The sequence below is a fragment of the Phascolarctos cinereus genome, unplaced genomic scaffold (assembly GCF_003287225.1).
Source record: "Phascolarctos cinereus isolate Bilbo 61053 unplaced genomic scaffold, phaCin_HiC Scaffold_5;HRSCAF=322, whole genome shotgun sequence".
Lineage (NCBI taxonomy): Eukaryota > Metazoa > Chordata > Mammalia > Diprotodontia > Phascolarctidae > Phascolarctos > Phascolarctos cinereus.
In genome coordinates this window covers 325,725,778-325,797,866 of record NW_027555958.1, presented here as the reverse complement: position 1 = coordinate 325,797,866, position 72,089 = coordinate 325,725,778, and the positions used below count along the sequence as shown (strand labels likewise).

The 72,089-nt window shown below is 40.5% G+C and overlaps 1 protein-coding gene and 1 long non-coding RNA gene across 7 annotated transcripts; one reads left to right on the top strand and one right to left on the bottom strand.

Moving 5' to 3' along the window:
* Positions 1-22,811: 22,811 nt before the first annotated feature.
* Positions 22,812-54,591, bottom strand: LOC110211895 (SLAM family member 9-like). 6 transcript variants are annotated; one of them, XR_013487273.1, is made up of 7 exons: positions 54,191-54,584; positions 38,799-39,152; positions 30,860-31,153; positions 30,259-30,366; positions 29,890-29,981; positions 23,908-29,432; positions 22,812-23,447 (listed from the first exon to the last, which is right to left on the bottom strand). XR_013487273.1 is itself a non-coding variant. In XM_020991477.2 (7 exons), the coding sequence occupies exons 1-6, from the start codon at positions 54,279-54,281 to the stop codon at positions 29,352-29,354; spliced, it is 1,020 nt and encodes a 339-aa protein (XP_020847136.1). In that variant the 5' UTR covers positions 54,282-54,586; the 3' UTR covers positions 22,812-24,688; positions 29,342-29,351. The 6 variants fall into 6 exon arrangements, 5 of the variants coding, with proteins under 5 accessions (XP_020847136.1, XP_020847135.1, XP_078012309.1 ...); XM_020991477.2 differs by having other exon boundaries at positions 22,812-24,688; positions 29,342-29,432; positions 54,191-54,586; XM_020991476.2 differs by having other exon boundaries at positions 29,342-29,432; positions 54,191-54,583.
* On the top strand, positions 52,949-59,343 carry LOC144457776 (uncharacterized). Its single transcript, XR_013487274.1, has 2 exons — positions 52,949-53,258; positions 59,027-59,343. It is a non-coding gene; the product is annotated as an uncharacterized LOC144457776 (long non-coding RNA).
* Positions 59,344-72,089: the final 12,746 nt, after the last annotated feature.

The window sequence follows — 72,089 nt, the reverse complement described above, 5'->3', positions numbered from 1 at the left end:
TCACATCCCTTTTGACCCTTCCAATCAGCAGTCAAACTTGATTTCTCTCTCCTTCTCCTCCAGTCTTTGTAGGCATGAAGCATGAGAGAGGGGATAGACTGGAAAACACACCTGACATTAACTACCTTACTGAGTTGTAAAGATCACATGAGATTATAAAACGTATATAAGGTTCTTTCCAAGCAAGAATGAACTAGATTTGCTTCTTATGACTCTATATAGCGTAGTACCTGTTCTTGGCTATTTCTCTAATTTGCACTCACATTCAAAGATTGGGTCCCCAGGGTGTAGTGGCTGCCTTGACTTCTAGGAGTAACACTAGAGGTCTACACTTCTAACAAGATAGTTCAAGAGCCCCTAGCAGTGTGCTTCCCATTAACGGTCACGACAGTGGACACAACTCTTAGCAAAGATGTTTACTCAGGTAGCATAGCAAGAATAGTTCCTGCAATACATTTCCCCCAATAAACCTCGAGTATATTCTCCAACAAGCACAGACATCAGGCAAGGGAAGAGGGGACTCAAATACAGAGCACAGTCACAGTGAGGATTAGTATAGGATATAAGACAAAGACAACCACACTTAGGATTTAAGAGAAAGGCAACTCACAACTCCTGATATTGCAGGGGCCAGAAAACCCTTTCTCTCCTCATAGAGTCCTAACACAGCTCCCCTTAAGTTTAATGTCTCTGCTAGACATGTTGCTGTGCTCACAGAATCTACTCATTTCTACCGATCAACTCTCCACTGCCACATCTAACTACTTGAAGCTGCTTTCTCCCATATCTGTGTCTCTATGGAGACTAGATACAGCATCTCCTACTTGTCCAGTAGAAGCTAGTGCCAGATTTGGGAGACAAGAAGAAGAAAGAAATTCCCTCTTTCCACCCCTTAGGGGTCACCTCGACAAGAAGCTCCTAGCTTACGCTCTCTTCCTCTTTCAAACTCACCCAAGGTTTAGCTAGCAAAGCCTTTAGTAGAAGGGCTAATTTATTCACCAGTCACTGGTGTTCCTGTCTTAACTTTGTCAAAGAGGTGTTTCTACAGTAAAGGGATCAAAGTAGAGTTTTGTATCTTACAATTAGCTTAACACCTTGTTAACACCTCATTAACACCTACTGTTTCTTGGCCTTCTGTGAGCATATCAAAATCCCTGAAGTTTTTATTCTCAACCACCTACTCAGGGAAATATTTGCTGTGCCTAGCAACTGGGGTAATCTTTGTAAAGTCCAATTGATACAATTCACAAATAATATGGAAATTAATATTCTTCAACAAGAATAAAGGCCATACCATGGTGGGCCTGGCAAATACACTCACTTCCAAAGTCAGGGTTATACATTTTTAACAAACACTTTATTTTGTAAAGTTTTTATAGATTGCCACTTGTCTTGGTGCTTGCAAATGTGGGGGGTGACCCCAAAATTCTAATCCAGTGTGCAACAAAAGGACACTGAGGCACTCCAATCATTTTGAATTTATTAAGGAGTCTGAGGGGGGGGTCCCTAATTAATTGGTTCCAAGATCTTCCTCACCAATTAGGGACCCCTCCCCTTGGGTGCTAACTACTTTTGTACACTTGAGAGAGCATTAAAAAGAGAATGAAGCAGTACAATTTTGTGATTGGTTAAAACAGGGGGGAGGGAAGAGGAGAGGGGAGCATTATTATCAGTTGAAAGGCATGTCTATAACCACTTTGTCAGCAGACTTTTGAGTCATTAACTACAAGTTCTTTCCAGTAAAGTCATTCCACTTGCTACCTCCATAGAAGTTTTCATAGGAAATCAAACATCTAGTGTTTTGGTCAGTGTTATCCTAGGAAATAAGGAAGTTGTAGGTGAAAGGAAAGGTCCCAATGGAGCAGTGACAGTGATTCATAGGGGTGAGGGGTGTTAATGCTGCTCTAACAAGCTGTAACAGAGAGTCATGTGATTTTACCCTATACTCTACAATGCTATCACTAATATCAATATCACTAATACATAAAGAGGTTATTGGTCCTAACAGATATGACTCTTACCCTAACAGCATTAAGATACATAACTAATTTAATCTTAATCTTGTTCTGTTTAATTCACTAATACAATCACTGATACCTACCAAATCACAATAAACTGAGTAAATGCTGATTAATTGGAGTAGGAAGTATCAAAAGTTGAGGGAGGGGGGAAGCAGAATCAAGTTTCCTTCCCCAGAAGGAAAGCCTCGGCAACCCCCTGGGAAACTCCAGGGTCTGAGTGTTTTTTAGATTGACAGCTTAATCCTTATAGCATTCCTAGAACGTGGGGAAGGAAGGGAGGAAGAAAAATTAATTTCTTTATGGCAAGACCAAACATGATGATTTTATAAACTCACCAAATTAACCAAATATATATGTAACAGGGGACTAGCCAATCAGAGCCTAGTCTTGGAAGTATGCAGTTGTTTGGTTAGCCTTAGGCTTATAAAGTATTACATATGTAATATGGTTTTACTCTACCCAGAGTCATTTCCCTGAAACTTGGTAACAGAAATATTTGTTTACAAGCCAGGCAAATTATCCAGAGTTCTTGAGGTTCTTGTGGTCTTACCCACAGTCTTGCATGGAATTCAGAGAAGAAACCAACAGAGTGACTACAAGAGACATGTTTTATATAGCTGACAGAAGCTTAGATCAGGATGTCCCCAGGACTCCATTCTATTTCATTCAAAGGTAGATAAAAGTGATGGAGACAACTGGATCAGGAGCTGATAGAATATGGGACTCGGTTATAAAGTAAGAGTCATGAGGAATAAGACAGTGCCTTACAGGTCCAGGATCCAGTGAGGAGCATCAGCGCAGCTAACATATATGTTTCCCCTTCTCTATCTGGGAAGAAGACATTTTCCCCATTTTCCTGTGAATTCCTTCGCTTCTGCTTTTATCCCTGAAGCTCCTTGCTTGCTAGACTGAGCTACTCGTACTCCTGTGATGGCAAGAGTTTGGATTTCCCTAACCATTTACTTTCACATCTATGTTGTTTAAACTCTTGTTATAATTTATACTGTTGGCCATCAATCTTGAGGCCTCTTGGTTATGAACAGAGAAGTGGGATCCCATTCCTTTAGTGGGTAGAATACTATTTTCCTTTCAGCACCACAGAAGGAGAGGGGCCCAGAGTCAAAAAGAAAGAATATCTGCTGTTTTATTGTTGTGCCTTTCCAGAGTGCATATGCATACAAATTTGAACCCTAGATTTGTTTCATTTCCCTTTCTATGAAACTGAGCTGGTAAGAAAAAACTAGGGAAGAGCTGAGGAAAGTCTTGTACTGTGAACTTTTCACCTAGCAACCTAGCCCAAGGGGGAGAAGGAGAGATTTCTGGCATGCAAATGTATTCACAACTAGAACATTTCTTTCACTCTGGTGCCAACTTTGACAAAGCCATAGATAGCAAGTTGTCAGTGTTTGGAGCTGAAAGGCTTCTGATCTTGATCATGCTCTCCCCCTAGTGCTTAGAGACACGTTTTGCTTTTCCTTAACTTTTTTTTCTCTACCCTCATCTCCATATTTACCCATCCTTATCAAAAACAAACTGATGTGTTTTTCTTTTTTTTTTTAATATAGCTTTAAAGCTCCCACATTGTTAATTCAGGAAGGATTAAAAAATTAAGATTTATTCTGTGCACTTTGTGCTGTCCAGACTGGTCAAGAGTGTGAATTCAAGTCACCCTGGATATCTCTTCCTCTTCTTTCATTATACTCTTTACTATAGCTAGTGTATGGTAATGTGTATATGTGTGTGTGTGTGTGTGTGTGTGTGTGTGTGTGTGTGTGTGTGTACACCAATCCCTTTACTAGGCTATGCACCCTATGAGGTTAGGGACCATGTCTTATGTTTGTATCTTTGTATCTTCCTTGGCACTTCACATAGGTGCTTAATAAATGCTTGTTGAATTAATATTATAATTCTTATTTATTGTAATTATTAATTCATGTTACAATAATTCATATTTGTATAGCCTTTTAAGGATTACAAAAACACTTTCCTCACTACAATTCTATGAGGTGAGCAATATGACTTATTATTACTATCAGACATTACCTTCAACTTGTCACTACCCCTTATCTCACATATGCATTCAATTGTCAAATCTTCCTGTTTCTGTATCTATAGCTTCATTCACATCCAACCATTTCTCTCTTTACGTAGTCACCACCTTTGTACAGGCCTTCATCACCTCTTGCCTAGATTATTATTGCAACACCTCCTAACTGCCCCCCAAAAAATCTCTCCTTATTCTAATGTGTCCTATGAATCCCAGAACTTGATTTTTCCCTAAGCATAGATAGGACCATATTAATACACTCCTCAACCAACTTCAGTGGCTCCCTATTACCACTAAGATAAAATATAAATCCCTCTATTTAGCTTCACAACCTAGTCCCAACCTAACTTTCTAACCTTATTATACATTACTCTCCTTCCTCCACTCTTTGATTGAGTCAAAGTGGTCTTCTCTCTGCTCTTCACACATGGTACTCCATCTCCGATATCTGTGCTTTTGAACTGGCTGTCCCACACGTCTAGCTTCCACTTCATAGAATTCTTATATTTCTTCAAAGTGCAGATCAAAGGTCATCTTGTACATGAAGACTTTCCTTATCCTTATCCCTCCACCTAGAATTTAACTACTTTGGCTTTATTAGTATTTATGCCCTTCATATTTGTTTTGTATAACCATATAGATATTTGTTTTTCCCTATTAGAATGTATTTTTAAATCTTTTTTTGTTTCCTAAATTTCAATTTCAAAATGTCTACCCTGTTCTGGTCTTTTCCTTAGGAATGCTTAGAAATCTTTTTCATTAAAAATCCTTTTTTCCCTCTGTGGGATTATACTTAACTTTACCAGTTATTCTTGGTTGTAAACCTTTGTCTTTTGCCTTTTAGAATGCTATGTTCCCAGCCCTCATCTCCTTGAAACTAAGAGTTGCCAGATCTCGTGTGATCCTTACTGTGCTCTATTGGTCTTTGAATTCTCACTTTCAGTTCACTTGAAGGATTTTTTCTTTGACCTCAGTCCTTTAGATTTTGGCTATGATGTTTCTGGGAGTTTTCATTTTAGGATTTCCAAGATATTTTTTTTCCCATTGCCATTCAAATTCATACTTGTTGATGTTGTTTGTCCTTCATTTTCAAAAAGAACCAATCATATAAGATGATGTTCTGATCTGCAAATGAATTGGATTTAAGTGAGGCAGGGCAGTGCAAAGTCATTAGCCTCACTCTCTCTTCTGGAACCCTCTGAGTCCAGCAGCAAGACATAAATCAGAATGACTACAGGTGGCCCCTGATGCAATGGGAGACCTTGGCCTTTCTAAGCTAAGATCTTTGCCAAGTCTCAGTTTGTCTGAGGCAACACCCATTCAGTGATTTTGGCTAGGTAAGAAATGAGGCAGAGAATGGCCTCTTTTACCTATTTTTCAAAAAATCAATCTGGGAGGGGAAGACCCTCGGGTTTTCTGGCCAAAACAGAAACAATTGCTTGTTCTATTACAAAAACATTTTTCTTTGAGGCTTTACATATGGACATTTGATATTGTTGTCTTCTGAGTTTGTATTTTGATCTTCCCTATCACCATAGTAACTTTCTATGGACAGGTTCTTTTTGTTTTGTTTTGTTTTGCTCATTTTTTTCTAGCCTATTTTGCAACTTTTAACTCTATATTAACATTGGACTCTGCTCCTGGGGTGGAGGGGGCACTGTCTCAAAGTTCTTGTGCCAGGACCGTGGGGCCTTGCTGCTGGTCTGCACTAGGGGCACAAAGACATGCTGCTGGCCTGTCCTGGGGTTCAGGGCCTTGCTGCTAGCTTGCCCAGATGCCACCTGTGCAGGACTACACTTCCATTTTACCCCTCTGAGAGAGACCTTTCCTGTTGACCTTCTAAATTTTCTTGGGCTAGAAAAATTGTTTCATCTCATCCTTCTGTTGGTTCTGCAGCTCCAGAATTCATTTTGAGGCATTATTTTGTAGTTGTTTGGAGGTGAATTTGAGAGAGTGCAGGTGAGTTCCTGCCTTACTCCGCCATCTTAACTCTATTCTCAGTAAGCTCTAATATTAATACTTAACCTGATGGATTCCCCTCCACATTCCTACCCACCCATCCCCAGACAGTAAATGACAGGAAAAACTGAAGGGAAAGACTTTGACTTTGGGAAATTCCATCAAGTCAGCCTGGCAAGCATTTGTAGAAAACAGGAAGGAAGCAATAAGGTTTCCATTACTTCCTATTGGATTTCCCTCAGGTTTAGTCTATGCAAGACTCCTGGCCCTATTTGCTCTGTGTCCTTACAAGTCTCCAGAATCTCTTATCAACCCAGAACCTCTGCCCAGATCGGGATGACTTTGGGAGAAGAGAGAGGGATGCAGTCCCAAGGCCAGCTTTTCACACCAGGAAATCATTACCTTTCAGAAACTTCTCCAATCTTGGCCCTGTTGAAAGACCAGCAAAGATAAGAATTGGAAATTGAAGGGATGCCCATCAATTGGGGAATGGCTAAACAAGGTGTGGTATATTATTATAATGGAATTTTATTGTGCTATAAGAAATAACAAGCAGGATGATTTCAGAAAAACCTGGAAAGACTTACATAAACTGATACATAGTGAAGTGAGCATAGCCAGGAGAATGTTGTACACAGTAACAGCAATATTGTTAAATGAAGAACTTAGCTATTCTCAGCAATATAATGATCCAAGACAAACCTAAAGGACTAATGATAAAGTATGCTATCTGACTCCAGAGAAAGAACTGATATTATTTGAATACAGACTGAGCATGATATTTTTCACTTTCATTCTTTTCTTTTATTGGAGTCTTCTTGTACAAAATGACTTATATGGAAATGTTTTACACAATTGCACGTGTATAACCTATATCTAATTGCTTACTATCTCAAGGAGGAGGGAGGGGAGGGAGGTAGGGAGAGAGAATTTGGAACCTAAAACTTCAAATAAAAATGTTAATACAAAAAAAAAAGATCAGCAAAGAGAGCCAATAAAATGTTTTGTTTTGTTTTCATGTATCAAAAAGAGCAAAAAGAAGGTCAGAAGGGGACAGAGACAAGCAGGACAATTCTGGTGCTATTGTGTTCAATTTAATTTTGTTGTTTCATCTATGTTCAACTCTTCATGACCCCATTTTGGGTTTTCATGGCAGAGATACTACAACAGTATGCCATTTTCTTTTGCAGCTCATTTTACAGATGAAGAAACCAAGGCAAATGGGGTTAAGTCATTTGCCCAAGGTCACACAGGTAGTAAGCATCTGAGGCTAGATTTGAACTCAGGAATAATGAGTCTTTCTTGCTCTAGGCCCAGCCCACTATCCACTGCACACCGCTTTTAAAGAAAACACAAGTTATATGTGATAGAAATTCATGATTTCAAATACAATCCTCTTTTTCTGTTCTTTGTGTATTGAAATGTTTACATTTGTTAATGTTTATTGAATTTATCATTAAAATTTTGAGGTAATTTTTTAAAAAGGGAATAACATGGGATCATGGGTAGAGATGTCTAGACATTTTATTCATAGCCAAATGGAAGAAATTAAATGGAATGGTGGACTGAGCATCTTATAAGCCCAGAGGCATGCGCAAGCTCACGTACCTACATATAAAATCCTGCGGATTTTGAACTCCCACCCAGTGGAGGTCTACGTGTATGGACAGGGGTGGGTGACAAACTCTGCCATGTCCCTATGGTTCATTGCCTCCACCCAGAATTTTCACCTAGGAACATTAGCTGCCTTGTATTCCCCCTTCATTGCAAGCATCAGGCTCCCACAGGCATTTACCATAGGACACGTTGTCTTTAGCTTCACTTGCTGCCCTCAGTTCATTCTGAGTTTTAACACTCCTGACGTTATTTTTACAGGGCCTTGTCAACAATCACATTCTTTTTCTGTTTCCTGGCCTTGCTTCCATCTTCTGGATCTGTTTCTTTCTTTTTCTTTTTAATTTAAGTTGGTTGGTGAGTTTGCTGCTCATGCACATAGATCTCTTCAGACAAATCCCATTTTTCTTCCTGATTTGAATTGCTTCTTTTTGTGACTTCAGAATTTCATTCTTGAGCATCTTTTCCTGAAGGGCTTTGCTTGGTGAAACCATGTTACCTGTCTTCCTTCTGAACCCTTTGAAATCTGCTTTCTCAAAGTCTAGCACTCATGCCTTCCACTCATACTCCCTTCCCCTATCACAAACTCTAGGACTGAGTCATCACTTCTCCCCAAGGTTTTCATCATTTCCCTCCTGGCAACAAGTTCCTCCCTGCTAGTGAGAATCAGATCCAGAACAGAATTTCCCCTTGTTGGTTTCTCCACCTTCTAAAGAATGAAATTATTGAACTGCTTGAGGACACAGATCATATTTAGCCTTTTTTAAAAAAATTCTCAGCACTTGCCACATTGCCTGGTACATTATAGGCACTTAAATATTTATTGACTGATTGCTGTGGTAAGAAGTTTAAATAAACTCAGAGTACAAATATTTTTGATAGCCAATACATGTATGGCCCTCTGAGCATTTCCTGGCTGCCACAGGGGCCCTGGGGCTAGACATCTTCTAATCCACTGCACTATCCCTACTATTCACTAGAAGAGGCTCAAGAATTTTTAAAAAAAGAGCATGGGATGCTATCTTCTATGATGGTAATGATCAGTTTGAACACAGAAATGACATTTCAGCTCTTTGGTAGTCCGGGCCTAAGGGAAGAAATATTCATAAAATAACTTTTAATACCATTATATCTTGGCTTCAGCTTTACCTCTTAGGGAATAATTCACTCTCAGATGCAACCAGGTTCATATTGATTCAGACACATAGTATATGATCGTGGCAGTTTATCCTATAAAGAAAAAAAATGAAACAGGAAAAAGGCAAAATATTCTTCCACTCAAACAGAGATAGTCATCACTAGCTGTCATCTCTCTCTTTAATGCTTGCTTCCCTTCCAGATCTTCAGAATGAACAGGAAATGTTACTAATCGTACACACCCTTGGCTCTTAAAAGAAATTTGGGGAGAGGGAGGTGTCTCAGGCTCATGGATAAAGGAATTCAGTATATATGACATTTCCAACTGGCTTACCAATATGACCTTGATTATACTCATAATTCTTTAAAACTCTGGATCACAGGATGCTGGCCTTTCCCCCATCATCAATCACCAAGACCACTGCTCCAGGATCCAGAGCCCTGTCTTTTGAATTCCAATGCTGCTAGCCTCTCAACAGAAAGTCCAACTGGCAAAAGAGACTGTAAACATATCAATTAGCTTTTATAAAGAAATATTTCATGAGATAATATGGCAAGAACAGAAGCCGCATTCATTTCTCCCCAACACCTGAGGCCATACTTTGTCCCATATGAGAAGAGAGGGTTGTGGCATGAGTGGACATGAGAGAGTTAACCAGAAGGATTATAATCAGAGTGGGAGATAAAAGAGAACCCTATGGGGACCAAAGGGACACTATTTGATCCTCATGATTTCAAAACTAAAGTTAGAAACTTCAACCATTCAGGAGGGAAAATTATAGTCTGTGTTTACCAGTTGGCCCATGAATTCTGAAATAACTCTTCCCAGGATTCAAAAGAATATGGGAAGTTAAGAAGAAATTCTATTATAATTTCCCTGAAAGGGTAGGAAATTGTACCAAATGCGTAAAGATACAATATAAGAAGGAAATTAGTAAGCTGGAGTATGTCCAGAGAAGGACAGCAAGGACATTGATGGGACTGGGGTACATGACATATGAATGTTGGTTAAAGGAAATGGGTGGTATTTAGCCAGTAGAAGACGGGACTTAGGAGGACAGGAAAGCTATCTTCACATATTTGAAGGGCAGTTGTGTGCAAGAGGTATTAAGAATTGCTTTGTCCAGCCTGAGAGAGTAGAGCCAGGAGTGATATACAGACACTTTAAAGTCAGTTTAGGAATTTGCAACGATTACAGTTATCTAAAAGTAAGATGGCCTCTACCTCCAAACAAATCAAAGAAAGAGAAGGACCTACATGTTCAAAAATATTTGTAGCAGCTCTTTTTGTAGTGGCAAAGAACTGAAAACTAATCATTATCAACTTAGAGGTGGAAGGGACCTTAGATTCCATCTAGTCCAATATACTTATTCAACCTATATGTAAATGGAAGCCCTTTGAAGTTAAATAATTTGCCTGAGGTCATAAAGATTAAAAAATAAAAAGTCAGTTTCAAACTTCAGTCCTCTGATGCCACATTCATTGCTTTCCTCCGAATTTTTCTACATTGCTTCATGCCATTATCTCCCCATAGAATGCAAATGCTTTGAAGGCAGAAACTCTTTTGGCTTTGTATTTGTGCCCCTGCACTTGGCACCTAAAATACACTTTATAAATACTCGATAAACTGAATGTATATCCTCAGCAGGCTAGCCTATTATACCCACCCCCCTGGTGTCACAGTCCATCCCACTTCTGGATACCTCAAATTGTTAGGAGGCTTTGTCTTTCTGCCTGACTTCCCTGGGTTTAGCTCCAAAGGAGAAGAGGCCAGGGGTGAGTCCAGCTTCCACATCCTCTTCTGCAGTGCTTATATCTTTAACCAAAGTCATTTTCACTGAGAAGGGAGGCAGGGCCTTCTGAAACTCTGAAATCAGTCAATCAATCAACGAACAGCTATTAAGTGAGTACTATGTGCCAGGCACTGTGCTAAGTGCTGGGTATACTAAAAGAAGCAAAATACAGTTCCTACCCTCAAGGGGTTTATAATCTAATGGAAGAAATTACAATCTAATGGAAACAGAGCAGCAGAGCTGAGCTGGCAGGGAAACCAGGCATCTGACGACTCAACCAAGCAGTAGTTGCTACAGAGGCCCTGGAAAGGTGAAATGGGGGGAATAAGGACTCCTGGTGCAAGAAACTTGGACCCATCTCTGACATATCAACCAAAAGCAAGGCACAAAGGGTGAGAGGTGGCTGGGGTGAAATTGAGTGGAGTAATAAGCCATCTCTTTTACATCTAGCTACAGACAGTAGCAACCACATACCACAGGCAAGAGTATACCAGGGCCCCAGGAAGGATGGGTTGGAGGAAAGGTGAGAGAGATTAACATTAATTACCTCAAGGCCAAAACTTTTAGGTTTTGTCTCTCAAATTCTTGACATAATCTCTTAGCCCAGAAATTCTATTGCCCCTTCTCTTAATAAGGCTATCTCCTATCCGACAGACAAAGGAAACCTAGCTCCTCCTGCCCTGTGTGTCTTCAGTTCAGAGTCTTACTGTTGGAAAGCACCCAAAGGCCCTCTAGTCCAACCTGTACCAGAATCATGAGCCTTCGTTGCAACATCCCTGACGAGCAATTCTCTAACTTCCACTTGAATTCTCCTGAAGTGTGGGAGCTCAGAATAAGCTGAGGCTGGCTAGGAGAGCTAAAGACAAGGGTGGCAGGGGAAGGATCTGGGGCATATTTGGGTCATTTGGGGGAAAAGAATATCAAAAATGAGATAGAACTTTTTTCATGGTGTCATGGTTAAGAATACTAGATTTTGAGTCAGAGGACCAGGGTTCAAGAACCATTTTTACTACTAAATATCTGCTTGGCTTTAGATAAATCAATTAGTACCTCTAGGCCTCAGTTTCCTCATCTGTAAAACAGGAGTAAGGTTTAGGTTGGATGGACTTTGAGGACCCCTCCAGATCTAAGTCTATGATACTGTGACTTGCTATAAACATTTAAGGGTGGGGGTAGCTAGGTGGCACAGTGAATAGATCATTGGCCCTGGAGTCAGGAGGACCTGAGTTCAAATCTGGCCTCAGACACTTGACACTTGCTAGCTGTATGACCCCGGGCAAGTCATTTAACCCCATTGGATATCAAAAAATAACAAATGAATTTAAAAAAAAATCTAAGAGTGGATGGGGCAATGATAATGGACAATAGAAAGAAAGAAGAATTGGTGGACTTTAATTTTGTTTCTCTCTTCCTCTACATAGTGCTTTAAGGTTTACAAAGTGATTTATAAATATTATTCCATTTATCCGCACAAAAAACCCTGGGAAGCCAGTGCTCTTGTTAACCCCTTCTTACAGATTGAGGAAATTTGGTCAGACAGAGGTTAAATGACTCATCCAGAGTCATATAGCTGGTAAGCATCAGAGTCCATAGTTGAACTCAGGGCTTCTTAACTTCAAGTCAAGTATTCTATCCCCTGAGCCACCCAGATGTCTCAACAAGAAGAATGGTGGAATGTTGTAAACTACAAGCCGATGAATGTAACATTTGGTAAATGTTAGCAAAATTCTGAAAGATGTTTTTATAAAACTATGGTTAGAGAACACATAGAAAAAGAAGTGGTTGTCCCAAAGTTCCAATGTGGCTTCTGAGAACAGGTTGTGCCCAACTATGCTCATTTCCTTTTTTCAAGTGGTTTGTAGTCTTGTAAATGAAAGGAATGCTAACATATAGCTTATCTAGATTTTAATGAAACATTTGATAAAGACTTTTACATTGTTCCTATGCACACGATGAAGAGATATATAGACTAGACAACAGTAGAGTTAGTTGCATTCAGAAATGATTGGTTGTCGGGACCAAAAAAAAAAAATCATTGTTAGTGGTCTGATGTCTTCTTGGAAGGCAATCCTTAGTGGAGCACTCCAGGGATCTCTGCTTAACTCTATGGTGTCTAAAAAATTTGCTAGGAGGGGGCAGCTGGGTGGCACAATGAATAGAGCACCAGCCCTGGAGTCAGGAGGACCTGAGTTCAAATCTGACCTGAGATACTTGACACTTACTAGCTGCGTGACCCTGGGCAAGTCACCTAGCCCTAAAAAAAATTATTAGTGTTACAAATAAAGGTGAAGAAAGCATCAAATTTGAAGATGGCATGGCTTCTTCCTTTTGAAAATCTCCAGTTAAGAGGGATGCCCAGGCCAGCATTCCACCCTATCCTACACTGGGTACCTCTCCCATTTTCCAGGTATGTGTTCCAATATGTGTTGTCTTCTCCCATTAGACTGTAAGGTCCTTGAAGACAAGGACTACCTTTCTTTCTGCTTGTATTTATATTCTCAACACTTAGAACAGTTAATGCTAGCACATAGTAAGTGCTTAATAAATGCAACTGACTGACTAGGAAACATTGAGGAACAGAACCAGAATCCATAAAGAACTTTCCAGGTTAGAATATTGGAGTGAATCTAATAAAAGTAAAGTTTTAGTAGATAGAGCTTCGGCCTTGGAGTCAGGAGGACCTGAGTTCAAATCTAGCCTCAGACACTTGAAACTTACTAGATGCACGACCCTGGGCAAGTTACTTCACCCCGATTGCCTCACCAAAAAAAAAAATTTATAAAAAAAGTAAAGTCTTAACATTGAGTTCAAGAAATCAATTTAACAAGTTCACAGTGGGAGAGGCGTGCCTAGTCAGTAATCTGAAAAAGATCTGAGGGTTTTAATAGCCTCAATATGAATTATCAGTGTGATATGACCATCAAAGAGAATCTCTATGCAATCTTATGTTGCATTAAGAGAGACACAGTGTCTGAGAATAGTAAGGCAATAATTCCATTCAACTCTGCTATGGTCAGACCATACCTGGAGTACCATGGATAGTTCTGAGAGCCACATTTTATTTTTTTTGTTGGTTTTTTTTTGGGGGGGAGTGAGGCAATAGGAGTTAAGTGATTTGCCCAGGGTCACACAGCTAGTAAGTATCAAGTGTCTGAGGTCAGATTTGAACTCGGGTCCTCCTGACTTGACTCCAAGGCTGGAGCTCTATCTGCTGAATTACCTAGCTGCCCCCTGCCTATTGAGAGCCACATTTTAGAAAGTATCCTGACTGATAAACAGATTATCCACAAGAGGGCAACCAACATGCAGACAACCAGAAATAAAGCAGATTACCAGAGTAGTAACAACAAAGGGTCTTTTAATTGAGGTAAGGTGATTGCAATCCCTGGTCACCTGGAGTGCCCAAGGGAGGAGGGGTTAAATATATTTCACCAGGGAGGGAGTTTCATAGGAAGCACCGCCTCAAGAAGCTGTTAAGAAAAATGTTTTGTTAACAACTGAAAGTCCATAGACAAGGCCTTCGAGGCTCAGGACAGGTAACATCTGTTCAGAACTAGGCTCTTTTTTTCTCTTTTCTTTTTTCAACTGGTTTGATAGTCCCCTTTTAATTTGTTTCCATTGCCCTCAGGCAGCTCATAGCTCTGGGATCAGACAAAGTCATCTCCCAGTCAGCTGTCTTCAACCATGGTAAAAGTCTTCTAGATACTGCTGTATGCTGATTGGTCAAAGGAAGTAGGAATGTTTACACTGCCATAAGACACAGTGGATAGCAAACCCTGATTGAAGTCAGGAAGGACCTGAGTTCAAATTTGACCTCAGATACTTACTAGCTGTGTAACTCCAGGCAAACCACTTAACTTCTGTTTGCCTCAGTTTCCTCTTCTGTAAAATGAAAATAATAACCCCTGCTTTTAAAAGTTGTGTGAGGACCAGATGAGTTAATATTTGTAATACACTTAGCACAGTGCCTGGCACGTTGTAAACACTATATAAATGTTAGCTATTATTATTGGTTAGCCTGTCTTAAGAGGGGCACGATGGCTACTATGTGAACAAAACTTCTCTGTTTATCCCCCAGGAAGCATAATAAGGAATAATGACTAACAGCTGCAAAGGGGCAGATTTAAGCTCAGTACAAGGAAAATCTTCTCAAAAGTTAGAGATATCCAAAAGAGGAAGGGGCTTACTCCTTCATTAGAGGGCTTCAGGGAATGGGTAAACATTTTACAATATGCTGCAGAAGTGATCTTTGTTCAGGTACAGTTTGGACTGGAAGATGTCTGAGTTCCTTTCAACTCAAAGGTTCTGCAATTCTTTGAACTCTGGTGTCTCACCCGACAGTTGAAAAGCAGCAGCTGCCACAGAGACATTCACTAGTGGAGGAGGTAGGTTGGGAACTCAGGGTGCTTTAGCCATAGCCCCATTTCTGACACATTAAGCAGGAGTAAGAAGTAAGAGGCAGGGGGAGGCTGTGGTGGGGTGGAAGAGAAGCATTGTCCACCACCCTTGCCCCAGCCTCTGAACAAAAATGACCACAAACCACAGCACTGACTACTAAGGTTTCAGGCAGCTTGGGTCTGGGGGTCGGGGGTGGAAAATCAAGTTTCCTCAAGATTGAGGCTTTTAGTTTTTACCTCTCAAATTTTTAACCTTATCACTTACTCTGAGAGGAAACATGAGTAGTTATCTTATCTCTTGTCTGGCTTCCAAAATAAGGTTGTCCCGCATCCATTGCAGACCAAAGGACAAAAGGCACCCTACCCCTGTGCACCTCCACTCTATGGTATCTTAGAGTCAGAAGGGACTCCGGAAGTCATCTTGCCTGACCCTTAACATTACTATCAAGTCCTGAAGTAAATCAAAACTGTAAGTTGAGGAATAAAGTGTCTTTAATTGAGGTAACAATAATTCATTTAATTGAGATAGCAAACCTGCCACCCTGGGGGATGTCCAATGCATTTTCGAACCAAAAAGACCCATGAAAATGTTTCTTATGGTTTTAAGAGGAGAGGGGGAGGAGATAGGTGAGATAGCAAGGCCTGGTCATGAGACCCCACTGGCCCTTGGAAATCACAGCAAGAGAAGTCACTTCATTCTGGCTGTTTTTCCCTTCAAGCTGTGAATCCCAATGAAAGAGGGCAAGGACTCTACCACACAAGAAAACATCCCTGGGTGGGGAGATCTAGGGTGTGGTTCAGTTCAACCTAATCAAGAGTAAATTTCTTAAGAGTAGAAATATAAGGACGTTACTGAAATTCTGACATTACAAGGATAATTTAAGAGAGTGGCAAGTAATATTACATTTGACAATAATCATTTCTGTCCTTTTATTAACAGTTTTGTCAAACTCCATTACAACATCCACAAGACATGATTAACTAGTCTCTGCCTAAAGACATCCAATAAGTGAAAACCTACAAGTCCCCACAAAGTTCTTCCTTATAAAGAGCTGAAATTCTTTCATTTTCATCATAAATCTTGGTTCTGTTCTCTAGCTCTACGGAGAATGAACTTAATCCATCTTTTACATGAGAGTCCTTCAAATACTTGAAGACAGCTACTGGGTTCCCACTTGTTTTCTCTTCTTCAATATAAAAGTTGCCAGTTCCTTCATCCAAAGCAGCATGTTCTCCTATCAACTTATCATCCAAGTCATCCTTCTCTGACACAAAACAGTTTATTTAAACTCTTTCTAGTGTAACTAGTGACTTAAGTCCATTTGTATAAGACTCTAATTGTGGAAATTGATTACTCAATGATCTGGCCCTTTAAAGAGGATCTGAGGTGGCAAGTGCTTGGGGCTAGAGAGATCCTGCTCTTCTGGCTTCCACTAGATTTTCTTTAGGGAGAGGTCCCTCAAGGGAGAAATACCCCAGGAAGAAGCTGATGGGGTCATGGGACCTGAACCCCTAAAAGGAAAAGATCGTGTCTTTGAAAGCAACACAGATCCTGCCGTTTCACCTGAGGTGTCTGGTCCATCCCAGCTCACCTAGACACTCAATAATCCTTTTAACTTCCCTTTCACTGTGACTCTCTGACCACTTAACTCCTTTCATTGTTTGCAACTGACCCACCCCAGGCCATTTACCACCCCTCAGTCCCATCCAGATCTTCTCACTGTCTTTTCTTATATGTAAGCACCAATCTTATCCTGTTTAAAATGCACACATTCAGTAAGAACCTCGCTGGCTTCTATTGGTGATACAATATCACAGATTTACTAGGAATCTTGCCTGCCTAGCTGGTGTTATAATAAAACCTTGGTACTCTGACCGAAAAGAGGCTTGAGTAGTTGAATTCTTTTGAGGCAGATCCCCTATACCCTTGCATTTCAGAGTTTCCAGAACCCTAAACTGTAACAAAGCCATGTCATAAACAAGTCACTTAACCACTGTCTGATTCCGTTTCCTCATTTGTAAAATGTGGATAATAATCTCATTACTTCCTAGGATTGTTATAAAGATAAGAGTAGATAATATTTGCAAAATGTTTTGTAAACTTTAAAACATTATATAAGTGCTAGATATTGTTGATGTTACTATTATCTGGACTGAGTAAGGGTGCTAGGGCCAGTTTGTTAAATTTTAGCAAAGTTTAATTTCCTTCTTAGTTTTATTATAAAAATAAATATAAAAGATATTCTAATATTTTCTTGCCACACCACAATGGATGGTTTTGCACACACACTTAGTTTTAGCTACACCAAAGATCCCTTTGCTAGGATATAATGGCTAGAACAGCTCCCAGTTAGGGAATTTTGACCACTCTTTAGTTACAGCCACCATATCCAGCAACCAGAAGTCAGGTAATGTCCTTAGGGTAAGATTTTTCTTTTCAATCCCTGTGGCTGGGCAAAAAGGCAAAGCCCATATTTTGCTAATAACTAACTCTGGGTTAGATATTTGCGGGATACTCTTTGATTTAGCATGCAAATGAATTTGAACCTGAGCAAAAGGTAAGCTATGTAAGCAAGGTCATTTTTTTATCCACTTAACCTTTATTATACCTATCTGTCAATATCAAAGCTAGCTTATTTTGGTGCTCTGTTTTTGGCCAGCAAAAAAAAAAATTAGACCTGTTGTCTTCCTATGGTTGTATCAGATGCAAGAAAGTTTTCTTAAATTACAGGGTAGGATAGAGTGTTTATACATGTAAGTGTTTATAAAAATCCTAAATTGTATTTCCTGAATATGAGTACTCACCTGTAATGGTCACTGGGCTTTTCAAATTCGCCATGACTCTGGGCTGATCTAACAATTGCCTTTGGGGATTTAATCAGTCATCTCAGTATGACGCACACATAATATAGAAGCAAAGGCTGGTCATTCACCTGGGTCCAGTTGAGCCCACAATGACACTAGGTCACATGCACATTCCAACTCCAAGCCAAGAGAAAGAGAAAAAATTATTGGTCACTCATATGTCCACCAGGAGAAGAAGAGGAAAAAGTCTGCTCTGCTATATTTTGGGAAGAAGGAAATAGATACAATCTGTATGCCCAAGTGATTAAAGAAAAAAGAAAAAAACCTTATATGTGCAAAAATATTTATGGCAGCTCCTTTAGTGGTGGCAAAGAACTGGAAATTGAGGGGATGCCCATCCATTAGGGAATAAATGAACAAGTTGTGATACCTAATTGTGATGAAATATTACTGCTCTATAAGAAATGATGAGCAGTATGGTTTCAGAAAAACCTGGGAAGACCTCTATGAACTGATGCAGAATGAAGTAAGTAAAACCGGAACATCATTGTACACCATAACATCAATATTGTAATGATTATCAACTGTGAAAGACTTAGCTACTCTGAGCAAGACAATGATCCAAGACAATTCCAAAAGACTTATGATGAAAATTCCATCTATCTCCAGAGAAAGAACTGATGAACTCTGAGTGCAAATTAAAGAATAATTTTTTCACTTTATTTTTCTTGCTTTTTTTTTTTGCAACATGGCTAATATGAAAATATGTTTTGCATGACTTCACATGTAAGGGGCAGTTAAGTGGCACAGTAGATAGAGCACCGGCCCTGGAGTTGGGGGACCTGAATTCAAATCCAACTTCAGACCAAACACTTGACACTTACTAGCTGTGTGACCCTGGGCAAGTCACTTAACCTCAATTACCTAAAAAAATTTTTTTAATGATTTCACATGTATATTTGATATCATATTGCTTGCCTTCCCTATGAGTGAGGGAAGGGCTGGAAGGAGGGAAAGAATTTGGTACTCAAAATTTTTTTAAAGGTTAAAAGAAATAAATAGTATATTTTTATAAAATAAAAGGAAAAAGGAAATAGCTACAGAATGCTTTCCTGACAACACTCTGAGACAGGCAGTGGAATTATTAAGAAATTCATCTTTAGGGGCAGCTAGGTGACACAGTGGATAGAGCACCAGCCCTGGAGTCAGGAGGACTTGAGTTCAAACTGGCCTCAGACACATAACACTCACTAGCTGTGTGACTCTAGGCAAGTCACTTGACCCCAATTGCCTCACCAAAAAGAAATTCTTCAGTAGATAAGGAAATGGAGATTTTGATTAGTTAAGTGACTTATCCAAGGTCAACCAGATGCCATGTGTTAGAGTTGGAATTTGAACCCAGTCCCTTGACTTCAAGTACAGCCATCCATCCACTATACCATGGCACCATCACAGGAAGTTTCCCTCCAGGATAGCCATGAACTATGGGGGAGCTGGAAGTTTTCAGCTTCAAGCAAAAAATTATCAGGTGTCTATCATTTCTCAAAGATGGAAAACTAATGTCTAAAAAGCTTACCATCTAATGGAATGGGGTGGCATCACACACACACACACAAGTATCATACAAGGTATGAAGTGAGATGGGCAAAAGAGCAGTCTAGATCATGTATCCATAATTTAATCAGTGCTCAAATTCTTTTCACCAGCATAGATAGACGTAAGTCATAACCTTCAGTCTTAGGTGCTTGAGGTTCAAAAAGATTGAGTGATTTCCTCATACTCACCCACATAGCAGACTTAGAAGTGGGATTTGAGGGGCAGCTAGGTGGCACAGTAGATAGAGCACTGGCCCTGGAGTCAGGATGACCTGAGTTCAAATCTGACCTCAGGCACATAACACTCACTAGCTGTGTGACCCTGGGCAAGTCACTTAACCCTAATTGCCTCATCAAAAAAAAACAAGAAAACAAAAACAAAAACAAAAAAAAAGGATTTGAAACCAGGTCTTCCTGACTCCAAATCTAGCACATCATTTACTATGTCAATCTGCCTCTAGGAGGGAGGGAGAGAAGAGACAGACAATACAAGACAGTAATTGGAGGTGTTGGAAGGGACAAGGGAAGGGCTTTGTTTTGTTTTGTTTTTTAAAAGAGGGAAGAGCTGAGAAGCTTTGCAGTCAGTCAGGAAGGAAGCAGTTATAGGACATAGTGACTATGGTCCTACTCTCTCAGGGTCAGGCCTGTTACAACTCCCTCCCTCAGTGTTCTCAAGTATTTTGAGGCCATTGGGGTTTTTCTTTCCCGCTGCTTTCCCTCTACATCTGCTCAAACCCCCATCAGCTGTGTTTTAGGGCCCAGTGACTGGAACCTGGGTTCCATTTAACTTTAATATTGATAGGCTTTTATGAAGAGTGAATATCCTTCATAGATATAGTAAGAGCAAGCATACAAACATTTCCCTCAACACCTCTGGAACAAAATCCTCTCTATACTGCCTCTGTCTCCTCACATAGGGAATTAGGCTTATAATTTTGCTCAATTCCTATATAAAAACCACAGGTCCCACCAAGTCAGACTTGCTGCCAGATTCTGCTGGGCTAGTGGTCACAAATCCTTGTTTCTGCATAGGGTTGCTACCAAGACAGCTGCAATACCTGGCCTGGATTCCCAGACTTCAAATCAGTCAATCCATCAATAAACATTTATACATACTAGGAATGGTGCTAAGTGTTTCAGGATCCCCAAGGCTTATACAAGCAGCCTAGATGAAAGGCTGTACTTCCGGCACCCAGAACAGAAAAAAAAAACAACAACAAAAAGGCCAAAGTCCCAAGACCTTTTCTTGGAGGTGATGTGATCTGTGGGGTGGGCCCCTTGACCTTTGCCTTCCCTCTCATTTCTCTCACCATAAACCACCAGTGGAGGAATCACTTTGTTCCCTGAGTCAGGAATGTAGCAAAAGTCATGGCCACTGCTGACTTTAGCCAATTCAGAGGCACCAACGGTTCCAATTATGCCAGTGATGGAAAAACGCTCCTCCCAACCATGTGGCAGACCACTTAGCTGTTAGAATTAGAACCAGAGGGAAAAATCATGAGGAAGAAAAAAGGGGGAGAGAGAGAAAATAGTATGCTTCTATCTGCATTCAGATTTGTTTTGGGGTTTTTTTTTCTGAATGTGGACAGCATTTTCCATCATGAGTCTTCCGGAATTGTCTTAGATCCTTGCATTGCTGAGAGAAGCTAAGTCTATCAAAGTCAGTTGTCGAACAATGTTACTGTTACTGTGTACAATGTTCTCCTGGTTCTGCTCACTTCACTCAGCATCACATCAGCTTTCCAGCTTTTTCTGAAATCCACCTGCTCATCATTTCTCATAGAACAATAGTATTCCATTACATTCACATACCACAATTTGTTCAGTCACTCTCCAGTTGATGGGAATCCCCTCAATTTCCAATTCTTGGCCACCACAAAAAGAGCTATTATAAATATTTTTGTACATGTGGGTCCTTTTCCCATTTTTATGATCTCTTTGGGATACAGACCTAAAAGTGGTATTACTGGGTCAAAGGGTATGCACAGTTTTATAGTCCTTTGGGTATAGTTCCAGATTGCTCTCCAGAATGGTTAGATCAGTTCCCAACTCCACCAACAACACTGGTGTTCCAGTTTTCCCACATCTTCTCCAACATTTATCATTTTCCTGTTTTGTCATATTAGCCAATCTGATAGGTGTGAGGTGGTACCTCAGGGTTGTTTTAATTTGCATTTCTCTATCAATAGTAATTTAGAGCATTTTTTTATATGACTACAGATAGTTTTAATTTCATCTGAAAACTGCCCGTTCATATTCTTTGACTACTTATCAATTGGAGAATGACTTGTATTCTTGTAAATTTGATTCAGTTCTCTATATATTTTAGAAATGGGGCCTTTATCAGAGACATTGGCTGTAAAAATTGTTTTCCAGCTTTCTGCTTCCCTTCTGATTTTGATTGCATTGGCTTTGATCATGCAAAACATTTTAAATTTAATGTAATTTAAAATTACCCATTTTGTATTTCATAAAGTTCTCTATCTCTTTTTTGGTCATAAATTCTTTTCTTCTCCATAGATCTGACAGGTAAACTATTCCTTGTTCTCCTAATTGGCTTATGGTATCACCTGGGTAACTTTCAAAACATTATGGGTAACCCACTTAACAAAACTGCAAAACCCTGGCAGAAACTTCAGTGAAGGGACCTCTGTCAACCCCAACATTCCCCACGTCATGAAAATGAAGCTTGGAAGCAAGATAGAGAAAAGCCAACAGCAGTTAATGGTCTTTGATTCTACATTCCTGCCAGCAACAAAAAAACAAAATATACTTAACACTTAGGATTCAACTATGCAGGAAAGGATTCTAAAGTAATGGAATGGGGAAAGAGCTCCATTGAAAGGAATCTCAGACTTCGGCCTTGGCCTTCTCTATTTCTAAGGCTTTCTCCTCTCCCCACTTCCTACCTCGGACAGTGGTTTCCCTGTCAAGCTCACACTATGGCCACATTAATCCTGCGTTCTCCTTCCTGCCCCCTCCCCTAGACAACTTCTACTTTATATTGCTCAGCCCAGGAGGAGAAGGTAATTCTTGTATCTGTTGTGTTCTATTTCTTCTAGCTTTTGATTACTGAACCCAAGTGTTTCTCCTCCATAGAGAAGGCTTGGGGGCTCCTTGGCCAAAGGAGGGAGCAGAACAGGCAATGTCCTCCTCTGAGTGATAATAGCCCAGGACAGAAAGAAGTACCTTCCCTAAGGGGGACTGCTTGTAGTATTTTTTTTCCCTTTGATCTGGAAGTTCTTTGCCAGACTTCATGGCAAACCCAAATGAATGATAAAAGTCTACCTGAACTCAGTCCTCAATGATGAGCCTAATCACACCCTCATTATCCCAGTGATTCTTAACACACACACATACACACACACACACACACACACACACACACACACACACAAATTATCACACAACTCTCACAATTTTCGTAAAACAATTTAAAAAAATAATTTTCTCAGTTCATACTTTATTCAAATAAAAATAATAGTTCATTATAATTTAATAAGGAATTACACACAAATCAATAATATAATAACACAGATATGGGTGTTCCTGGAATCATTTGTTATTTTCATATGCATAATTTTAAAAAAAAATAATAACAAAGGGTAGGAGTGGGGACTGGACCTAAAATTTCATTGGTTCAAGAAACTCATGAATAAAGAAACTCCCTTTACTAATGGAGACTGCAACATCTGTGCAACTTAGTCTTAGACAGTTGACTAGGGCATTGAGAGCTTAAATGATTTGACCAGGTTTACACAGCTGATGTGAATTAGAGACAGACCGTGAATCCAGGTCTTTCTAACTCTTTTTGTGCTTCAGTCATTTTTCAGTCATATCTGGCTATTCATATCCCTATTCAGGATTTTCTTGGCAGAGATACTGGAATGGTTTTCCATTTCCTTCTCCAGCTCATTTTACAGATGAGGAAACTGAAGGCAACAGGATTAAGTGACTTCCCAGGGTCACACAGCAGGTAAGTGTCTGAGGCAGGTTTTGAATTCACAAAGATGAGTCTTCTTGTCTCCAGGCCCAGTACTCCGTGCACTATGGCGCCACCTAACCGCCTCTAGATGATTCTAAAGTTCAACAATAATATTACTGTGATGGGCAGGCTTGTTTTTTGTCACAAAGTTTCTCAAAATGTAGCATCATTTATATTGTTGCTATTTGTAATTATTTTTCAACCACTAGTCAAGATGAATGTTTTATCTCTGAACAGCTGCAGCAGAAAACCCCATTTAATACAAATGTAATACTAATAATAGTAACATTTATACCAAACAGAGCATTTATTAAACATTTACTAGTGACAAGCATGGTGCCAAGCACTGAAAACATAAATACAAAGAAAGAAGAACAGTCCCTATTCTCAAGGAATTTACATTCTAAGAAGGGAAGATAACATATAGAAGAGAGGTGAGGGATGCCCATCAATTGGGGAATGGCTAAACAAGGCATGATATATGAATGTAATGTACTATTGTGCTATAAGAAATGATGAGCAGGTGGATTTCAGAAAACCCTGTTAAGACTTACATTAACTGATGCCGAGTGAAGTGAGCAGAACCAGGAGAACATTGTACCCAGTAGCAGGCACACTGTATGATGACCAACTGTGATAGACTCAGGTCTTCTCAGTAATATAGTGATCCTCTACAATTCCAAAAGACTCATGATGGAAAATGCTATCCACATCCAGAGAAAGAACTATGGAGTCTGAATGCAGATCAAAGCATGCTATTTTCATTTTTGGTTTTTTATTTTTTCTTTCTCACAAGTTTTTCCTTTTGTTCTGATTCTCCTTTCATACTATGACTAATGTAGAAATATGATTAATGATTGTACATGTATAATCTATATCAAATTGCTTGCCATCGGGGGGCAGGGGGGAGGAGTGAGTCAGGGAGAAAAATTTGGAACTCAAAATCTTATAAAAGTGAATGTTGAAAGTTATCTTTACATGTAATTGAAAAGAAATACTATGAAGTGGGGGGGGAAATAAAAGAGAGCTGAAAAGGAAATATTGTGGGGGAGTGGATGAGTTGTAAGAATCGGGAGCTTCTAGAGCCTTGTGAGAAGTAAAGGAGTAATCATGGCTGCCTTGGGCACTTTCTCAAATGGAAGTTCCAAGGAGGAATTCACCAAGTGAAAGAGGGGGCCATTAGGTAGAGGGATCTTCCAGGGTGAGAAGAACTTTTGGGTGGAGGAGTCTTCCAGAGGGAGAAGACTGCTTGGCATAATAGAGAAGTCCAGAGAGGCAGGAACAGAGCCAGGAGAGTAGGAAAGGAGTATAATCAATATGGCCAAGTTAATTCACCTGTAGCCAAGATACAATGAGATTTTTAGGTTCAAATTTTATTTCAATATATTATCACTCAATCAGTACTTATTTCTTAAACAGTTATTATTTGCCAGGCATTATGCTGGGCACTGAGTACAAGGTACATGTACAAAGAATTAAACAACCTTTACTCCTAATGAGCTTACATTCTAATGGGGGAGATAACATATACACATAAAATTATATACAACATGAACACCAAGTTAGCAAACATAAACATATACAAAGTAGTTAAGTACAACGTAGTTTGAAAAACCTTCAGCTGATCCATTCATCCTTGGCTGTTATTGCCCTATATCTCTCTTGTCTTGTGGCTAAACTCCTTGAGAAGACCATGTAAAATAAATGCCTTTACTTCCCTTCCTGTCTCTTCTAAACTCTTGGAAGTTTGGCTTCCCACTTCATCATTCAGCTGAAATTACTCTCTCCAAAATTACCAGTGATCTCTTAATTACCATGTCTAATGGTCCTTTCTCAATCCTCATTCTTCCTGACCTCTCTGAGTCCTCTGGCAATGTCCCTCACTTTCTTGTCCTTGATTCTATCTCCTCTCTGCTTTCTTAGCACTGCTTTCTCCTGATCCTCCTACCTATCTGACCACTCCTCAGTCTCCTTTGTTAAATCTTCATCCATGTCACTACCACTAACATGAGTGTCCTACAAAACTCTTCTCTTCTCCCTCTCTCTACACTTCATTTGGTGATCTCATCAGCTCCCATGTACCCAATTTTCATCTCCGTTCACTTCTGGGCAGTTAGGTGGTGCAGTGGATAGAGTGCTGAGCCTGAAATCAAGAAAATTCCTCTTACTGGGTTCAAATCTAGCCTCAGACACGTAATAGCTGTGTGACCCTGGGCAAGTCACTTAACTCTGTTTGCCTCAGTTCTTCACCTGTAAAATGAGCCGAAGAAAGAAATGGCAAACGACTCCACTATCTTTCCCAAGAAAACCCCAAATGGAGTCATGAAGAGTCAGACACAACTAAAGAACAACTGATGCTCACTTCTGCATACTTCCCTCTTAGCTCACTATCCTGTCTGCTCCAACTCCACAATGGTTGTTTTGTCCCATAAAGATCCCCCTCCCCATCTGCTTTTTACCTTCTGTTTGTTATCTTCACCCATTAAAACCTAAGTTCCTTGGTAGTAGGGACCATCTTGTTTTCTTGTTTTCATAACTCCAGCACTTTTACATCCTCACTATATTACAGTGCTTGGCACAAAGTAAGACTTGTTAAATATTTTATCTAATCTAATCTATGCAGGTGATTCTCGGATCTATTTTTCCAGCCCTGACCTCTCTTCTGAATTTTAATCTCACTTCTTTCACTGCCTATAGGACACCTCAAACTGAATTTCCTATAGACATCTTAAACTCAACATGCCAAAACTGAGCTCATATTTCCCCCCAACCCACCACCTTCCATGCTTTCCTATTATTGTCAAGGATACCATCATTCTCCCAGTCACCCAGACTCACAACCTTGGTGTCATCCTTGACTCCTCAATCTCTCTCAGCCACCCCTCCCGCCCCATTACATCCAATCTGTTGCCAAGTCCTATCAGTTGTCCCATCACAACATCTCTCATACATGTCCCCTACTCTCTTCTAACACCATCATCTACCTAATGCAGGCCATCTTCACCTCACTAATGGACTATTGAAATAGCTTGTTCTGGGGCAGCTAGGTGGTGCAGTGGGTAGAGCACCGGCCCTGGATTCAGGAAGACCTGAGTTCAAATCTGGCATCAGACACATGACACTAGCTGTGTGACTCTGGGCAAGTCACTTAACCCCCTTGCCTAGCCAAAAAAAAAATGCCTTGTTCCTTGTCTCCCTGTCTCAACTGTCTCCCTACTCCAGTCCATCTTCCATTTCCCCCTCAAAGTGATCTTCCTAAAGTATAGGCTTGACCATGTCACCCCTACTCAATAAACTCCAATGACTCCCTGTTACCTTCAGGATCAAATCTAAAACCCTGTTGGTTTTTAAAGTCCTTCATAACCTGATGCCTTCCTAGCTCCAGTTTTATCACATTTTACTCCCTCAGTTACATTGGCCTCCTTGCTGCTCTTCCCACAAGACGCTCCATGGTGACCCCATGGCTTTTCACTGGATGTCCCCCATGCCTGGAATATTCTCCCTCTTTGTCTTCAACTTGCAGGTAAAATATCAGTGTCTCCCCTCTAAGATAACCTCCAATTTACCCTGTAAATACATGCATTTGTTTTATGTACATAGTTGTTTGCATGTTATCTTCCCCATTAGAATGTGAGCTCCTCAAGTTCATGGACTATTTTTGCCTATTTTTATATCCCTAATTCTTAGCATAGTGCCTGGCACATATTAAGTACTTAATAACTGTTTGTTTACTTAATTTGACTTGGCATTTAGCATTTAGGGGTACACATGCCCCTATGCAGTCCTCCTTCCCACCTGCATACATACATACATATATATTTTATACATGTACATCTTTGCTGGAAAGAGATAAGAGGCATATATGAGCAAAGATAGCATTTTGTTGAAAAGTTTTTCAATTGTGTATGACTCTTCATGACATAGTTTGAGGTTTTATTGGCAGAGATATTGGAATGGTTTGCCATTTCCTTCTCCACCTCATTTTACAGATGAGGAAACTGAGGTAAACAGGATTAAGTGACTTTCCCAAGATCATACAGCTAGTGTCTGAAACTGGATTTGACCTCAGAAACATGAGTCTTCTTGACTCCAGGCCCAGCATTCTATCCACTGTGCCATCTCTCTACCCAAAGCTGGCATAGGCAAGCATTCTCCCCAGTGGGGAGGATGGAAATTTTGGGTTAATGTGTATGTAACCCTCGGCTCAAAGAGCCAATTGCATTAGACTCTCTCCTCATTGGTGGAGAATGATTACTGAATGCCCCCTGCCTGTGTGAGGCACAAGTGAAATTGGTTAGAGTGGGAGAGAAGAAAGATCTGGGTTCTTCTGGCTTCCATATAAGAGAGAGAAGATACACAATTCCCATCTCTCTTCAGGTTGCTAAAGGGAGAGAAAGACTGGGAAGAAATTGACGTGTAGAGAATCCAACAGTCATTATCATGTCCCTAGTCCCCATTTGCTGCACTAGAGACTTTGGGAAATTTCCCCTTGGGTGAGAACTGAGAGCCTCTCTTGGTGGAGGTAAGTTATCTTTCTTCCAATAGAAAAGCTCATTCTTTCTGTCTGATATATATCCTCCTCTACTTCCTATGTCCTCCTTTCTCTGATTTCTGTTTGGTCTCAGCTTGGATAAATGGGTTTCTTTGCTATTTGCTATGTGAATTAATTGTGGACCTGGCATGTGGTAGCAAGGGGGTCAAGCCTTGCATATAGAACTTGGGATACTCTTTCCCCATTAAGTAATAACAATCAGGAATTTATCTTGAACCTAAAAACTTCTTCCTCTAGATGAGTCATATTTAATGGAGCAAATAGATATTGTTCTAGCCCAGTAATTCTCTCTCTGAGAGGGCAGAGTAGCCAACCTCCAAACCCAACCTCCTGCTTCCTTTCTTGGCAGGAATCATGCTTAGAGAAGGGGGAGGGGGAGAAAATAAAAATATCTACTCTTGCCTCCCTGCAAGCAACTTCTAGACAGACCAAGGTGGACATACAAAGTTACATGGGCAAAAGTAATAGCACTACACATGCACACGCATACACACACACATACAGCCTTTATGTGTGTAAATTGATTCACATCTATGGTACATTTAAGAGGTACATTTATGCAATAGGGTCTGAACTCAAAGTGATTCTGTACTCTGTAGTTACAAAATGGTTCATATTATACCTCCGGTTAGAGCACAAAATTCTCTAGCAATAGGCTAAGGGTCGCATTCCTGGCCCTATGCTAGGAAAGATTCCTCTCTCCTAATGGCTCCCATTGTACACTCAAGTGATAAACAAAGGGGAACCCAGAAATACAAAGACAGTGTCAACCACAAGTGCTTATGAGAAATAATATTAAATCTGGCAAATGTATTCTTTAACAAGATAAATTGAAGAAAAACCTAAAAGGAAGTAAGGCTGAAGCAGGGTACAACATTCTATTCTTCCTCTCTTAGCTAGCTTGTTTCTCTCTGTGATCCTGCTACTAGGACAAGCACCCTCAATAAAGCATACAGACATCTCCTAGTTTAACCATTTAAATGAAGGTCACCTTTCATGGTCTTAAAGAAAGGAACTACAGATGTGTCAGGCAGCCCAGTTCACATCGCTGTGTAGGACAACCTCTGTCTCTCCCTTTTGTCCTTCCTCATTCTCTTCAAGAGCACCCCCCCGACAAACTTCCACTGTAACCGTGCCTGAAAAATTCTATACCCTCCTCCTTGCAAGGGCTGATCTCAAGTTAGTTTCCTTTCTTCCTAAATTAAGAAGAATTGCAAATACCAGAGATGTTTTGCAGCTGGCCCACCCCTTGTCAGGGGTAGTTACATGTGAATGAGAAGATCTTAGAAAGCCCAAACAGGTAGGGGAAATACTTTCAAATACATTGACATGTTGGGAGAGGGGTTATAGGCTTGCATGCTAGAGGCCCTGAGCTCTTTTTTTATATCCCATACCAGCTTAAATGTTTAGAATCTCCCCCACTTTAGCCTCATTACCAGAGCATTGTTAGGATGTCTTCTGGATCTCACTGTAAACGGTAGAGGGAAGCTCCCTCTCCGGTGGCTGCTGCTCACAAGCTTCTTCACACTAGAAGATAAGAGAGATATTGGGACTTGGGTGGTAGTGGAGGAATAAAATTGGAGATTTGGGGAGGGACATAGAGCCAGGTCTCTAGCAGGGACTGGAGAAACACACAGTGATTTCTATTTATTTTGTGTCCCTACAGCACCCAGCATAGAGCCATCTATATCAGAGAACATAGGATGGTCATAGAATGTAACTGACTACCCCAATTGCCTCACAAAAAAAAAAAAAAAGACTGTGACTGACTTTGGGAAAAATTTGGACCCGAAGAGGGGCACAATGACTTGCCCCAAAATCATACAACTAGAATTGAACTGAAGTCTCCCAGGCCAGCACTCTTTCCACTACAGCATCCTGACTATAGGGCAGAAGGGACAGGAGGTGTGATGCCTGTGGGAGCAAAGAACCAAAGGAAAGGAGGGCTTTAGGAAGCTGTTAGGAGTTCCCAACCCTCAGTCACCTGGTTCTGGACCTCAGGAGGCCTGTCTGGGCTCAACACTGCATAGTAGATGCTGTTATCACTATTTCTCTGATTTTTTGAAGAATCCATAACTGAATGAATAAATAGAGAAGACAGAAGTTTGATTCTCCCCGCACTCTGAGAGGTGGCATCCCAACTCCCTCTCCGCAGCCCCAGCAGAGACCTAGGGCTCCCTGCCTCTGTGAGGCTTTGGCTCAACTTCCTCTAGCTGCCCAACAGGTTTCCCCACACACACACTTTTAGAGTAAATGTCACACACCCTTCAGGCACCACCTTAGTCCAAATCTAGCAGGGGAGGGACCCCTAATTAAGAAGGAAAAGGAGAAGATCCTTGCCTTCAACCAATACCTTCATTCTTCTTTTCTTTTCTTCTGCAGATCCACAGTCCAATCCCCAGGATCCCCAACAATATGAGCAGAAGGAAAATTCCAATCTGCCAGTGCTGCTTTGAGAGATCTGACACGAGCCAGCCATTAGAGAACAGGAGAGGTAAGAACAGGAAGGAAATGGGAGAGATTCCAATTTAAGGGGATAAGAGAGGGGAGACTTGGCTGCCAGAATGGTGATAAATGGCCAAGAGAGGGAAGGGCAGGGAAGCAACATTTGGGTGTAATTTATTTCAGTTCAACAAAAATTAAGTACCTGGCTGCCTGAGAGGATAGCGGTACTTTTTTTTTTCTTCTGTGAGGCAATAGGGTTAAGTGACTTGCCTAGTGTCACACAGCTAGTAAGTATCATGTGTCTGAGGCTGGATTTGAACTCAAATATCAGTATTTTCAATAGAAATACCTAGTTGGAGGCTAGAGAAATTTACCAGCCCTCTGCCCCTTTCCCCAAGGTCCCCCCAACTTATATGGCTACCCTTCTCTTCCTCCTTGATTCCTTCCACACCACCAGCTTCCCCCTACATCCTCCCCCCGACCCCCCCACCCAAGAAGGCCATACTCACTCGAATTCTTGCAGGCATCACGAAGGTATAACGTGGAGTTTTTCTGCTCTGCAAGGTTCTTGGCTATGCAGGTGAGAGAGGAATCCTGGACACCCCGTGGCAGGGACAGATTCAGTATACCAGAGTTAGAGAGCAGCCCTAGTCTCTCCTGTGATAGTATGTTAGGGATATCTCCACTTTCCCAGGTCACTGTCACCTCCTTAGTGGCCCCTAGGACTGGGCATGCTAAGGTGAGGTTGCACCAATCTGATGTCAGGAAATTTGAGAGTACCTTGATCTCGGGGAAGATGGGCTCTGAGAACAAAAGAGAGATTAAGACTCAAATATAATAGTGGACTGGCCAAACCCAGCCTTCACAACCAGGAGTAGCTTGTTTGGCCTACATAATCCCTGCTGTGAAGAGATGGACTTTTAATTTGCTGTTGAGCCTGAACTGGGTGTGCATTGGAAAGTCAAATACGTCCAGCCTTTTTTTTCCTGCCTGGCTCATTCAAGTTAAGGAAGACATACCATGAGATTCTGTATGGGAAGAGGCCCCATACCCTCCTCACTAGGTGTGCCATGTGGCCTGTGAACATGGGCCTCTGGTCTTTTCTTCACAGCAGTTCTTCTTTCCTGATTTTAGGTGAAGGACTATTGGAGATGACTATGACCTTGTGATCTTCTGAAGTTTGGGAGAGTGAGCCATCCCAAGTCCAGTGACACAAGTCTAGGCCAGAGTTTGCTGCCTGGTAGCAAGCAAAACTCCAAGGAATGAAAACCAAACAGAGGGGTGCCTAAGACACTAACCTCTCCATTGCTTATGATGAATGTAGAAATGAATTTGGTGCAGTGAATGTTCACAGAAGTGACTCTAAGACTGAGTCTACTCTCCCCCAAAACTTCAGAAGTCTAAGAGAAAGTGTACCCCCTGGGATTTTTGGGGGGGGCCGGAAGGGAATATTTATCCATCTCTTCTTACATCTTCTCAGAAAATAACCCTTTGTAAAGGATAACTGATGAAAATTGGTTAAATGATACTGAGAAATTACTTACTAGTAATTATCCTTTGGGAAAACACTGGAATGGGAGCTTAAGCCAATAGCATTAGAAAAGAGTTTACACCCCACCCCCAGTATCTCAGGGATTCCTCTAGAACCCTGAGGACATGTAGTGCCTTGCAGTGGCTCTTAACTCACCAATGTGAGTGAGAGTTGGAATGAGAATCCTCAGAGCTTTATAAAAGCTACACAAGGATAGAGAAGCTTCTAGACAAGGTTTCACAAGTGTCTGATCAAATGATACCAAAGTACTTTCCTCTCATTTTTTAAAGATGGAAACAGAAGCCATGGAAGACTAAGGCACAGGTGAACCAAGGGAATCGGAGACAAGATGTCCTCTCTTCCCTTGCCTGCTTGGTGGTATTCCCCGAGGGCAGTTTGGCAACTCTTTCAGAGGCACAAGGGAAAGGAGGGAAAGCATTTGCTAAGTGCCTACTATGTGCTAGGCACTGTGCTAAGCATTTTACAACTAATATATTATCTAATCCTCACAACAACCCTGTAATCAAGGTGCTACTATTATCCCATTTTATAGTTAAGGAAACTGAGTCAGATAGCAGTTAAGTGACTTGCCTAGAGTACCCAGGTACTAAATGTCTGGGGCCATATTTGAACTCAAGTCTCTCTAACTCCAGTTCCAGGGCTCTATCCATGGCACCACCTAGCTCTGAGGAAAGGACCTCAGAGATCAACCAGTGCCATCAGTTTCTCTTCAAAAATTTCCTCTACACAGCATTTCTTAAACTGTGGGTTACATGGTGCAGCTAGGTGGCACAGTGGATAGAGCACCAGCCCTGGAGTCAGGAGGGCCTGAGTTCAAATCCAGCCTCAATGCAAACACTTGACACTTAGTAGCTGTGTGACCTTGGGCAAGTCATGTAACCCCAATTGCCTAAAAATTAAAATTAAAAAATTTTTTAAAACTGTGGGTTGCAACCCCATATGGAATCAAGAAAAATTTGGCAACAGTAAAAGATTTCTGAATGCACAACTACCAAATACTAATTAAAAATCAGATGTGTAATGAACGTGAGATACTCCTGGCAGCACTTGCCCTTTTTTCATTGCTCAACTTCACTGAAGCCTTGGCTCTGAACACACAGCATTCGCACTTAGCACTGCCCATGCCCTCAGGCCAACTGCCAAGACATGAAAAGGGGTCTCAAGTGGAAAAAGTTCAAGAAGCCCTGTTCTACGACATACCTGATACAAGGTCATCTTCTTGAAGCTTTTTTCTTGAAGAACTCTAGTGAGGGAGAAAGAAATGCCTCCTAACGCAGCCTTTTCCTACTTTTGGATGATTCTAATTATTAGAAAGTTTATTTCCTGCTTCAAGTTTTATTGTTGTTCAATCATTTTTCAGTTGTATCCAATTCTTCATGACCCCATTTGGGGTTTTCTTGGCAAAAATACTGCAGTGGTTTGCCGTTTCCATATCTAGTTCATTTTACAAATAAGGAAACTGTGCCAAGCAGGGTTAAGTGACTTGCCCAGGGTCACACAGCTACTAAGTGTCTGAGACTGGATTTGAACTCACAAAGTTGAGTCTTCTTAACTCTAGGCCCAGTGCTCTGTCTACTGCACCACTTAGCTGTCCTGCATGCTACAAGTTTAAATTTGTCCATTGGAAGAACAAAAAGTGGAAAATATCAAGGGAATTAATGGAAAAAATGCAAAGGAAGGTGGCCTAGTTGTACCAGATTTAAAACTACATTGTAAAGTGGCAATCATCAAAACTATTTGGTGCTGGCTAAGAAATAGAGTGATAGATCAGTGGAATAGGGTAAGTACACAAGACACAGTAGTAAATGACTATAGTAATCTACTGTTTGATAAACCCAAAGGCTCTGGCTTCTGGGATAAAAACTCACTATTTGACAAAAACTACTGGGAAAACTGGAAAAGAATACGGCAGAAGCTACACATAGAACAACATCTCACATTCTATACCAAGATAAGGTCAAAATAGGTACATGATTTAGACATAAGGAATGACATATGAGCAAATTAGGAGGGCAAAGAATAGTTTACTTGTCAAATCTATGGAGAACAGAAGAATTTATAACCAAACAAGAGAGAACATTATGAAATGCAAAATGAATAATTTTGATTACATTAAATTAAAAAGCTTTTGCACAAACAAAACCAATACAACCAAGATTAGAAGGAAAGCAAGAAGCTGGGAAACAATTTTTACAGCCAGTGTTTCTGATAAAGGCCTCATTTCTCAAATATATAGAGAACTGAATTAAATTTATAAGAATACAAGTCAGTCCCTAATTGATAAATGATCGAAGGATATGAACAAGCAGTTTTCAGATGAAGAAATCAAAGCTATCTATAGTCATATGGGAAAAAATGCTCTAAATCACTATTGATTAGAGAAATGCAAATTAAAAAAACTCTGAGGTAGCACATCACACCTATTAGATTGGCTAATATGACAGAAAAGGAAAATGATAAATGTTGGAGAAGATGTAGGAAAACTGGGACACTAATGCATTGTTGGTGGAAGTGCGAACTGATCCAACCGTTCTGGAGAATAATTTGGAACCATGCCCAAAGGGCTATAAAACTGTGCATACCTTTTGATCCAGCAATACCACTACTAGGTCTATATCCCAAGAGATCATGAAAATGGGAAAAGGACCCACATGCACAAAAATATTTGTAGTAGCTATTTTTGTGGTGGCCAAGAATTGGAAATTGTGGGGAGAATGGCTGAACAAGTTGTGGTATGTGAATGTAATGGAATACTATTGCTCTGTGAGAAATGATGAGCAGGTGGATTTCAGAAAAACCTGGAAAGACTTCTATGAACTAATGCTAAGTGAAGTGAGCAGAGCCAGAAGAACATTATACATGGTAAGAACAACATTGTGAGATGATCAACTATGACAGACTTGGCTCTTCTCAGCAGTACAATGATCCTAGACAAATCCAAAAGACTCATGATGGAAAATGCTATCCACATCCAGAGAAAGAACTATGGAGTCTGAATGCAGATCAAAACATACTATTTCCACTTTTTGTTTGTTTCTTTGTCTTTTCTTTCTCATGACTTTTCCCCTTTGTTCTGATTCTCCTTTCACAACATGACTAATGTGGAAACGTGTTTAACATGACTGTACATATATAACCTATATCAGATTGCTTGCTGTCTGGGGGAGCAGGGAAAGAAAAGAAGGAGGGAGAAAAATTTGGAACTCAGAATCTTATAAAAATGAATGTTGAAAACTATCTTTACATGTAACTGGAAAAAAATAAAATGCTATTAAATGTAAAAAAAATAAACTTGTCCATTTGCAACTTCTATTCATTGCTCCTTTCTGCCCATGGTGCCAAACAAATGTTTTCTTCTTCAATATGATTTCTTCTTCAGTGACATCTCTTCAAAAACTTGAAGACCTTACTGGCTGTGTGACCCTGGGCAAGTCACTTAACCCCAATTGCCTTGCCAAAAAACAAACAAACAAACAAAACTTGAAGACTATGGGAGTTGTACTCGAAAATATATTAATTTTGGCCATTGCTTCGTTCTCTGACCCTACTCCCCTTTCCAAGGACTCACATACCCCAGAGGGGTATACCCCATAATTTGGAAAACTCTGAACTAGATAAATTCTAGGGGGCCCTTTCAGCTCTAAATTCTACCACACAGACACCCCCCCCCCACATACACAGCCATGAAGACAGTCTAATAGAAAAGAACTAGAAACCCTATGACTTAGAGGACTACAGAGAGGTTGAGGAGAATGAGGATTGAGAAAAAGCCATTGGATCTGATCATTGGCAACTTTTGAGAGCAGTTTCAGTTGAATGATGAGATTGGAATCCAAATTGTAAGGGATTAAGTAGAGAGGGAGAGGAAAGAAAGTGGAGGAATCTATGATAGATGACCTTCTCCAGGAGTTCAGAAACAAAGGACAGAAGAGATTTAGGATAATAGTTATCAGGGATAAAAGGATCAAGTGAGGTTTTTGAGAATGGAGGAGACATGGATATGAATGTAGGCAGCAAGTGGGAGGGAGAGATTGAAAATAAGTGATAGTGGAGATAACAGATGGGTCAGTCTGCTGGAAGAGACAGGATGGGATGGGATCATCAGTCTCGTGCTCACCCTGGTGATTTTATGTTTCACCTCATGGGGTGAAAGTACTCATGATAGTTATAAGATCTCTATCATTCTCAGAGTAAATGACTATTTATCTCTATCTCTGTCTCTGTGTGTCCACTAGGACTAGTTGGTCTAAGAGGTATAGATAATGTGAATATTGTCCATTAAAATAGTCTCTAAGCCCTATCTTACAGGTAAAAGCCTACTTCTTTCATGGACTTGCTATACTTCACAGATCCCTCATGACAGGACCTTGGTATAATGAATTTTTCTTCTCATCACCACTTTGCATTAGGAGACCCGCTGTAAACCTCAAAGATATGGCATCGATTGAGTGAAGTGAGCAGAACCAGAACCTTGTAAACAGTACCAGTAATACTGTGTGATGATCAACTATGATTGACTTAGCTATTCTCAGCAATACAATGATTCAAGAAAATTCCAAAAAACTCAGGATGGAAAATGCTATCCACATCCAGAGAAAGAACTGATAGAATCTGACTGCAGATTGAAGCATACTATCTTCACTTTTTCATTGGTTTTTTTTCCCTTTTGTTCGGCTTCTTCTTTCACAGCATGACTAATATGGAAATATGTTTTACGTGATTGCACATGTATAACCTACATCAGATTGCTTGCCATCTTAGGAAAGGAAAGGGGAAAGAGAAGGGAGAAAAATTTGGAACTCAAAATCTTCAAAAAATGAATGTTGAAAATTGTTAAATTAAAAAATAAAAAGATGTGGCATCACCTATCACACAGACCAGACTGTGAGCCTTTGAGACTTAGTCTTTCTAAAAGAAGAAGAGAAGTTTAGAATTTCTGGGTTTTGTGTTCCTCCACTTTTTGTGTTTTGTTTTTGGTTTTGTCTTGTTTGTCTTTGTTTTTTCCCTTTTTTCCCTTAATACTGTCCATATTAAGAGGACTCTCTAGTCAAAAACTTAAGACTTGGTCTTTCTGAAAAGGGAGAAGAAAGGCCTAGAATTTCTGGGTTTTGCTCTCCGTGGTCTTTTGGGTTTCTTCTTTCTTTTCCCCTATTCCCCCTGCCTTAATACTACCTCTGACAAGAGGACTATACCATCATATAAATAGTGGAAATTCCTTTAGAAGATTCTAAAGACCTTGCCACCCAGGGGTAGTATATGATAGGACCCATGTTTGACAGATGCAGCTTCCTGGTGTGGGGACATAAAAGGTGCCAGCCACATGCAGTCAGGGCTTCTTAGACTTGGTGTTTGCCTGAGACTTCACAAGTTACCATACTGTGATGACCTACTGACCAGATGCATTTCCAAATGGAGATGAGGGGAGAAGCTAAGTGCTACAATATCCTTGTTGCATATTCTTGCTGTTACTAAATGTTCAGTGACTTGTAAGTACCTCATATCAGCCCAGCATCATCATGCATTTCCCATCAACTGCTCCACTTGGTTTTAATTCCATGAACATCAAGACTCCCCCAGGGTGAGCTCATCACCTGAAATCTTATCATCATGGAGACTGATTCACTTTTGATACTCAGCATCCTCAGTTGTCTCTCCCCCTCTGATTGGAAGATAGAGCAATAAAGTTCTCCCTAAATTTCACTTTACAGAGGGCTCAGAATTTTCCAGCTAATTTAATTTTTCATCAGTTGCATTGCTTGGTTTGGACTCCGCACACACGTACCCCTAGGCAGGCATCTACCTGGAAGACCTCCATCACCCCCCCCCTTTCAGCTTCCTTTTGTGTATTATTTTCTTTCATTCCATTGTGAGGTCTTTGAGAGCTGAGGTTGTCTTTCTTTTTTTTTTTATTGATATCCCTAGTCGTTACTTAGCACAATGCCTGGCACCTAGTAGGTGCTTAATAAATGTTTATTGACTATTGACATCACACCCGAACTGAGATGGTGCTGTTGTTACAACTGTACCTCCAACACCCAGGTCACAGCCACAGCCACAGAAAAGAACCGACATCACATGATGTATTTGTGATAGAAAAAGAGTTTAAGCAGATGGTCAGATGTTATAACACCACATGGACTAGGAACATTATATCAGGTTCCCTGAACGAATGTGATTATTCAAAAACATATCTCTGCTGGGGCAACTACGTGGCTCAGTGAATAGAGCACTGGCACTGGATTCAGGAGGACCTGAGTGAGTTCAAATCAGGCCTTAGACATATAACACTTACTAGCTGTGTGACCCTAGGCAAGTCACTTAACCCCATTGCCTAGCCAAAAAACAAACAAACAAACAAACAAACAAACATCTCTGCTTTGGAGGGCTTAGGTTCAATTACATCCAGGCTGCCTCTGCTCTTGATATCCCCCAGAACCTATCTTTTTCTGGAATCTTCCATATTTGGAAATTTCAAAAAGCCAGACTCTTGCCAGCCAATCTCCAGGGTCTCCCCTTCTTCTGATATCAGAGACAGGAAATCGATCAGAGCCACCTAGCTGCCTCATAGGGATACTTACACAAATGCTTGAAGATCAATTGAACTCCATCTGGTATTTCTATTTCCATTCAAATTCATTCTTGCCTTCTTTAGATTCTAGAGACAGGGAGCACAAATTCTGGGGGCCTTGACACACATACATATTCCCTTCAAATAATGGGGAAAGAAACCCTCATTGCTATACCTGTCAAAGAAACTGGAAGATGAGATGAGACTGAGTTTGGTAGCTCCTAGGGAAAAGGGCTATGTGACAAGAGGAGGTATAAACTTTCTCAAGTGGAGCCTGGGCTGTCTCAGGGGCTGGTCTTGGGGTTCTCAGTATATTACCCTCACTTACCATTAACAGAGAGAAAGAAGCTTTGATCATAGAGTTTTGCTGTAGAATATTGGACTCGAGCTCTATAGCACCCATGATCCTCAAAGGTGAGATTCCCAATACTCAGGGATGTCATATCAGATGTCACACGGACTCTCTGCTCATATCTGTTCTTGGGATTCTCCCATGCTAGAGACTCATCTTCAGGCTTGAAGTGAAACAGAATCTGATGACTTTCATTAGATTCAAAGCTCCATGTGATCATTTTGATCTTTTCTCCTGAGCTTATATTCAAGTAAAACAGGATGGAACCTCCCTTGACCCCATGCAGAGAAGTCTGAATTCCAGAACTCTGAGCTCCAGAGGTCCAGGCACCTGAGAGGATGGGAAATAGAGAACAGGGATCAGTGCTATTTACTTACCTAGAGCTCATCACAGCATCTCAGACTCCCTCAGTCAGAAGAACTGGTCATCTAGTTCATCCCTGTATATTAGGACAGCACTGTCCTAAACAAGCCCCACTTTAGGAAAAGGGTGCAGATGTAGAAGTTCTCCTCACCAAGGGGCTGCACAGGGCAACACCAGAACCAGAGAATTCACTTACAGCCAGCAACTGTCATAAAGCATGAGCCCCCACCATGTGGTGCAGAGGAACGAAACTGGACCAGGAGCCAGAAGACCTAGATTTAAGAACCAGCTTCACTACTTACATGAGACCTTGGGCAAATCACTAAACCTCTTTTGGCCTTGATTTCCTCATCTCTAAATGGGGACAATAATCCTCCCACAAGTATCTTTGCCAGGTTATTTTAAGGGTCAAATGAGAGCATGTATGTAAAGTGTTTTATTAATATACATACATGTACTATTATTATCAGGAAGGTGTTTGCATTGTAATTCTTGCAATATTCTTCCGATATAAGCACACTCTTCCTTCCTTTGCTGTTAATAGAGATAGGTAAGAGTTCATATGCAAATATGCCCTTCAAGGATTTGAGAAACATTATTCAATTTCCACCCACCCCATCCCCAGCCTTCTCTCATTCATTCATTTGTCCAGTATTTACCAAGTGCATATGACCTGAGAGGTAATCTCATCCAACTCCCTCCTTTTACACGTGAGAAAAGTGAGGCCCAGAGTGGTTAAGGGATTGTCCTGAGGTCACATAGAATATACATGGCAGAGTTGAGATGAGAATTTCATTTCTCTGCTTCCAGTGTTAGTTAAGTTTAATATACACTCAAAAAACAAGCTGTATGTAATAAAGATTTATCATTTCATATGTAATCCTTTTTCTGCATTCTTTGTATATGAAAATGTTTATATCTATTGATTTTTGTCAAGCCCATAATTTTTTAAAAGAAACTACAAAAATAAAGACATCAGTGACCCTGCAGTATTGGAGGTATGAGCTGCCCCTTCATATGTTGGCCTCTCAGCACATTCCTTATGTGTCCATCCTCCCCAAAGATGCTGTGTACACTTATAGGAGAGTATACTTCTGGCTTATATGTAGAAATGTTTTATTGCTACTCTTCTTTCTCTGCTATTTCATTAAATGTCTTTGTTCTGAAATAATTGTGTCTTCTCTGGTCATCTCATGCCATGGCACCTAATTCTACTCTCTGCCTCTATTTTGGACCCAGATCGAACACTCCAGCCCCCTCTCTGGGCCCAGGTTTTCTGACTGGTAAGAGGTTTCCATATCAAGATCATCCCAAACCCAGCGCCCCGCTGACTCACCATCTTCATGCCATGCCACTCATGCTCCACCCTAGTGAGTCTTCTACATAGCGCCTGGAATGCCAGCTCACACCCAAGGTTTCTGATTAATATCAGAGCATATTGAGCCCTATACAGATCCAGTAAACTTCCTTCCCCCCACCCTATCTTTTTCTCCTTTATCTCAACACCATCAAATGATATCAGCACCAACAATCAACTGCCCCATGGCTCTACTATATCCCTGCGACTTCCAAGACCATCACTGCTCTATCTATGTTGCCTTCCACTATTAGAATATGAACTCCTTGCAGGCAGGAAACTATCTCTCTTTCTGCATTTGTATCTCTAGCACTTAGTACAGTGTGTACCACATGCTACATGTTTAATAAGTGCTTTTCATTCATTCTTTTCTTCTGGATGACTAGGAAAAAAACACATCAATAAGACTCTTGTGAGCTATGGCTCTGAATAAATGCAGATGCACAAAGTGTTTTGTATTTGTTCAGTTGTTGTTCAAAAAACCTCATTAGCCAACCTTTTAATACTTTCCAGGATTTCACCAACAATTAAAGTTAATTTCACTGGCCTATGATTTACAAACTCTACTCTTTTCCCTTTTTTAAAACTGGAATATCTGTACTTCAACAGTCCTATGACACTTCTCCATTTCTGTACCATCTCCCTCCACTTTTTTTTTTACTGCCATTGTCCTCCAGAGATCACTAACAGTAGCTCAGTGATTACATTCATCTGGTAATTTAATAGCCCTGGTATGTGCTGAATCTAGACCCTGTGTCTTAAAATCATGACGGGAAGAAGCTGAATATTTGTGCTGTCTCCAATTCTCTGTCAAGCATATTTGTTCCTTTTTCCTCCCACTTCAATGATCATTCTCATTGGAATAGAAAACCAAAGCAAAATAATAGGACCTTCTTTCAGTTGTCAGCATTCAGCATTCCATCCCTAAACATAACTAGGATGGGACCCTTGAGACTTTGTCCTAGAGCAGGCAATCAACAACAAATGAGGAAACCTGCTTCAAAGAAAGAGACCTAAAAGGACACTGACAAGTGATTGTCTTAATCTAAGGAAGAAGATAGAGCAGGGCCTAGTGTTGGAGCAAGGATGGAGCTATGACCTGGTAGAGCTGGTGACAGAATGAGAGTGGAAGTGAGTGAAGGTTTCCCACTGGAAAGCAATTGATCATCTCCTTGAGAAGAAGACAAGGCTGGCAGGACCCAAATTTGCCCCAGGTAGGAAGGGGTAAGGGTAGCTACGTGGCACAGTGGATAGAGAGCTAGACCTGGAGTCAGAATCTACCCTCAGCCATTTACTAGCAGTGTGATCCTGGGTGAGTCACTTAACCCAGTTTGCCTCAGCCTTCTCATCTGTCAAATGAGCTGGAGAAGGAAATGGCAAACCACTCTAGTACCTTTGTCAAGAACACCCCAAATGAAGAGTTGGATTTGACTGAAAACAGAAAACAAAAGAGTGGAAAGAAGGCCCAGCTTATAAAGTCAATCACTTTATCACATCAATTTGTCCCCTCTGAGCCAGCCAAGATGGTGGAAGCCCAGCCACCTCAAAGCACATATCAAGGCCTAGACTAGAAGAAGCCTAAAGTCTAGTCCAATTCTAACATAATATTTTGAGGGGTAAAGAGGCATGAGAATTGGCTTCAAGATCTCTTTCAGCCCTTTTTCTAAAAGCATCTTTCTAGAAAGGTTACCACTCTATCCCCATCCCCCAAATCAGGCTTTTTTGGATGACAAGTGTGAAGAAACATGTGACTTTAGCACCTAGTTATCAAGAATAAATTACCTTAAATATTAAACTACTACATAGGCCAGTGGGGATGGTGTGGGAAAGGGCGGACTGGAAATTCTTTGTAGCAGCATCCTCATGGTATCCTGGAGGCATTGTCTTCCCCCAAGGGATGTTGAACACCCCTCTCTATCCCTCCCCCAAACTCAAGATGCCTTTCCAGGTATGGTTGGTCCAGGTATTTAGTTCCTTATTCTCTGGTTCTATCCACCCTAAGCAGCAGAATTTTCTTACTTTGATCTTCTCCTACCGTATGAAAAAAAAAAATAAGCAAACAATGTTTTGCATTGTGTTCAGCATTCATGGTCCAGGTTTGACTCATTATCATGTTTAAACATTTCTAATTTTATTCTTATAGGACCATGGCATTGTTCTTTTCTGACCGCTCCCCTTTCCTTCCTCATTAGAAATGTTTCTGTTTTTATGTTCTAAGAATCCTTCTGGCAAATCTTGAACTGTCTACCTTATAAGGAGCCTAAGTAACTAAAGACCCAATGAGTCTTATTTCTTCCCAACTTGGGAAGAGAAGAAACAATCTCAAGAGCCAGACTGAAATAGGTAATTTTCTGCTAGAAAGTTAGGATTTTCTTGGGGTTGGGGGGGAGGAGGAAAGAGGGGCAGGGAGGTGTTGTTGAAGAGAGGAAAGCTCTTGAGAGCTTTCTCTCTTCCCAGGGAAGAAATCAAACAACCTGAATTTTTAGCAACTTATACCCCCTCACAATAGCAGTCAGTACATATCTTGTCAGAAGGACTGTTACAATACACAGAATTTTATTACTGAGAGTTTCCCATCTTTCTTGGACTGAATGCCCCTGGAGAATTTAAGGGCCTAGGATCCTACTTTTCCTTCTTCTAAATTCTTTGAAATCCTTTCTCCCTCAATCTAGGGTACATGTGAAACTATGCCTGACCTTATCTTTACCAGGAATTCTACATAGAATGGCCTTCTTTCCCCTCCAAGGTTTCCATCATTTTGACTTCAGCAACTAGCTCCTTCTCTTTGATCAGAATCAGGACTACAGTAGCAGTTCCTCTGTCCCTTCTGTCATTTTGAAGACTGAAATGATTACTAAGGAAAGGCAAGAATTTTTAAGTCCCTCTTAATTTGAGAAGACTCCAGCAGATATCTAGATAACTAAAGTCACCAGTTAAATTGACTGGGGTTGGCTTCATGGAGAAGGGGGCATATAAGCTGTTTCATCTCTGAGCTACATCATCTCATTCTTTTTCATTTCCATCACAGGTCATATTTTCAAAACTTCTGTTCTCCCTGGGTTATAGAAATATCCCTAACACCCAACGGGAAATTTCTTTTCATCTTTTCTGAGTCCTTAGTGTTGTTCTAAAGTTCAACTCTGGTTCAGGCCCTCATCACATCTTGCCTGGACTGTTATAATAACCTCATAATTGCTCTTCCTGTTTTAAGCCTCTCCCCAATCCATTTTCCACATAACTGCCAAGGTAATTTTCCTAAAACGTCTCCTCTCCTCCTACTCAATAAATTTGAGTGGCTTTCTATTACATCTAGAATCAAATATTAACCACAAGGGAGTCCCGAGCCCAACCATGCTTGCTTCACTTCTGGATCAACTCTTTCTGTGGATTTCTTTACCTCCTCAACAGTAGCCTAATTCCCCCTGGTTTTTAGCTCCTTTTTGTGTTGTCTTTCTTCTCCCCCCCCATTCCAACCCCCATTAGGATGTAAGCTCCTTGAGGGTACAGACTGTCTCGTTCACTTGTATTTGTAGTCCCCACACTTAGAATGTTGTACATACTCAAAGAACCATGATTACCAGGAAATGACTTTGTTTACTGTAGCTGGTATGGCTCCACGTAGGGCCTTCTGTATTTACAGATATATCTGCCAAATATTTCTGAGCAGCTGTTCCATGTATAAGAGCAGGGGTTCTTAATCCTTTCATTCCCCATGGTGGACCTTTTTGTGAGTCTGGTGAAGCCTGGGGACAACTTCTCAGAATGAATACCCTCTGCCCTTCACAGCTTAAGGAAAAAGCAGGCCTAGGGTATAGATGGATCAGGCATTTATTAAGGACTTACTATATGCCAGGCACTGTACATGGAACAGCTGCTCAGAAATATTTGTCGGATGTATCTGTAAATACAGAAGGCCTTACGTGGAGCCATGCCAGCTACAGTAAACAAAGTCACTTCCTGGTAATCATGGTTCTTTGAGTACATATAACATATGCTGCTAGGCAATATGACTCTAGATATCTCTTCCCTTGACTGCTTCAGATCCCTTTATTCTTTCTCCTTAGCCCACACCTGGCTATTTCTTTTTTTTCTTGATAATTTATTTATTTTTAAATTTGAATTTTTAAATTTCCATAGGATTTTGAGTTTTAAATTTTCTCCCTCTGCCCCCCAAGACGGCATGCAATCTAATATAGGCTCTACTTATACATTCATATTAAGTATATTTTCCCTTTAGCCGTGATGTAAAGAACAAATAGAATTAATGTAAGGAACCATGAGAATGAAGCAACAAAACAAAACAACAAAGGAAAAAGAGAGCAAATAGTATGCATCCATCTGCGTTCAGACTCCATAGCTCTTTTTCTGGATGTGGGCAACCATTTCCATCATGAGTCTTTTGGAGACCTTCCCCAGCCCTCAACATTTAGCTCCACTATTCCTGGAGGCCTTCACTCTGGCCAAAGGGCAAAGGCTTTTTGCCATTTATTCACCTTTGCAGAATATTAGCCTCAGATGAAAGCCACACCCACATGTACTAATCCCAGAGTGGGGGGGGGGGGTCCACCACCTGCACTTGGCCTGTGATTATATCCTCACTGACCATATGTTAGCCCTAGCTCCTCCAGAAAATATTCTCCGATGTCTGGAGAGGAGATGATTCAATTTAAGTCCTGATGTCTCTAAGATAAGCCACCTCAATATGTTCCTCAGATTTCCAAACATTTACTCCTGCTCCGAGTACAATAAATAAAAAACACTTTTTCAACCTAGTCACATGCAATACATTTTCCCAGCATCTTCATTTTGTTTCCTTATCTGCTTTCTTTTTAATATCTTTTATTCTAGATTTAAAACACCCCCAAAAAGAAAGCATTTCTATGCATACAGCAGAACACAAAAAGAGGATTCTATATGAAATCATGAATCTCAATTTCATACTCCTTGCTTTGTAATGAAAAGTATGTAATACGTTCTACACACTGCATTCAAAACTGTCCCACTTATCTGTGCTTCTTCTGAATTTCCTTCTGTTCTCTTCTATCCTCTTTTTTGGCATCACTGTTGCAGCAATAGCACCCCAGCACCCCACCTCTTACCAATTAACTGAGCAAAAAGAAGGAAGAAAACCTCTTCTAACAAATAATCAGAGTCAAGCAAAACAAATCCATGTAGTGGACATGTCCAGAAATGTATATCTGCAATAATATTCCATTGCATTTATGAACAACAATTTGTTCAGGCATTCCCCAATGAGGACTGGGGGGGGGGGGAGAGATAAGGACAAGCAGAACAACTTTAAAAGTAACAAAAGTGGAAAGGACCAAAGAGAAAGAACATGCTAGGTGGGAATGAAATGAGACAAATAGATTTCCCTTCCTGATAATATTTGACACAAGCTACTTTTAAAATGGGTGAGGGTTCTATGAGCTGAGTCTGGCTGGGCTGCTGGGGAAGAAGCCAAGCTGGGAATCAACACCATCTCTTTGGTCCCTTCCACTTTGTGGAAATAAGGCAAGTTCAGGTACCACTTGGAAGACGCTGAGAAGGAAATGATATGTTTTTCAAACTGATGAGAGAGAAAGGAAATTCAAATATACAGCAGGACAGGCAAAGCAGAATGACAAATGGCACAGAGTGGGGTCACAGTCTGTGTCTGATCTGTGCTTGCCTGTCTCATATTCCATTCATGTTGAACAAGCCAAAAAAAACTGCTTAGACTATGCATATTTGTTACAAGAGTTCTGGCTTCCTTTTTTTTCCCCCCACTGGGGAGTGGGGTGGGAGGAATAAGGTCATGCAGAACACCCTAAGCCAGGGGTGGGGAACCTGCAGCCTCCAGGCCACATGTGGCCCTCTAGGTCCTCAAGTACAGCCCTTTGACTGAATCCAAACTTCACAGAACAAATTCCCTTAATAAAAGGATTTGTTCTGTGAAGTTTTGATTCAGTCAAAAGACCATACCCAAGAACCTAGAAGGCGACATGTGGCCTCAAGGCCACATGTCCCCCACCCCTGCCCTAAGCTCTCCCAAATTCCCTTCCAAAAACCTTTAAAATAATGCCTCAAAATTAATTCTAGAGCAGCAGACCCAACAAAAGGACCAGGTGAAATAATTTTCCAGCCCATGACAACTTAGAGGGTAAGCAGGAAAAGCTTGTCTCACTGGGGTGAGAGTGGAGTGCAGTCCAGCACAGACCGCTGACTTTAACATGCTGAATTTATTATAAGCTCAAAGAAAGAAAAAAAGCAAACACTACAGAAACATGATTTGTACTTTCACGTAAATCTTCCGTTTTACAGACATAGATGGAATTTCTCACTTTAGTATTTAAGTTCAGAATTTAAAAAGAAAACAAAATTAATCAAAGTCCTACACAGCGGATGAACAGTCATCCAGGAAGCAGTTAGAACCAGAAATGGATGTTAGTACTTATAACAGAACTGAGAAAAGAAAAATAACAACCCCAAGAGTTGACCCTGCTCCACCCTCCCCCAGCTTCCCTCAACTTCCTCCTCCCCTCCCCCTTTCCTCCACCCAACACACCCTGATGTAGACACTGATCTCCTGAAATTTGAAGTGTATTTGGAAACCACCCTCAGTAGAAGTGGTTCCAGTGGGTCAAAGCAGCTGATCTGGGTTTTTCCACAATTCCTGGGAGCAAACATCTGTATCAGCTAGAGGAGGTGCCAGTCTAGGAGAAGCTACAGACAGTGCAGCTTTTAGGGAGGAGAGGGAGGTTACAAAGGCTTTGAATGCTTGCCTCGCTCTAGTGGTCGTTGTTCGGTCACATCTGACTCTTTGTGACTCCATTTGGAGTTTTCTTGGCAAGGATATTAGAGGATATTTTCTCCAGCTCATTTTACAGCTGAGGAATTGAGGTAAACAGGGTTAAATGACTTGCCCAGTGTCACAAAGCTAGCAAGTGTCTGAAGCTGTATTTGAACTCAGGAAGATGAGTCTTCCTGACTTCAGGCCTGGCGCTCTGTGCACTGTGCCATCTAGCTACCATTGCACTAATGTTGAACAAGGCAGGAAAACTGGTTAGATTATGCCTGTTTGTTACAAGGGTTTTGTTTTTGTTTTTTGGATTTTTTATTTGACCCTAGAGGGGATAGCGAGCTGCTGAAGAGTATTGAGTTGGAGAAGAGGGAGTAAGTTACATGGTTAGACACAGACTTTAGAAAAAATTACTTTGACAGAGGAGTGGAGAATGGACTGGAATGGAGAGGAGCTTGGGGCAGGCAGACCTACTAGCAGGCTGTTGCAATAACCTAGGCAGGAGGTAATGAGGTACTGGACCACTGTTGTGGCAGTATCAGAGAAGAAAAGAGGGCATATACAACAGAGGTTATGAAGGGAAAATCAACAAGCCTTAGCAATATATTGGATATTGGGAGTGAAAGAGAGTGGGGAGTCAAGGATGACAACTAGTTTGCAAGCCTGGATGACTTGAGAGGATGGTGGTACCTTCAACAGTAAGAAGGAAATTAGGAAGAGGAGAGGGTTTGGGGGGTAAAGAGTGAGTTCAGTTTTGGACATGTTGAATTTAAGTTGTCTATGGCTTTTGCAGCCAGAGCAATCTTGATCGTAGCTTGTGGACGAACAGGTATTGTACAGGTAACCAGCTTTGTCACCAAATTCAGCTTTATTATACAAGTATGAAGGATGATTCTTAAAGTTATCCCATGAATCAAGTCAAAACTCCATTCATTTGAATTTAGTTCTGTGGCTCTGTGTATGGACTCTAGGACCCAGTTCCTCCTTCAGAGCTGCTTAAAGGGAGGGTCCATGTCTCTTCTGCCCTCTTGCCTTTCTTCCATGCTCCATACAAAACTCTGCCCAGAGAGGACTCTCAGGAGGAAACCATTAACCTCCTTAGAGGTGGCTGACTAGATCATAGCTCACATGATAATAACAATCACATTCATGTTTTATTTTATATTTTAAAAGAGTTTTCCTTACAATAACTCTGTGTGGTAGGCAGTAATATGCATTATTATCTCCATTTTACAGCTGTCAGACAGCCAGTAAATTGTAGAGCCGTGAACTTGTACCCAGGTTTCCTGAATTCCAGTCTGCTGAACCAAAGATACCTGGAATATTTTTTTTTGAGCCTAGGTTGAGATGGAACCAAGTGAGGTCCTGTGGAGAAGATAGAATACCCAGGACAAGCAAATGTATCTATCTTTGGATTCAAAAAATAAACTTCACAAGCATAAGATGGAAGAGGTATGGTTAGATAGTAATTTGTTTCAAGATCTGTAGGTTTTAGGTGTCTACAAGATCCATATGAGTGAACAGAATCTCATTGGCAGGCAAAGAGAAAAATAATGTCCACAACATGGAAGACGATAGTCCTGCTATACTCTGCCTTGGTTAGAACACATGTGGGGGTAGTGTGTTCAGCTATGGGTGCCACATTTTAGGAAGGATATTGACAAGCAGATGTAGAAGCATATTAAAGAGGTTTTAAGGTCAACTAAAAATATTAAGAAATAAATTTCTCCAGTCTAGAGTTCTTTCCAAACTTATCTGAAGGAAGAAAAATTAATTAAAGCTTAATCAAACTTCAGAGTAATTAGTGCCCTGCACTAAAGGCTCTCTTTACCTGTTTCTTAGGCTTAACATCTTTCTCTTAGGAGAATGTAGGAAAAAGTCAAGAATGAAAGCTAAGATCCCAGAAAATAGGCAAGAGTATAACATTACTTAGAGGAAGAAATATCAGGGCCAACTAGGTGGCACAGTAGAGCACTGGCCCTAGAGTCAGGAGGACCTGAGTTCAAAATCAGCCTCAGACACTTGACACTTGCTAGCTGTGTGACCCTGGGCAAGTCACTTAACCCCGATTGCCTCGACAAAAAAAAAAAAAAAATCTTATGTCTAGTTAAGATTATTGACTTCCCCCATCCACCAAAGGGATTGCAGGGGTGGGGAACCTGCAGCCTCAGGGTCACATGTGGCCATCTAGGTCCTCAAGTAGGGCCCACTGACTGAATCCAAACTTCACAGAACAAATTCCCTTAATAAAAAGATTTGTTCTGTAACACTTGGACTCAAACAAAAGGCTGCTGCACCTGAGGACCTAGAAGGCCACATGTAGCCTCACGGCCCCAAGTTCCCCACCCCTAGATTAGAGTATTGACCCACCCAAGGACAGCAGCCAGCTTCCCTAATGAAAAGAGGAAGAAGTGCCCTTTGATTACTTCAGGTCACCTTTAATCATCATAGAGAGGGGCATCTAGGTAGCACAATGTATAGAGCACTGGCCCTGGAGTCAAGAAGACCTGAGTCCAAATTCAACCTCAGACCAGATATTTGATACGAACTAGCTGTGTGACCCTGGGCAAGTCACTTAACCCTAATTGCCTAAAAAAAAAAAATACAAATAATCATCATGGGGGATGGGGAGAGTGGGAAGAAAGAGATTCTCTGAGAGAGGAGTCAAAAAGGGATAAGTGGGTTTAGGAAGATGATGCAAAAAAATTATTCGTTATGTTGAATTATTAGATAAAGTAGAATGTTAACTATGAACTCTGTAACATTTTTATTTTATTGTGAAATTTGCTTTAGGATGTCCATATTAAAATTTTTTTTAAAAGATGCCTATGTTACTTCAAAATGTCTTACGTTAGAGGCATGACCAAGGGCATGAGGAGACTAGACTTTGCTTGTTTGGGCATCTCTCCCTAAAGCAGGAAAATGCTTGAATGTAGATCAAAGATTCTTAAATTTTATGAGTCATAGGCCAAAGCAGTCTGGTGAAACCTCTGGAACCTTTCTCAGAATAATGTTTTTAAATATTTAAAATAAAATACAAAGATTACAAAAGAAAGTAATTTATATGGAAATAAAAATGTATTTTTTTTTCTATTCAAGTTCATGGACTCCTGAAAATCTATTCACACACCTCTTGAAGGTCTAAAAATCCCCAATTTAAAGTAATGTTAAATTCATAAAAATTATTTCTAGCAGACTTGTTCCTAGAACACGGAGTATGAATTTTTTTTTAAACACTAGTGAGCATCTAGAGGACAGAAACCAGGATGACAAGGTCCTGAAACTATATTTCATGACGAGGAGTTGAAAAGACTTGGTCATGTTTATCCTAGAGAACGTAACAGCTACTTGAAGGGTTGTCAGAGGGAAGAGAGCATTGGAAGAATCAATTAGGAACACAGCAGAGAGGACAATAAAGGTGTAACAGTAAATACAAGCAGCAAGGAAGGGATGTATGTGAAAGGCCTTTGTAACTAAATCCCAGAGCAACATCACTCACAAACTTACACAGATACACAAGTTACACGGATGTTGTTTTGTCACCAAATCCAACTTTGCTCTATAAATTTAAGGTCCTTGAGGGAGAGGATTATTTTATCTTTATATCCTCAGAACCTAACATAGTATTTTGCACATCTTAATAAATATTTGTGGAATTGAATTGAAAAAAACCATTCTCATTTCCTCTTTTGTTTTTCAGTCATTTCAGTCGATGAGGAAACTAAGTCAAACAGGGTGAAGTGACTTGTCTAAGGTCACACAGCTAGTATGTGTCTGAGGTCAAATTTGAATTCACACCTGGCACTCTATCCATTTCGCCACCTAGCTGCCTTCATTTCCTCTTACTAGGTCCTCAAAATTATAGGCAGCTAGGTGGGATAGTGGACAGAATGCTAGGCCTGAAGTCTGGAAGACCAGAGTTCAAATGCAGTCTCATTCACTTACTGGCTGTGTGATCCTGAGCAAATCATTTAACCTCTGTTTGCCTCAGTTTCCTCAACTGTAAAATGGGGATTATAATAGCACTTACCTGGCAAGGTAGTTGTAAGGATCAAATAAGATAATATTTGTAAAGTACCTGGCACACTGTATGTGCTGTATAAATTCTTATTCCATTCCCTCTCTCCCCTTCCCCCTAAATACATCCACCAATCAATCACTTTTACATATTCTGTATTTCCTCTTCATTACTGTGCAACATCCCATCCACCATAAGCAACATCTATCTCCATTCTTTAATCTTCTTGCCTTGCCCTCCCCACCCTACCCCCACAAAATCATTTTGTCACAGAATCACAGAATGTTGGAATCAGAAGGGACCTCGTTGGCCATCTAGCTCAAGACAGACTCAAAAGAAGCGTCCGCTGCAATATACCCAACTAAGGTAGAAAAATTCAAACATCTCCCAAGGCAGCCCATTTCACTTTTTAGAAGTTCTAATTGTTAAGAAGTTTTTCCTGACATCAAGTCTAAATTTACTTCTACCCATTGCTGCTGATTCCATCCTCTTAGGCCAAAAAGAATGAATCTAATTGCTCCTCCAGATGAAAACCCCTCAAATACTTAAAGAGAGTTGTATTCCCTCCCCACATGCACCTTCTCTTCTCTACTCTAAACGTACCCAATTCCCTCAATCAAGCCTCATACAATGTAGTGTAAGGGCTTATCACCACCCTGGCTACCCTCCAACTCATTAATCTCCTTCCTAAGATGTAGAACTCAAAACAAAGTACAATATTCGAGATGGGAAACTCTCACTTCCTTAATTTTGAACACTATAAATCTCATAATAAAGCCTGAGATCACATTTTTTTAAGCTACCATATCATACTGTTGACTCATATTGACAATGCAATCCACTAAAATCCCCAGGTGTTTTCATATGCTGTCTAGGCAGGACTCTGCCAACTTGTAAAATTATGGCCTCAGAGACAATAAGGCATGGGTTCAAGTCCCTTACACTAGCTGATGGACCTTCTCAGTGTCTGTAGGAGACTCCCAAAGAATTACCGAGAAGAGAAAGTACTGAAGTACTGATCTGCATTAATGGAAGCAGTTACTCACTGAGAATTCCTTGGAGCAACGAAATCACAAGTGTGGTTAAAAAAAATGTTTGACCCAATCTTCTAGCCTGTCAAGATCTTTCTGGATCCTAATTCTGTTATCCAACCCATTAACTATCCTTACCACTATGTATCTGCCACTGCAAATTGGATAAGCATGCCTTCTATACCTTTACTGAAGTCATTGATTAAAATGTTAAATAGGAAAGGCCCAAGCATAGATACACTATATAGATATACCTAATACCTTCTCTTGAATGCATCCTCCCAAACTGACATTGAATCATTAATAACTGTTTTATGAGTCTATCCATTTAATAGGCTCCCAAATCTACCTCCTGGATAGCCCACAAGAGGAATTCTATCTTGTGGACAAAAAGAATACAACTGTGTCAAATGCTCTGTGAAAACCAAAGTAAACTCTATGTTATGTGCTATATCATTCTCCTGATCTATCAGTCTAATAACCCTGTCCAAGATGAAAATGAGATAAACGTGGCATGATCTGTTCTTGAAGAAGTTGTACCAGCCCTTGATAATCACCACTTCCTTTTCTAGACATTCAGTAACCAAGAATAGAAATTGAGTTCACTGATCTAGTTTGTAGAGTACTGTATATTCACTTTTGAAACTTTAGTACAATGTTTATCCTTCTCCACACCTGGAAAGAGAAGCACTAAGATTATAGAGAACTGAGAAAAGCTTCTTTCAGAAAGTGGCACTTAAATAAAGATTGAAGGAAGCCAGAGAAACTGGAGGTGAAGATCAGAAGGGAAGCTATTCCAGGTACACAGCGGGATAGCCAATGAAAATGCCCAGAGTCAGGAGATGGAGTGCCTTGCTCATGGAGGCCAATGTTACTGTATCAGAAGGTATGGGGATTGGAGGTGGGGGTGGAAAGTGAGTAACATGTAAAAAGACTGGAAAGGAAAGAAAGGGGCAAGTTAGGAAGGATATTAAAAACCCAAACAGGAGGTTTTACATTTGAACCTTTTCACAGACAGGAGAGCTGAGACTCAGAACATGAGAAGGGGAAGTGTAGGAACAAATCTGACACAGATGAGGGCAGTTCAGAAAAAAATATTGGTAGAAAAATCATTGGTGATATATTGGGGATGGGGTGAGGCATTCACCTTCTAAAATAACACACAGCAAGCAGAGTCAGCTGCTATAAATTTCAACTTTAAAGGTGGAATATGGGGACCTTTTGAGCCAAGACAGAAGCTTTGGGAGAGATAATAGCTATTTCTGTGTTAAATGTAATTTGGTAGATCTGAGATGTGCAGGAAAGGCTCTGTGACCCAGAGAGAGAGAGAGGGTGCATCTTTATGAGGGAAACTATGTCTTTCAAGCTTAGGGGCTTCACCCAAGGCATGGAAAAACTACTCTGAATCAATGTTCAGAATAGCCTCCTTAAGGGGGGTGGTAAGGAAAGAATGGGGTCTCCAGACGTAACCTAAATAAAGATGCCTCTTTCTCCTTTTTTCTATACTCAAAGTGTCAAAATCCTACCAGCACTGACCCCACTCCCACTTCTCAGCCTCAGTTCTATGAACATCCATTCCATCACTTTTATTTTTACCCTGTAATAAATTTCAACTTTCCCCTCCACCCAAAGCAGAATTAAGAAGGGCTCCCCTCCCCATTGCCCACCAAGGGCTCTACTCTGCCATAGCTGGCCAAGCATCTCTCAGTCCCAAGAACTTAGGCTGGAGAGTTCAATGAGACCTCATTGTTGCCCTCCTCATTGCCTCAAGGCTAAAGGGCCCATGAAGGAAACACAAGTAAAGACAGCAAGACTTACCCAGGAGACAGACAAGGGCACCCAGGACTCTGGGGAGCTGGAAGCACACAAGCTTATTGGCAAATAGCACTTTCATTGGAGATCTGCCCATCTGCACAATGGGCTGAGAAAATTATTTCTTCTTCACAAATGAAAAGCATATGGTTCCTCCCCTCCCTCCCACTCTGTAGCCCTTTGAGGGGTGGGGCTCAAGAAGGCCATAAGCAGAGAGGAGTCCAGGAACTAAGAAGTAAGACATCAAATATACAATCTTCCTGTATGTACAATCCCTTCACTCTTCTAGCCTCTTCATCACACTCCTCAAGGAGGGTAAATTGTAGTAACAGTCCTTGAGAACAGCAGTACAGGACAGGCTGTTTTAATTCGAGGTCCCTTGCAGTCCTACCCAACCCACTTCTCCCATTGGTGGAAAAGGAAAAATAAAAAGGCACCAAGGCGGGGATTCCTAGATTGTAAACAAAGAGAGGAGAGAGAGCTGTTGCCTTATAGATAGTAGTCGGGGCGTGGGGAGTAGGTCTGCAATCACAAATGATTAACGACCCGGGAGGAAGGCAGAGAGAGAGAAGAGAGAGGTAGCATGCACAACACACTTTTAATTTTAATCTGTATTAGTAAATTTTCTCCATCGTTCTCAAGTATAAATAATTAACAAAACAATAAATCAAGCCCTGATTTGCAGACTTTAGGATATCCAAAGTCTTAATGATAACACTGAAAATTTAACTATTCGCTATCTCAATTGAAGATGGCTCCGAGGGGCAGATAGGTGGTACAGTGGATAGAACTCCAGCCTTGGAGTCAGGAAGACCTGAGTTCAAATTTGACCTCAGATACATGATACTCACTAGCTGTGTAAGCCTGGGCAAGTCACTTAACCCAACTGCCTAAAAAAGAAAAAAGATGGTTCTAGCACACCCTTGCTTGCAGCCCTCAATTTTCTCTCCAGCCTCCCTTGTTTGCTCTGAACCAGGCAGACAGCCTGAACAAAGGCAGGGCTTTTTCTTATTTACCTTTGTCAATCAGTCAATAAACATGTATTAAGCATCTACTATATGCCAGGCACTGTGCTAAGCCTGGGGCTACAAAAAGAGGCAAAAAGCAGTTCCCACCCTCAAGGAATTTATAATCTAATGGAGGAGACAACCACAAAACAAATGTGTACAAACAAGGTACATACAGGATAAACAGGAGAGGGAAAGCAATAGAATTAGGAGGGCTTGGGAAAGAGTTGCTAGAAGATGTTTTTAGTTGGGATTTAAAGGAAGCCAGGGAGGATAATAGACAGAGAGCAGGAGAGAGAGCATTCCAGGCATGGGAGACCACCACAGAAAATGCCCAGAGCCCAAGAGGTGGAGTGTTTTGTTCATGGAACAGCCAGGAAGCCAGGGTCACAGAATTGAAGAGTATGTGGTGGGGAGTAAGGTGTAAGAAGACTGGAAAGGAGAAGGCTGTTATGAAGGGTTCTGAATGCCAAACAGAGCATTTTGTATTTTCTCCTGAAGGCAATAGGAAGCCTCTGGAGTTTACGAGTAAGGGGGCTGACATGATCCGACCTGTGCTTTAGGAAAATCACTTTAGTAGCTAAATGGGGGAGGGGGGCTGGATTAGAGGAGAGACTTGAGCCAGGCAGACCCACCAGCAGACTTTTACAATAATCCAAGTATGAGGTGATGAAGGCCTGCACTAGAGTGGTGGCAGTGTCAAATAAAAAGAAGGGGGCAGCATATTCGAGAAAAATTGCAGAGGTGAAATCAACAGCCCTTGGCAATAGATTAGATACGGGAGATGAGAGATGGTGAGGAATTCAGGATGATTTCTAGTTTGTGAACCTGAGAGACTGAGAGGATGTGTTGTCCCCTACAGTAATCAGGAAGATAGGAGAGGAGGTTTTAGGGACAAAAGATAATGAGTTCAGTTTTAGACAAATTGCATTTAAAATGTCTGCTGGACATCTAGTTTGTGATGTCTGAAAGACAGTTGGAGATGAAGATGGGAGGCCAGCAGAGAATTTGAGGCAAGGATGGGTACATTTGAGAATTATCAGCATAACCCTGGGCAAGTCACTTAACCCCATTGCCTAGCAAAAAAAAAAAAGGAGAATTATCAGCATAGAGACTAATTAAATCCATGGGAACTGATGAGATCATTAAAGGAAGTAGTAGAGGGGAAGAAGAGGAAAAAGAGAACTCTAAGTGACATGTGCAATTAGAGGATGTAATCTAGATAAGGATCCTGAAAAGGAGTCTAGAAAGGAGTGGTCATATAGATAGGAGGAGAACCAGGAGAGAATGGTGGCCTGAAGAATTAGAGAGAAGAGAATATCAAAGAGAAGAGGGTGATAGAGAAGAGGGTGATCAACAGTGTCAAAGGTTGCACAGGGGTCAAGACAATGATTGAAAGAAAACCATTGGATTTGGCAATTTAAGAGATCATTGGTAACTTTGGAAAGAGCAGTTTCCCTGGAATGAGATGGCAAGCCAGATTGTAAGGGGTTAAGAAGGGAGGAGAGGAGAGAAAGTGGAGGCACCTGGTATAGATGGCCTTTTCAAGGAGTTTAGCCACAAAGGGCAGAAGACCTATAGGACTATAGCTAGCTGCAATGAAAGGATCAACTGAGGGGTTTTTGAGGATGGAGGAAAACTGGAGGCTCTTGTTGATTTACTTTTGTGAAGGGATCTCCAAGCTCCAATGCACAAGTCAACATCCAAGCCCATCCTGGAGTTTAACAGAGAACAAAATGGCAGAGAGAAGTCCCCAAACTAAGCATCCTGAAAGCATTCACTTCCAACATGCTTTAGGATCTGAAAATGTAAATATCTTTATTATATAATAAACAATGAGAACAGCTGGTCAATAAAGCACAGACCAGGAATGGGGGAGAGTTAGCCCAATGTAAACAAAACATGATGTAAAATATTAACAAAAGTACAACTATCCTTCAGAAGGACAAATTGCTTATGAGTTGTTGGGTTTTTTTTTTTCATAGAATCACAATGTTAGGAGAGATCTCTGAGACCATCTGTTCCAAATGGTTTCTGAGTAGGAATTCCCCAAGGTGGATTTAGACATCACTTAAAGCTGTCCCTTGAAAGAGAATTCACTACCTCCTGAACCAACCAAATCCATTTTTAGACAGCTATAGGGACTAGGGAGTCACTGATATTCAATATCAGTTTATTGGGCCACCTACCAGGTTCTCTGCAAGGCACTGAAGACAGAAAGACAAAAACAAGTCCCTGCTCTTAAATAGGAGAGAAAGGGAAGTTAAACATAAGAACAGAAAGAGACAAATGTAAAGCCTTACATTTGGATTTTTAAAAAATCAGCCTCACAATTATAAAATGGGGGCAGAATGGATAAAGAGCAGGGGTTCTGTAAAAGATGTGGATTTTAATGAACGCCAAGCTCGGTATGAGTCAACATTTAATGTAGCAGCTAAAAAAAATCTAAGGCCATCTTGAGCTTCATTGAGAGGGTTTTAGCTTCCAGGAATCATTCATTCATTCATTCATTTGTTTCTTTGCTTAATAAATTTAATGTATTATATATATATAACATTTCATATATATTAGTTTATTCTTCCCTGGGGACAGCTGCTGTCACAAGGGATAGAGAGCACTGGGCCTGAAGTCAGGAAAGCCTAAGTGCCCTGTGACCCTGGACAAGTCACTTAAATCGCTGTTTGCCTCAATTTCCTCAACTGTAAAATGAGAATAATAATAGTACCTACCTTGCAGTGTTGTTGTGAGGACGAAATGAGATAATATTTATAAAAGTCAATTAGCACAGTGCCCAGCACATAGTGGGCACTCTATAAATGCTTACTCCCTCCCTCCTGTTCCCTGTGAGACCTCATCTGGAGTATTATGTTCCCTTTTGGGTGTCATGATTTAGGAAGGACATTGACAAATTGGAGGGTGTACAGAGGAGAGCAGCTGTGATCGTAAAGGGCCTTGAATCCACGTCATAGGAGGCTATGAGAATCAGTTGAAAGAACTGGGAGGGTTTGGCCCTAGAGGACAAAACCAGGAGGAAAGAGCAGAAGTCACAAAGAGGAAAAGTTAGTCAACTTGCTAACCATGAGAGCTCCCCCAAAGATGGAATGGGTGGTAGCCTCCTTCTTCCTGAAGGCCTCCAAGCATAGGCTAGATGACCAGTTGCTGGGTATATTGTAGTGGGGATTCTTTTCATGGATGGGTTCTACTAGATGGCTTGTTGAGATCCCTTCTAACTCTTCAATTCTGTGATTTTGTGATAGTCTTTCCCTATTATCTTATAGATGAGGAAATTGAAATAAAAGGTTAAGTAAGTCAGAGGAGAGGTTTGAACCCAGGTCTTTGGATTCCAAAACAAGCACTCTTTCCACATACTACACTGCTTCATTTTATTGATGAGAATACTGAGGCTCCGATAGGTGGGGTGACTTTTCCTAGGTCACACAGGTAGTAGAAAGCAATGCCAGAATTCAAGCCCAGAGCCAACGACTCCAAGTCCTGTGCTCTTTCTTCTACACCTTTAATAGAAGGCCTGGAATTTAAGGAGACCTTGAAGGACCAAGCTGTGTCAATTGACACAGTGCATTCTTTTACCCACAAGGCAAAGGAAATAGAGATAAGATGCAAATTTTTATTTCAAAGTAAAATTATAATAAAATGTTTGTGTCAGTTGACACACCTGGTCCTTCTAGTGTTAAAACTCTAAAAGACAGCTCACTGACCCTGCCCCACCAAGTCTTCTTCAGGCTAAACACCTCAAGTTCCTTTAAATGGTCTTTATATAACATGGTCTCCAATCCTTTTGCCATACAACTGGGTGTCCTCCTGTTCCTTCTTACAGGCCTACAGTGAAGGGGAATATCCTTGAGAAAAGCCATCAGTGTACATAATGGACCTAAAGGTGAAGAGTTGGGTTTCTTCAGCCAGCTAGTGATCCAATGGATAGAGCAGTAGACCTGGAGACAAGAAAGCCTGAAGTCAAATCCAGACTCAGATATTTCTTGGTTGTGTCACTCTGGACAAGTCACCTAACCTCTGCCTGCCTCAGTTTCCTCAATTGCAAAATGGAGATAATAATAGCACCTACCTCAGAGCAAAGTTGTTGTGAGGATCCAATGAGATGATATTTAAATAAAGCACTTAGCACAGTGCCTGGCACATAGTTGTTGTTTGTCCTTCATTCTCAAAGAAGACTAATGACATCAGAAGGGTGATGTCTTGACTTGCAAGTGAATTGGATTTAAGTGAGGCAGAGCTGTGCAAAGTCCTCAGCCTCAATCTCTTCTCCAGGGTCATCTCAGTTCAAAGGGAAGACATAGATTAGAATAACTGAAGATGACCCCCCAGACACAGTGGAAGACTTTGGCCTTTTTTAGCTAAAGTCTTTCCCAGGTCTCAGTTTGTCTGAGGCAACACCCATGCTATGATTTAAGGCTAGGTAAGAAATGAGGCAAAAGATGACCTAGTTTGCCTACTCAAAAAAATAAATCAGACTAGGAGGAGAAGACCCTCAGAGTTTCTGGCCAGAACAGAAACAATTGCTATGTACACTCACTCTCAATCAGAACCCAAACAATGACTAAGTGAGGCTTGGGCTAAGACCTGTTATTAGCCAATCAGTGAGAGCCATAGTGATTTGGGTTTAAGGAATGGTCAAGCAGCTCCGTTTCAATCCCAATGGGGGTTTATCAAAACCTTGTTTTCCAGTGCTCTTGTTTCAAGAAATCATAAATAAAACTACATGGGACAAAAGAATTAATTGTCTCACTTGCTTTTTTTTTAAACGATAGAATAAATAAGTATGGAAAAGAAAAAAAAAGTAAGCACTCTATAAATACTTATTCCCTTCCCCCCTTCCCCCTCCCCACTCAATGGCAATCATAGGCCACACAGAGCCCCAGAGAGGCCAAAGGAACCTAGCATTTCCTCACCTCTGCTCAGGCTCCACTTTTATCAAATTTTTACCCAACTATGGACAATTTGTTTGCTTACTGGTCTCTCAAAAATGCAAAAAGTTAAAAAAAAATGCAAAAAAGTAGGTACATTGAAGATCTGAGCCTGAACCAGGAGCTTTCCTCTCTGAACATGTGGTCACAGTGCTATTATTGTACTTATTTCCTTCATTTAATCTAATAGTGTTTTATTGAGCAGAGTAAATTGGCCACTTTCACCACTGTTTCTCCACTAATGGAAAACAGTTACATGAAGCTGAGGCTACAGACCACCTACCCTTCTCCATAGGCTCATAAGACTGTCTAAAATGTGAGGTTTCACTATGCCTTGTTCTACTTCTTTAAATGATACCCGCAAACCTTGTTTTCAATTCAATGAATCTAAAACTGTTTATCCTTAGAGGGCAGGGACTGTCTTTCTCTTTACTTATACCCCCAACATTTAGCACAGTGACTGATACATAATAAGTAGAATTGTTTTTATCAGTTGTCTTAAGAAAGTGGTGGAAATAATATTAATAACGCAGATTAAGCTGTATTTCTTTTTTCCGGAGAGCCATTTATTAAACACTTACTAGTACACTCCTACTGAAAGCCAGAATGAGCATCTGCGCCCCAACAGGGGTAAGAGTCTCTGATCACAGTGTTTACTTTACAAAACATAGAAATATAGGGTTTAGAACTAGAGGAAACTTTACAGAACATCTAGTCTGAGGTTCTACAAACTTTGACCTGAGGCCTATGCCTGTCTTTGTACAACCCAAGAGTGAAGAAGGATTTTTACATTTTTAAATACAACTTTATTTAAAAATATAAACTCTATTCTTAGTTCTCCTGCCTTCTCTCAAGCTGCCTTGTCACCATGTTACAGCAGACTATGGTATCCTCAACTGGCCATGAAGCATCTGCCTGGGGACCTATGTTAAGCCAGATACCTTGGCCTGGACCAATGGAGGATGACCTAGGGAATCAGCCAGTGAAAGAAGCTTGTAGCTGGCCATCCCAACCAGCACATCCCCATCTACCTTATCAAACCCAGCCCCAGTTCTTCCTTCATCACTATTTTCCTCTGTCTGGTATAGTAGAAAGCACAGTGGACATAGCAGAGCACACGGATTAAATCCTGATTCTGCCATTTACTACCCATGTGACCTTGAACAAGTCATTTCACTTCTCTGGGCCTCAGCTTCTTTTCTTTTTTTAATTTTTTTAAAACTTTTAACAGTTTTTTAAAATTTTGAGTTCTAAATTTTTTTATATTTTACTTTTTTTTTTCAGGCAATTGGGGTTAAGTAACTTGCCCAGGGTCACACAGCTAGTAAGTATCAAGTGTTTGGTCTGAAGTTGGATTTGAACTCAGGTCCTCCTGACTTCAGGGCCAGTGCTCTAGCCACTATGCCATCTAGCTGCCCCTGAGTTCTGAATTCTTGTCCTCTCTTCTTTCCCTCTCCTTGAGAAGGCAAGTAATATAATACCCATTATACACATCAAATCATGTAAGCAAAACATATTTCCATATTAACCATGTCACAAAAAAGCAAGAAAAAGAAAGAAAAGAGAAAATTACATTTCAATTCTCACTCAGAGTTCATCAGCTCTCTCTTGAGGTGGATAGCAATTTTCATCATGAGTCTTTCAGAATTTTCTTGGATCATTGTCTTGATCAGAATAGCTAAGCCTTTCATGGTCAATCATTATTACATTATTGCTATTAGTGTGTACAATGATCTCCTGATTCTGCTCACTTCATTTTGCATCAGTTCAGATAAGTCTTTGCAGGTTTTTCTGAAAACCCCTGCTTATCATTTCTTATAGTACAATAGTATTCCATCACAATCATATACCACAACTTGTTCAGCCATTCCCCAATTGATGGGTAACCTCTCAATTTCTAATTCTTTGCCACCACAAAAAGAGCTGCTATAAATATTTTTGCACATATAGATCCTTTTCCTTTTTCTTTGATCACTTTGGGATACAGACCTAATAGAGATATTGGTGAGGCAAAAGGTATACAGTTTTGTACCCCTTTGCACATAGTTCTGAATTACTCCCCAGAATAATTGGACCAGTTCACAACTCCACCAACAGTGCATTAGTGTAGCTATTTTCCCACATCCCCTCCATCATTCATCATTTCTGATAGGTGTGAGATGGTACCTTGGAGTTGTTTTAATTTGCATTTCTCTAATCAATAGTGATTTAGACATGTATAACCTATATCAAATTGTTTACTGTCTCAGGAAAGAGGGAGGGGAAGGAGAGAATTTAGAACTAAAAAATTTTTTAAAAGAAAATTAAAAATTGTTTTTACATGCAAATGGGCAAAAATAAAACATTATTTTTTAAAATAGTGATTTAGAGTATTTTTTATATGACAATAGATAGCTTTGATTTCTTCCTCTGAAAACTGCCTGTTCTTATCCTTTGAGCACTTATCAATTGGTGAATGGCATTTGTTTTTATAAATTTGACTCAATTCTCTACATATTTGAGGAATGATGGGCCTCAATTTCTTCATCTATAAAATGGGGGGGTTGGACATCATGGCCTCCGAAACACTTTCCAGTTCTAGAACTATGATCTTCTGCCCCCTTTTCATAGCACTCTATGAGAATATTCTTCAGTTGTGGTATCATGGAAAGATGTGTAGATTTTTTTAAACTTAATTTTTATTGATTTTGCTTTTGTATTATCTTCATTTTTTAAAAAAATTTCTATACTTACACATACAGAGAGAGAGATGCATAGCAAGCCATCTATCTCTTATAACAAAAACTTTAAAAAGGGAAAAAAAACTAATTCGATAAAATTAAACCAACATATAAACTGAGTCTGACAACGTTTCTCATCCATTGTCTCCCATCTTGACAAAAAGAGGGGGGTGGGGTGCATATTATCATTTAAGCTATGTGACTCAGTGAATAGAGAGCTGGGCCTAGAATCAGGAAGACCTGAGTTCAAATCTGGTCTCAGATACTGTGTGGCTTTGGGCAAGTCATTTAACCTGTCTGCCTCAGTTTCTTCAATTGTAAAATAGAGATCATAATAGCACTTGACTTCCAGGGTTTTTATAAATATCAAATGGAACAATATTTGAAAAGTGCTTAGCACAATGCCTGGCACATATTAGGTACTGTATAAATCTTAGCTATTACACTGGGGGAGGTGGGAGGGGGCAAACTCAATCACTATAATTACCCAGTTCAATTTTATTTTTTTGCTTCTCCCTTTTACCTTGGTATAGTCCTAACATATATTGTTTTCCTGGTTCTGCTTACCTCCCTCTGGTTCAGTTCATATAAGTCTTCTCATGCTTCTCTGAATTTTTGACATTTGTTTCTTACAGCACGGTAATATTCCATTACCTCTGTGTGCCACAATGTATTTAGCCACTCCTCTAGCAGATTGGCACCCACTTTGTTTTTCAACGAGGATCATTGGATTTAAAGTCAGAAGAGTACCTCAGTTCAAATACTGGCCCTGCCCTGCCATTTACTCACCAATCTATGTGACCCTGGGCAAGTCCCTCTACCTCTTTAGGTCTCTACTTCCTCATCTTCACAATGAGAGGATTATACTAGATAGAGGACCTCCAAGATCCCTTTCTGCCATTTTCTTCTTTTGAAAATTGTTTCTGAATTTCTGATCCTAGTAAGACTTTCTGATTTCCTACAGGATTAAAGTGAAATCTCTTTGACCTGGCCTTTGAGGCAAGCACTCTACATGTGGCTCCAACCACGCTTCCCAGACTAATCACAGAATCACTGGAGCACAGACTCTCAGAATGTTATAGAGAGCAACTAGTTGGGAGAATCCCCCGTTTAATGTATCGGACAAGACGTTAAGTAGTCACTTCCTGGGGACCTGCACAAAGGGGCCAGGTGTAAAAAAGGCCCATAGCTTCCAGAGAAGTCCGTTGTCCTTTTGGGTGGCTGTAATGACTAGGAAATTTTTCTTTTATTAAATCTAAATTCAACTCTCTACACCCCCAATAACTCCTATTTCTGCCACCTGGAGCCAATATTTGAAGATAGTTATCATGGTCTTACCCTCAAGTCTCCTCTCCTACAGGTTAAACACACTCAATTCCTTTTCCTTATCGTCCTATGGTATGTGCAATAGTCCTGCCCGGATTTGCCTTTGGAGAGAGATCTGGATCCTATCTAACTTATTCCAAGCTGAGACTTGTAACTCAACCAGGAAGCAAGCATTAGGAAGTTTGCACCTCGAAATGATTTCTTTCTTTTTTATTTTTAGTATCTGAAGTCTTTTCTAATTGCCCCAAAGTGAACTATATCCAGGTTATGGAAACATGTCACAATTCTTCTTCTAAGGGAGTCTTCCTAGACTGACTGAAACCTTTGCTCCATATTCCCAGCTCTGTTCATTCTAGTACTGAAGTCTAGAGCACGTAGGAAATTCTCAGTCTTGTGACCAGTTTGATTTTATATTGTCCTCTGACTAGTATTTCTCTAGGCTACCACAGTGAGCCAAAAGGCAAGGGCGAGAAGCTGCTAAAGGTCTGTGAGTAGTGATTAACTCTCCCTTTTAAAATCAGTGACAACACAAACCCAAAGCACAAATGAATAGCAACCATGAATTAAAAGAGTGGATTACTTCATTTGCACTTAATTCTGGACCTACTGAGATCTGCTCCATCTCTCTCTGTCTCTGTCTGTCTCTGTCTCTCTTCATTTCTCTCTGTATCTCTCTGTGTCTCTCTGGCTCTCTCTGTGTCCCTCTCTCTGTATGTGTCTGTCTCTCTCTTTCTGTCTCTGTCTCTCTCTGTCTCTCTCTCTCTCTCCCCCTCTCCCTCCTTCCTTCCCTCTCTCCTTCCCTCTCTCTATTTGGTTTTTTCTCACAAGTTGTTTTTTTTTTAAATTAATCTGAACCTATCATTCTGGTCAAGCAAATTTTGAAAAATGAAAAACAAATCCATATTTATACAGTTTTTTGTTTTCTTTTGGGAGGTCATTTGTGGTTTGTTCAATTTCTTTTTCTGATACTGGATTAATTAATCTAATTCCATTTTTTGTTAAGCTATTTTTCATATTTTTATTTATTCATCTATTTCCTTTAAGTTATCAGCTGTGTTAGTATATAACTGCATAAAATTTTCCTGGTAATTTCCTTTACTTCCTCTTCAATTATTTTAAGTTCTCCTTTTTTTTGTTTAGGGCAATTAATCGGGTTGGCTATTTATCTGTCCTTCCCCTCTGTTTGTCTGAGTATGGTGCTGAGTTCTAACCATCAGAGTCTAAGTTGATAAATAGCCACACTTCTCCTCTGATTCTGGGATGACTCATCTCTTCCCATGAAGAATAATAGTGTTGTATCAGAAGAGACTAATTATAGAATTTCAGGTGGAAGAGACTTTGAACATCATAAAATCCAACCTGCTTATTTAAAAAAAAATTGATATCTTTTTTTTTTACATCAGTCATTTTTGGATAACCTCCCCCCCTACCCCAGGATAGGAGATTCAGAAAATGATTAGTGTTGTAATATTAAACTTCTAACAGAGGAGAAGATATTTAATAGTGTTAAAATTAAACAAATTAATGAATATGCTGGAAGTAAATTGTTAGAATTGACTTGAAATAAAAAGCCATTTGACACACAAAAAAGCTACAATTGTTCATAGGCTTTCTTATACTATAGGGTATAATATGGCATTATTATTATTATTACTATTACAGTACAATATTACATTACAGTGGAGTTAAAAACTTTAGCTAGAATTTTTCTCAGGGAAGGAGTTGTGATACTTTGGGCAAGAAAAAAATGTATATTTGGAATAAAAACGTAACTGAAGCCTTACAATGGTGACTAGTACCTGAGGCAGAAAAAAGAAATAAACTACTAGAAAGTCTTAAAGGTTCTGTGTTTGGAATTGTGCAAAGTATAAAGACTGCAGCACCAGAAATAACTTGGCACAAATGTTTCCATAATTTGATCTTAGTGGGACATTTTCACAAGCATTATGCTAATTTCATTCATTATGTTGTTGGTGGTATTCAACCATGTCCAACTCTTCAGTACCCCAATTGGGGTTTTCTTGGCAAAGATACTAGAGGGGTTTGCCATTTCCTTCTTCAGCTCATTTTACAGATGAGGAAACTGAGGCAAACAGGGTTAAGTGACTTGCCCAGGGTCACAGAGCTACTAAGTGTCAGAGGCTGGATTTTAACTCAGGTCTTGCTGACTCCAGGCCTAGCACTTTATTCACTAGGCCATCTACCTGCCCCACTATACTATACTATCCTTCAAAAAGATGAGAGACATTGTGAATTTGTAGCTATAGTGGATAAAGAATTTCAGAATTTCAAAGGCTGATCTCAAGAGGAACTGGGAAACCTGGAAAAAAATAACACATTTTAATGAATGTTGAAAGCAGTTCATTAGTCTGTGTTGAAAACAACTAATTCTTGTTTCTAGAACATCCATCTATGTGTGTGCTATAGAAATCAAGAAAGAGGCTACTTCAGATCATGAAGATTTAAGAAAAAGAAATGTATCAACTTCCTGATGACAGGTGGAAAAATGACTTAGTGTTACCAGGGAGTAAGGTTGCAAAGTTCCAGAACTTTTGGTGGGAAATCACTACCAGTTCAGTACAAAGGAATAGCAAAAATATCTTTTTGGGAATGGATATATGCAATTTAAAAACAAAATAAGAAAAAAAATACAGTTTTCACATGTGAAAATTTGGATTCCAAAACAATGACTTTGGGAAATGGAAATGAGGCCAGTAAAGGAGGTCGAGCTAAACTCCAAACCCAGCAAAAATTACCTCATCTTCAACCATCACCACTAACCAATAAAGTAACACTACCGTCAAGATCCCATCAGAAAGGAAGGACTATCATCTGTCGTTAACTGTGAACTACCTGATCATAATCAAACTAAATAAAACCAAAAGGGGATTTTGGTTTAAAAAAGCTGATGTTCATGGAACCAGTGTCAAAAATTAAGAGACCAAGTTTGTTTCCAAGAAGTAAGATAAGATTACAAGATTTTGCAGAAAACTTTGTTATTTATAAAACGTTGGAAAAGATAAGAACCAACAATTCTTAACTACGAGATATCGAAATTGAAGACAAAATTGGACGCCCAGAATTCCTAATGTAACTTGTCTTAAAGCCCATTGATATGGGACTCTCTACTAACTAGTTGAGAAGAATGCTGTGCAGTGTGAGAGGCAGGGCAGAACTGACAAAAGACAAGAGAACTTCAGCCTTCACCAGTCCCCTTTCGAGACTCTTCAGATCTAGTCTTCTGCAGGTCAAATAGTGTTCAAGTAAGTCGATTTGGATGTCCAACTCCTGGCTTCCAGCTTTGAGAGAGAAGATGGAAGAGGCCAATCCCACTTTAGGTTGCTGAAGGAAAAGACTCTGGGAAAGAAGACATGAGAGGAATGGATAGTCTTCATCATCTCCCTATTCCCAGCTTGCTACTCTAGAGACTCGAGGGAGTTTCCCCTGGGGTGAAATCTAGGATACTCTCTTGGCTGAGTTGGGTTATCTCACTCCCAATGGCTAAGCTCCTTTACTCTGTATGGTCTGGTATATATTCTCCTATGTATACCTTCCCTGGTTTCTGTTTTGCTATGATTTAAGTCAATGGGTTTCTTTGCTAATCATTATACGTGTTCATTGTGGAACTGGTATTTGGTGATAAAGAGGTCAAGCCTTAAATATAGAACTTGGGCTCCCCCTTTCCCCGGAAATGACAAAGTGATCAGAAGTTAGATGGAACTCAATCATACTCCCTAATTAATAATATTTAAGGGAACAGATCAATATAATTCTAGCTTGGTATCCCTTCTCTATAAGAAGAACAGAATGGCCTCAGCCCCAACTTCCTGCTTCCCCTCCTAGCAGGAAGAACAGCCTCCCTTAGAGAAGAGTTGGAGAGACAAGACCAGAGATACCTATTCTGACTCCCTTCAAGCCACACAACAACAAACCCTCAAAACACATGGCCATCTTTACATGTGGGTCTCCTTTCCCTTTGGCTATGTGAATCTAACTGGCAATCCAAGTGACACATCAGAAGAAACTGCTACATTACAGCAGAAATCTAAAGCTATTCAAAGGTAGCATGTTCTGAAATCAATAAAGAGAACTAATAAGAAAGATAGTGCTGGGGGCAGCTAGGTGGTGCAGTGGATAGAGCACTGACCCTGGAATCAGGAGGACCTGAGTTCAAATCTGGACTCAGATACTTGACACTTATTAGCTGTGTGACCCTGGGCAAGTCACTTAACCCCATTGCCTAGCAAAAAAACAAAACAAAACAAAAAAAAGATATAGTGGTGAGGGAGAGAGGATGGGGAGGGGAGCTGTGTCCAGAACTGAAGAAGACTCTAGTTCAAATGATGATGTTTTGTTTGCATGTTGCTGCCTGCTAGAAGTTTAGTTTGCTTTTTATCATATATATACTTAAATCATAGGTAAAGTCAAAGGGAAATAAAAATTCTGGGAAGACCATACCCCAAAAAGAACTCTTTTTTACCCTTATAATATGTTTAAGATCCAAAAGCATCAGTGTCACCATTGTGAGTGGCTGGTTTGTGTAAATGGAGACCAATTGGTGGAGGCTCAAGAGCAAAGGTCATAAGTAGCAGCATTGTATTTCCCCTCAACAGGGTTTCCCCTAGGATGCTGGTAGAATTTTAGTGTAACCACATGGTGGTGGTTCTTCTCTGGGAACCTAAACTTGCCAATGTGGGAGAAGGCTGGAGTAAATGAGACAATCCAGAGAGTAAGCAGGTGATAAGGGTAAGGTACTGCAGAGCAAAGGGAGCTACTTCATGTACTGGACCCAATCTGTTACACCAGTATACTAGGTGACTTTGATTCACAATGCATGAAATGTGCCCCACCAATATAACTTGCCTCTTTATGAAAAGGCAAAAAAAAAAAGGTATAGTTCCTCGCTTATTATCTGGGGCTGATTGAGCATTACAGGTTCACAAATTTTGGCTTCCTTTTAATCCAACCCCCTCATTTTACAGATGAGGAAACTGAGGCCAAAAGAAAATCAAAATACATGTCCAAGGTCACTCAGTCAGTAGCAGATCCAGGATTAAAACCTAACCTGGATATCTGGGTCTTATGCCCAACTCTTTTGATGGTGTCAACAGGAAAAAAAACCAAAGATCTTTTGACTGCTCAACACATCTAACAGTGTTTGATACTTAATAAATATTTGTTGAATCAAATAGAATTGAACTGAATTGAATCTCTGGGTTAAAAAAAAAACTGAGTTCTAAAATATAGCCTTAATCTGATGTCAATCATAGACATTTTGTCTCCTGATACGTGAGGTCTTACAGTAATTAATTCTTGATTTTTTAAAAATAAATAAAACCTTCACATTTTGTTTATTAACCAAGCAGTTCTCAGAATTGTTTGAGATCTGTCTGTGTCCATACAACTGAAGCAGCCAAACAAAAGACCTAATGTTACCTACCAATATCTGGCTCTCTTACTTGGTTGCAATGATGCAGCTGGTTTATGAATTTCAAAAGCCTCAATAGGACTTGTCTCACACCCTCAGATGGCTTGATAAGTGGAAGGAAACTTTCAGAGATAGCTCTGTCGCAAAGACATTAATAACAGGGCCTACACCAGAGCTTCCCACAGAGGAAGGGGAATGGACAAGAATACCTCCTACAGCTCTCCTTGAGGCTGAGAGGTTAAGGGCCAGAACCACAAGACTGAGGCAGAATGGGAACACCACATCCTCCCTCCCCCACTCCAACCGGAGGCCTTCTATATAACCTAAAGCTTGTGTGTGACCCTTTCATACTCTGGGCCCCAGAAGATGTCATCAGAGACCCATCACCCAGTTTGACCTTGACCTTATACTCAAAGACAGATGGAGGGGAAGGAAAACAGGAAAGACTCTTAGGTTAAAAAGGGAATATGAATACCACTCCGCCTTCACAAAAAAAAAAAAAACAAAGATGCAGACACAGAGACAAAAAGAGCACACTGTGAACAATCAACACTTCCCTCCTACCTTCCTCCAGTTTCTTCATCAGCCTCTGCTCACCTAGCAAGTTAGATTTCTGAATTCCTATCTAAGCATATCTCTGCCAAAGGTACCCCCCCCATAATTACTGGGATTCAGGATAATTATCCTGTTCTGCTCTCAGGTAAATGTTGGGAAGCCTAAGATATATTCTCATGACTTGGCCTCTTAATGCCCTCTTGCTCCCCACCCATTCCTTCATCTCTCAGTGTTCTATTGGAATGTTTCTCTGTCCCATTTCTCCCTTGTCCCTCCCCTTAATCTACAATGTGCCCAGTCCCTTCCCATTTCTCCCAGTACATCCCAACCCCCATTCCTCTCCACCAGTGTCCCTCAGCCTCTGCCACTCCCTTCCCAGCCTTGCCCCAAAGTCTTTGCTTATTTGTTTTCCTTTCTGCTTTATGACCTCCTCTCCCCAACTTCGAAAAGTAATTCCTTTCCTTCCATCATCACTGACTCCAAAAAAAGTTACATTTCCTTCCTACATCAGATTCCTAATTGGGAAAGGCTTTCCTGAAGTCTCTGCTTCCTCATTTCCCTTGCCTCCCAGAACATGCCCCAACCAGGGAAAACCAAGTAGGGGTGTCCAGGGCATTGGTGGATGGATTTCTCTTCTTGTTAAAAGTTATGTAATCTGTGGCCTCAGACATTTGGCACTTACTAGCTGTGTGACCCAGGGCAAGTCACTTAACCCTGATTGCCTCATCAAAAAAAAAAAAAGAAAAAAGAAAAAAAAGTTGTGTAACCTGGCTTCAGGGTTAAAGCATTTACATAAGATTCATTGGTAGAAAGCACCCCACCCTCCCAGTCACTCAGGGTCAAAACCTAGACATCATTCTTGACTTATCTCTCTCACACACACCACAATCACTACCACATCCAATCTATTGCCAGATCTCATCCATTTTACCTTTGTAACATCTCTCATATATGTCCCCTTCTCTACTCTGACACTATAACCACTCTGGTACAGGTCTTCATCACCTCACAACTAGACTATTGCAATAGGCTACTGGTTGGTCTCCCTGCCTCAAGAATCACCCTATACCAGTTCATCCTACACTCAATTGTCCAATGGATCTTACTAAGGCTGACCATGTAACCTTCCCACTCAGTAAACTCCTGTGGCTCTCTATCACCTCCAAGATCAAATACAAAATCTCTTTGGTATTCAAAGTGGTTCATAACCTGGCCTCCTCCTCCCTTCCCAGTCTTCTTACATTTTACCCCTATGTACTCTGCAAACCAGGGACACTGACTTCCTAGGTGCTCCTCCCATAAGACACTCCATTTTCTGACTCTGGGCATTTTTACTGGCTATCCTTCATGCATGGAATGTCATCTGTCCTCCCCTGGGCTCCTAGCTTCCCTGGCTTCTTCTAAGTCCCAGCTAAAATCCCACTCTCTTTAAGAAGCCTTTCCTGATCTCTCTTAATTCTAGTGCCTTCCCTCTGCTGATTATCTCCATTTTATCCTGTCTATAACTTGATTGTATATAGATGTTTACATGTTGTCTCTTCTATTAGACTGTGTTCTTCTTGAGATCAGGGACTGGCTTGCCTTTCTTTCTTAGAACAATTCTTGGCAAAGAGTAAATGCTTACTAAATCATTGTTGACTGGAGAGAGAACACCTCTCCTCTCCTAAGAGATGAGCAAATTCTCCAGGCTCAAAACTAGGGTTGCAGTATGGTTGTAAATATTCCTGAGGGAACAGCTTCTACAGCAGCAGAGAGGAATACAGCGTGGGTAGAATGAAGAGGAAGAAGCCAACCCAACCCAAGAAACCCAATGGGTAACTCCTTCCTGAGACAGTCAATTCCACCACTGGAGAGCTCTAACAGTTAGATTATCTTTCCTTATAGGAAACTAGAAGCTTTTTCTCTGCCACCTCCATCCATTGCTCCTTC

Bases quoted from the DNA above. Each gene is read 5' to 3' on its own strand.
- LOC110211895 (XM_020991477.2), bottom strand. From the start codon at position 54,281: ATGGGCAGATCTCCAATGAAAGTGCTATTTGCCAATAAGCTTGTGTGC. The intron at 39,153-54,190 runs GTAAGTCTTGCT...CCATCCTCTCAG, and splicing joins TGCCCTTGTCTGTCTCCTGG to GTGCCTGGACCTCTGGAGCT. The intron at 31,154-38,798 runs GTAAGTGAGGGT...TTTTGTTCTCAG, and splicing joins CTTCTTTCTCTCTGTTAATG to AGCCCATCTTCCCCGAGATC.